This window comes from Rhinoraja longicauda, chromosome 5, assembly GCF_053455715.1.
Source record: "Rhinoraja longicauda isolate Sanriku21f chromosome 5, sRhiLon1.1, whole genome shotgun sequence".
NCBI classification, from domain to species: Eukaryota; Metazoa; Chordata; class Chondrichthyes; order Rajiformes; family Arhynchobatidae; genus Rhinoraja; species Rhinoraja longicauda.
The window spans coordinates 87,341,315-87,413,403 of NC_135957.1; positions in this window are offsets into that span (position 1 = coordinate 87,341,315).

The window sequence follows — 72,089 nt, forward strand, 5'->3', positions numbered from 1 at the left end:
TGCCCTCGCGCATCGATGAGCCTTGGGCGCCCAACACCCTGTCTGTCGCCGGTTTGTGGTTTGTCCCTCCTCGGACCACTGTCGGTCGGTACTCACCACTGCTGACCGGGAGCACCCCACAAGCCTTGCTGTTTCAGAGATGCTCTGACCCAGTCGTCTGGCCATAACAATTTGGCCCTTGTCAAAGTCGCTCAGGTCTTTACTCCTGCCCATTTCTCCTGCATCCAACACAGCAACTTCAAGAACTGACTGTTCACTTGCTGCCTAATATATCCCACCCCTTGCAGGTGCCATTGTAACAAGATAATCAATGTTATTCACTTCACCTGTCAGTGGTCATAATGTTTTGGCTGATCGGTGTATAAAACCCATAATAAACAAGAAAACAAACAGATGTATGAGTAGACAATAGTCATGCAAAGTCAAAACCAATGACCCCAAATCTACACACTGCAGATCAGAGCCTATTTGGAGGATGTAATGTTTAAAAGGATAAAGGGTACAACATTTAGTGCAAGATAAAGTCCGATAAAGTCTGATTACAGACAGTTCAATCGTCTCCAATGAAGTTGACGGGAGGTCAGGACCGCTCTCTGGTTGTGGTAGGACGGTTCAGTTGCCTGATAACTGCTGGGAAGAAACTGTCCCTGAATCTGGAGGTGTGCGTTTTCACACTTCTGTACCTTTTGCCCGATGGGAGAGAAGAGGGAGTGGCCGGGGTGAGACTCGTCCTTGATTATGCAGAGTCTACAGCATGGAAAAAGGCCCTTCGGCCCACTGAGTCCATGCCGACCATTAATCACCCGTTCACACTAGCCCCATGTTATCCCACTTTCTCATCCACTCCCTACACATGCAAGGCAATTTACAGGGGACCGGCTGACCTCCAAACCTGCACCTCTCTCTCTCTCTCTCTCTCTCTCTCTCTCTCTCTCTCTCTCTCTCTCTCTCTCTCTCTCTCTCTCTCTCTCTCTCTCTCTCTCTCTCTCTCTCTCTCTCTCTCTCTCTCTCTCTCTCTCTCTCCCCTCTCTCTCTCCCTCTCTCCCCTCTCTCTCTCTCCCGTCTCTCTCTCTCTCTCTCCCCCTCTCTCTGTGTGGGTGTGTGTGTGTGCTTGTGTTACAGTTCTTGGCCTTGTAATAAAAAATAGACGACACACTAATTGTGTGGCTGAGCTTACTTACCCCAGTCTAGTAGAGAGTCTGGAGAGAAGGAATGGGTGACTTTTCAGGTCGAAATCACACAGACACTTAATAGTTAGTTTAGTTTAGTTTTGAGATTACAGCTCGGAAACAGGTCCTTCGGCCCACCGAGTGCGCGCTGACCACCAAACCCCGCACATTAACACTATTAAGGCAGGAACAGGGTACTGATAGAGAATGATCAGCCATGATCACATTGAGTGGATCGAAGGGCCGAATGGCCTCCTCCTGCACCTATTGTCTATCCCACACACACATAGCAGGGACAATTTTCAATGATACCAAAGCCAATTAGCCGATAAACCTGTTCGTCTTTGGAGTGCGGGAGGAATGGGCCTCAGATGTGGTCAGGGCTGACGTCACAAGGACATGAGTGATAGGAGCAGAATTAGGCCATTCGGGCCATCAAGTCCACTCCAGCTCTCAATCATGGCTGATCTCTCTCCCTCCTAACCCCATTCTCCTGCCTTCTCCCCATAAACCCTGACACCTGTACGAATCAAGAATCTATCTATCTCTGCCTTAAAAATATCCCCTGACTTGTGGCCTCCACAGCCTTCTGTGGCAAAGAATCCCACAGACTCGCTACCCTCTGTCCAAAGAAATTTCTCCTCATTCCCTTCCTAAAAGAACGTCCTTCAATTTTGAGGCTGTGACCTCTAGTCCTCGACTCCCCCAATATTGGAAACATCCTCTCCACATCCACTCTATCCAAACCTATGATGTGGACATAGGGCTGAGGACAGGTGGAGGCCTTGAGGAGCAGATGTGCACAGATGTGGAGATGGGACTGGCAGGTGCGATGCGGGGAAGGGGTGCCGGCACAGATGTGGTGAGGGAGGAATGGCGGGGAGATATGGAGCAGGTAGATGCGGACAAATATCATGGACAGATGTGGAGCTGGGACAGATGTGGACGGGACATAGGTTTAAGGCGAAGGGGAAAAGATTTCATGGTAAATCTTTCACACAAAGGGTGCATGGAACAAGCTGCCAGAGGAGATAGTTGAGACAGGGACTATCCCAACTTTTAAGAAACGGTTAGACAGGTACATGGATAGGACAGGTTTGGAGGGATGTGGACCAAACGCAGGCAGGTGGGACTCGTGTAGCTGGGACATGTTGGCCGGCGTGGGCACGTTGGGCCGAAGGGCCTGTTTCCATGCTGTATCACTCTCCGACTCTATGTGGAGAGGGATTTAATAATAGAGGCAGACGTGGAGAGGGTCTTGCACAAGGAGCGAAAATCTGGAAAAATATTTGGCACAGGTCCAGTCACAGGAAGGCTATGGTATCGGAAGAATCTCACCCACACTCAGATTCCTTGGGCTACCTATCATATCTAATTTTTTCTTTCAACCCTCCAGTATTGATCAAGCCTTTCTGCTATGGAAGAGGAAGGGATTAGTATCTATTTGTGATTTGTTTTTAGACGGTTGTTTTAGGTCTTTTGAACAACTGTCCAATAAATATAATTTGCCTAATTCACATTTTTATAGGTATTTGCAAATTAGACATTTTTTGAAGGCTACTTTACCCTCTTTTCCATTATCACATCAAACTGAAATTACACACGGAGAGTGGTGAATCTGTGGAATTCTCTGCCACAGAAGGTAGTTGAGGCCAGTTCATTGGCTATATTTAAGAGGGAGTTAGTTATGGCCCTTGTGGCTAAAGGGATCAGGGGGTACGGGATACTGAGTTGGATGATCAGCCATGATCATATTGAATGGCGGTGCAGGCTCGAAGGGCCGAATGGCCTACTCCTGCACCTATTTTCTATGTTTCTATGAAACCGGAGCGCCCGGAGAAAGCCCACGCAGTCACTGCTTGCTTGATTATTCCTTTCTTGGGAGATAACAGCAACAGAAATGAACTATCTTGTACAAATTCCCTGCTGGCAGACAATATTTATTCAGTAATCTAAATGGGTGTGAAGGATCTGAAGAAGGTTCTCGACCTGAAACGTCACCTATCCATGTTCTCCACAGATGCTGCCTGTCCCGCTGAGTTACTCCAGCACTCTGTGAAACGTCACCTATCCATGTTCTCCACAGATGCTGCCTGTCCCGCTGAGTTACTCCAGCACTCTGTGAAACGTCACCTATCCATGTTCTCCACAGATGCTGCCTGTCCCGCTGAGTTACTCCAGTACTTGGTGTCTATCTTCAGTATAAACCAGCATCTGCATTTTCTTCCTGCACATGTTTATTTAGTGCTAGTTATATTTATTACTGAGACATTAAATACCTCTGGCACAGCATTCTCTGAAAGCATTCACTTTATCTAATCAGTGTTTATTTATTTCATTTATGCGTCAAAAGAAGTTTTATCTTACAATCCAATATCTGATGATGATGTATCTTTACTTTGGTAATTTCAGAAGCATATTACTCAGCATCTAAGTTAATTTTCAGACAAAAGAAATTCAGAGGCAAGAATCCTCAACAAGAAACAAAGTGCTGGAGTAACTCAGCAGGTCAGGCAGCATCTGTGGAGAACATGGATAGGTGACGTTTCACAGAGTGCTGGAGTAACTCAGCGGGTCAGGCAGCATCCGTGGAGAACATGCATAGGTGATGTTTCACAGGAGTAGGCCACTCTGCCCTTCGAGCCAGCACCACCATTAGTAAGAAAGTCATTGATCTGTTTCGGTACATGTGACAATTAAGCATGGTTGACTCTCAAGGAAGGGTACTGAAGGACTGTGCTGAACAGCTGTCTGAGGTATTCACCAGGATCTTTAACCTGTCATTATCTCTGGCTACGGTCCCCAAGTGCCTGAAGTCGGCTACCATAGTTCCGGTGCCGAAAAAAGCAAAGATCTCCAACCTGAACGACTACCGCCCGGTTGCCCTAACTCAGATAGTCATGAAGTGCTTTGAAAGGCTGGTCCTCTCACACATCAAATCCAGCATCCCTGACTCACTGGACTCGCGTCAATTTCAATACAGGGCAAACAGATCCACAGAGGACGCCATCTCTCTGGCTCTCCCAATGGAAGAGCCAATGGAATGTTGGCATTCATAATAAGAGGTGTTGAGTATAGGAACAAAGAGGTCCTTCTGCAGTTGTACAGGGCCCTAGTGAGACCGCACCTGGAGTACTGTGTGCAGTTTTGGTCTCCAAATTTGAGGAAGGATATTCTTGCTATTGAGGGCGTGCAGCGTAGGTTTACTAGGTTAATTCCCGGAATGGCGGGACTGTGATATGTTGAAAGACTGGAGCGACTAGGCTTGTATACACTGGAATCTAGAAGGATGAGAGGGGATCATATCGAAACGTATAAGATTATTAAGGGGTTGGATACGTTAGAGGCAGGAAACATGTTCCCAATGTTGGGGGAGTCCAGAACAAGGGGCCGCAGTTTAAGAATAAGGGGTAGGCCACTTAGAACAAAAATGAGGAAAAACGTTTTCAGTCAGAGAGTTGTGAATCTGTGGAATTCTCTGCCTCAGAAGGCAGTGGAGGCCAATTCTCTGAATGCATTCAAGAGAGAGCTAGATAGAGCTCTTAAGATAGCGGAGTCAGGGGGTATGGGGAGAAGGCAGGAACGGGGTACTGATTGAGAATGATCAGCCATGATCACATTGAATGGTGGTGCTGGCTCGAAGGGCCGAATGGCCTCCTCCTTCACCTATTGTCTATTGTCTTCACACTGCCCTGACTCACCTGGAGAGACAGGGCACGTACGTGAGGACGCTATTCATTGACTATAGCTCCGCCTTCAACACGGACATTCCCACCAAGCTCATCACCAAACTCCACCAGCTAGGCCTCAGCTCGTCATTATGTGACTGGATCCTGGACTTCCTGCTGGAACGACCGCAGGCAGTGAGAATGGGCCCGCACCTGTCCTCCACTATCACCCTGAGTACCGGCCCAACACAGGGCTGTGTTCTGAGCCCCATGCTCAACTCCCTATTCACACATGACTGTGTTCCTGCATTCGACACCAACACCATTGTCAAGTTTGCAGGTGACACAACGGTGATCGGGCTTATCACCAACGGGGATGAAACAAACTATAGAGCGGAGGTGCAGAACCTGGCGGACTGGTGCTCGGATAACAACCTGTCCGTAAATACCACCAAGACCAAGGAGCTGATCATCAACTTCCGTAGGTCACATAACGGGGAATACGCACCGATCTTTATCAACGGGGACAGTGTGGAGAGAGTGTCCAGCTTCACGGTTCTGGGCACTCACATTTCGGAGGACCTAACATGGTCCAATGGCAACGACTGTTCTACCTAAGAACACTGTAAAGGTCTGGTCTACCCCAACAGCTGCTGACGACATTCTTATAGAGACATATAAAAATTTAAAAAGGACTAGACAAGCTAGATGCAGGAAACATGTTCCCAATGTTGGGGGAGTCCAGAACAAGGAGAATTCCACAGATTCACAACCCTTTGGGTGAAGATGTTTTACCTCATCTCAGTCCTAAATGGCCTCCCCCTTTATTCTTAGACTGTGGCCCCTGGTTCTGGACTCCCCTAACATGGGGAACATTTTTCCTGCATCTAGCTTGTCCAATCCCTTCTGAATTTTATATGTGTCTATAAGATTCCCTTTTCAGTAAATAATTGGGGGATTTGTTGAGAAAAGAGCAGAGTTCCCACTGCAACCCTTCTCCGTGGGTTGTCACCTTGTGGTGGTGGAGAAGCTCGTGTGGTCCTGAGATCCTGAGAGCGATGCCGTCTGGAGCTACGCTCCTGGTAGGGTCACCCATGGCGGTAAGGTCGAGGGGGAGGTCCTTGACAAAGAGCAATCCAACCAAGACCTCAACGGTGGAACAGGCGGAGGGAGGATGATGGCTGACTTTAGTGGAGCGTCACAACAGCTGGGAAGGTGGATGGATGAAGGCTGCAGCAGATAAGGGTCCCCGGTCGTCTTGGACTCCACGCCACTGGATCCTGACCCAGATCTGTCAAGGACCGTGTGGTGGCTGTCTGTGCACCAGTCTCCCCACGTTAAACAAAGTCACGCACAGGCGTCCGACCCTATGGAGAGGACAGTCACACTCGCTTCCAGTGACCGCTGATGGTGATAAATGAACGCTGGGCAACGCCTCGCCTGGGGACACAAGGTCTGATCAGCCAGAGCAACAGGAATAGATCAGCCAGGAGAGAACGATGCAAAGATAATTCATGCCCTGGCCTAGCATGAAATGAAACTGTCAAATATTAAAGGCAAATGCACCCCATCACCAGCAGTGTGGTTATGACTACAGAACGCGCAACATAGAACAGGCAACATGCAACATAGAACACAGAACACTGAACAAAGAACACGCAACATAGAACACAGAACAGGCAACATGCATCACGGGGTATGGGGAGAAGGCAGGCACGGGTTACTGATTGTGGATGATCAGCCATGATCACAGTGAATGGCGGTGGTGGCTCGAAGGGCCGAATGGCCTCCTCCTGCACCTATTGTCTATGTTAATAGGACACAGATGTTTAAACATAGAATATAGAACATAAAACAGTACAGTGTAGGAAGGAACTGCAGATGGTGGATTACACCGAAGATAGACACAAAGTGCTGGAGTAACTCAGCGGGTCAGGCAGCATCTGTGGACAAAGTCCTGCCCCCTCCCCTGACATCAGTCTGAGGAAGGGTCTCAACCCGAAACGTCACCCAATCCTTCTCTCCCGAGATGCTGCCTGACCTGCTGAGTTACTCCAGCATTTTGTGTCTACCTTTAGTATTTTTCCTACATAGGTAATAGGTGGATACAGGTGAGGTGGGTATTTGATATGCAGATGGTTGGCACAGAGGTTTCTGATTTTTTGGAATGGGTAGGGGAGTTAATATGCTTAGCAGCCAGGGGATCCAGCACGCCTTGGCAGGCAGACATATAAAAATTAAAAAAGGACTAGACAAGCTAGATGCAGGAAACATGTTCCCAATGTTGGGGGAGTCCAGAACCAGGAGCCACAGTCTAAATAAAGAGGAGGCCATTTTAAAACTGAGCTGAGAATAAAACCTTTTCACCCAGAGAGTTGTGAGTTTGTGGAATTCTCTGCCACAGAGGGCAGTGGAGGCCAATTCACTGGATGAATTTAAAAGAGAGTTAGATAGAGCTCGAGGGGCTAGTGGAATCAAGGGATATGGGGAGAAGGCAGGCACGGGTTACTGATTGTGGATGATCAGCCATGATCACAATGAATGGCGGTGCTGGCTCGAAGGGCCGAATGGCCGCCTCCTGCACCTATTTTCTATGTTTAGTATGAACGCGTGATCGCTGGTCGGCTTGGACTCAGTGGATTGTTTCCTTGCTTTTTCTTTGAATCAATCAATCACAGATAAGGAGAATATGAGGTCAGGTCAGAGTGCAATGGAGGTCAGGAGAGGCTGTGAAGGAATTGTCTAAGTCATACGGAGGCCTCAGATGGCGTTTGCTTTGCTACCAAGAGAGATGTCCATGTATGTCCCAGAGAGAATGTCCCTGCCTGTCCCAGGAGGTCTGGGCTTGGCAAACGAGAGCGGAGAGAGCAGAGAGAGAGAGAGAGAGAGAGAGAGAGAGAGAGGAGAGAGAGAGAGAGAGAGAGAGAGAGAGAGAGAGAGAGAGAGAGAGAGAGAGAGAGGAGAGAGAGAGAGAGAGAGAGAGAGAGGAGAGAGATGAGAGAGAGAGAGTGAGAGAGAGAGAGAGAAGAGAGAGAGAGAGAGAGAGAGAGAGAGAGAGAGAGAGAGAGAGAGAGATGAGAGGAGAGAGAGAGAGAGAGAGAGAAGAGAGAGAGAGAGAGATGAGAGAGAGAGAGAGAGAGATGAGAGGAGAGAGAGAGAGAGAGAGAGAGAGAGAGAGAGAGAGGACGCTGCAAATCCATTCCCTGTCAGGGTGCTGAATTGGAAATACAGCAAGGAAACAGGCCCTTCGGCCGACCCAGTCCATGCTGACCATCGATCACCCGTGTACACGGGTTCCATGTTATCCCACTTTCTCATCACTTCCCACACACTGGGTACAAGTTACAGAGGGCCAATCAACCTACAAACCCGCACGTCTTTGGGATGTGGGAGGAAAGTGGAGCACCCGGAGGAAACCCACGTGGTCACGGGGGGAGAGCGTGCAAACTCCACACAGACAGCACCCGAGGACAGGATCGAACCCGGATCTCTGGCGCTGTGAAGCAGCAAATGTGACGCCCTTTCATAGAAACATAGGCAATAGGTGCAGGAGGAGCCATTCCTTGTGATCATGGCTGATCATCCACAATCAGTAACCCATTTATGCTTTTTTCCCTCATCCCTTGATTCTGTTAACCCTAAGAGCTAAATCTAACTCTCACTTGAAAACATCCAAAGAATCGCCTCCACTGCCTTCTGTGGCAGAGAATTCCACAGATTCACAACCCTTTGGGTGAAGATGTTTACCTCATCTCAGTCCTAAATGGCCTCCCCTTTATTCTTAGACTGCGGCCCCCTGGTTCTGGACTCCCCTAACATGGGGAGCATTTTTCCTGCATCTAGCTTGTCCAATCCCTTCTGAATTTTATATGTGTCTATAAGATTCCCTTTTCAGTAAATAATTGGGGGATTTGTTGAGCAAAGAGCAGAGTTCCCACTGCAACCCTTCTCCGTGGGTTGTCACCTTGTGGTGGTGGAGAAGCTTGTGTGGTCCTGAGATCCTGAGAGCGATGCCGTCTGGAGCTACGCTCCTGGTAGGGTCACCCATGGCGGTGAGGTCAAGGGGGAGGTCCCTGACAAAGAGCAATCCAACCAAGACCTCAACGGTGGAACAGGCGGAGGGAGGGTGACGGCTGACTTTAGTGGAGCGTCACAACGGCTGGGAAGGCGGATGGATGAAGGCTGCAGCAGAAAAGGGTCCCCGGTCGTCTTGGACTCCACGCCACTGGATCCTGACCCAGATCCTGTCAAGGACCGTGTGGTGGCTGTCTGTGCACCAGTCTCCCCACGTTAAACAAAGTCACGCACAGGCGTCCGACCCTATGAGAGGACAGTCACACTCGCTTCCAGTGACCGATGATGGTGATAAATGAACGCTGGGCAACGCCTCGCCTGGGGACACAAGGTCTGATCAGCCAGAGCAACAGGAATAGATCAGCCAGGAGAGAACGATGCAAAGATAATTCATGCCCTGGCCAAGCATGAAATGAAACTGTCAAATATTAAAGGCAAATGCACCCCATCACCAGCAGTGTGGTTTATGACTACAGAACACGCAACATAGAACAGGCAACATGCAACATAGAACACAGAACACTGAACAAAGAACACGCAACATAGAACACAGAACAGGCAACATGGCATCACGGGGTATGGGGAGGAAGGCAGGCACGGGTTACTGATTGTGGATGATCAGCCATGATCACAGTGAATGGCGGTGGTGGCTCGAAGGGCCGACATGGCCTCCTCCTGCACACTATTGTCTATGTTAATAGGACACAGATGTTTAAACATAGAATATAGAACATAAAACAGGTACAGTGTAGGAAGGAACTGCAGATGGTGGATTACACCGAAGATAGACAACAAAGTGCTGGAGTAACTCAGCGGGTCAGGGACAGCATCTGTGGACAAAGTCCCGCCCCCCTCCCCTGACATCAGTCTGAGGAAAGGGTCTCAACCCGAAACGTGTCACCCAATCCTTCTCTCCCGAGATGCTGCCTGACCTGCTGAGTTACTCCAGCATTTTGTGTCTACCTTTAGTATTTTTTTCTACATAGGGTAATAGGTGGATACAGGTGAGGTGGGTATTTGATATGCAGATGGTTGGCACAGAGGTTTCTGATTTTTTGGAATGGGTAGGGGAGGTTAATATGCTTAGCAGCCAGGGGATCCAGCACGCCTTGGCAGGCAGAAATATAAAAATTAAAAAAGGACTAGACAAGCTAGATGCAGGAAACATGTTCCCAATGTTGGGGAGTCCAGAACCAGGAGCCACAGTCTAAATAAAGAGGAGGCCATTTAAAACTGAGCTGAGAATAAAACCTTTTCACCCAGAGAGTTGTGAGTTTGTGGAATTCTCTGCCACAGAGGGCAGTGGAGGCCAATTCACTGGATGAATTTAAAAGAGAGTTAGAGAGAGCTCGAGGGGCTAGTGGAATCAAGGGATATGGGGAGAAGGCAGGCACGGGTTACTGATTGTGGATGATCAGCATGATCACAATGAATGGCGGGTGCTGGCTCGAAGGGCCGAATGGCCGCCTCCTGCACCTATTTTCTATGTTTAGTATGAACGCGTGATCGCTGGTCGGCTTGGACTCAGTGGATTGTTTCCTTGCTTTTTCTTTGAATCAAATCAATCACAGATAAGGAGAATATGAGGTCAGGTCAGAGTGCAATGGAGGTCAGGAGAGGCTGTGAAGAATTGTCTAAGTCATACGGAGGCTCAGATGGCGTTTGCTTTGCTACCAAGAGAGATGTCCTTGTATGTCCAGAGAGAATGTCCCTGCCTGTCCCAGGAGGTCTGGGCTTGGCAACGGAGCGGAATAGCAGAGAGCAACACACACACACACACACACACACAGAGAGAGAGATAGAGAGAGAGAGAGAGAGAGAGAGAGAGAGAGAGAGAGAGAGAGAGAGAGAGAGAGAGAGAGAGAGAGAGAGAGAGAGACGCAGACGCTGCAAATCCCATTTCCCTGTCAGGGCTGAATTGGAAATACAGCAAGGAAACAGGCCCTTCGGCCCACCAGTCCATGCCGACATCGATCACCCGTGTACACGGGTTCCATGTTATCCCACTTTCTCATCCACTTCCCACACACTGGGTACAAGTTACAGAGGGCCAATCAACCTACAAACCCGCACGTCTTTGGGATGTGGGAGGAAAGTGGAGCACCCGGAGGAAACCCACGTGGTCACGGGGGGAGCGTGCAAACTCCACACAGACAGCACCCGAGGACAGGATCGAACCCGGATCTCTGGCGCTGTGAGGGCAGCAAATGTGACGCCCTTTCATAGAAACATAGGCAATAGGTGCAGGAGGAGGCCATTCGGCCCTTCGATCCAGCACCCGCCATTCATTGTGATCATGGCTGATCATCCACAATCAGTAACCCATTGTGCTTTTTTCCCCTCATCCCTTGATTCTGTTAACCCTAAGAGCTAAATCTAACTCTCACTTGAAAACATCCAAAGAATCGGCCTCCACTGCCTTCTGTGGCAGAGAATTCCACAGATTCACAACCCTTTGGGTGAAGATGTTTTACCTCATCTCAGTCCTAAATGGCCTCCCCCTTTATTCTTAGACTGCGGCCCCTGGTTCTGGACTCCCCTACATGGGGAGCATTTTTCCTGCATCTAGCCTTGTCCAATCCCTTCTGAATTTTATATGTGTCTATAAGATTCCTTTTCAGTAAATAATTGGGGATTTGTTGAGCAAAGAGCAGAGTTCCCACTGCAACCTTCTCCGTGGGGTTGTCACCTTGTGGTGGTGGAGAAGCTTGTGTGGTCCTGAGATCCTGAGAGCGGATGCCGTCTGGAGCTACGCTCCTGGTAGGGTCACCCATGGCGGTGAGGTCAAGGGGGAGGTCCCTGACAAAGAGCAATCCAACCAAGACCTCAACGGTGGAACAGGCGGAGGAGGGTGACGGCTGACTTTAGTGGAGCGTCACAACGGCTGGGAAGCGGATGGATGAAGGCTGCAGCAGAAAAGGGTCCCCGGTCGTCTTGGACTCCACGCCACTGATCCTGACCCAGATCTGTCAAGGACCGTGTGGTGGCTGTCTGTGCACCAGTCTCCCACGTTAAACAAAGTCACGCACAGGCGTCCGACCCTATGGAGAGGACAGTCACACTCGCTTCAGTGACCGATGATGGTGATAAATGAACGCTGGGCAACGCCTCGCCTGGGACACAAGGTCTGATCAGCCAGAGCAACAGGAATAGATCAGCCAGGAGAGAACGATGCAAGATAATTCATGCCCTGGCCAAGCATGAAATGAAACTGTCAAATATTAAAGGCAAATGCACCCCATCACCAGCAGTGTGGTTATGACTACAGAACACGCAACATAGAACAGGCAACATGCAACATAGAACACAGAACACTGAACAAAGAACACGCAACATAGAACACAAGAACAGGCAACATGCATCACGGGGTATGGGAGAAGGCAGGCAACGGGTTCTGATTGTGGATGATCAGCCATGATCACAGTGAATGGCGGTGGTGGCTCGAAGGCCGAATGGCCTCCTCCTGCAACCTATTGTCTATGTTAATAGGACACAGATGTTTAAACATAGAATATAGAACATAAAACAGTACAGTGTAGGAAGAGAACTGCAGATGGTGGATTACACCGAAGATAGACACAAAGTGCTGGAGTAACTCAGCGGGTCAGGCAGCATCTGTGGACAAAGTCCCGCCCCCTCCCCTGACATCAGTCTGAGGAAGGGTCTCAACCCGAAACGTCACCCAATCCTTCTCTCCCGAGATGCTGCTGACCTGCTGAGTTACTCCAGCATTTTGTGTCTACCTTAGTATTTTTCCTACATAGGTAATAGGTTGGATTACAGGTGAGGTGGGTATTTGATATGCAGATGGTTGGTACAGAGGTTTCTGATTTTTTGGAATGGGTAGGGGAGTTAATATGCTTAGCAGCCAGGGGATCCAGCACGCCTTGGCAGGCAGACATATAAAAATTAAAAAGGACTAGACAAGCTAGATGCAGGAAACATGTTCCCAATGTTGGGGAGTCCAGAACCAGGAGCCACAGTCTAAATAAAGAGGATGCCATTTAAAACTGAGCTGAGAATAAAACCTTTTCACCAGAGAGTTGTGAGTTTGTGGAATTCTCTGCCACAGAGGGCAGTGGAGGGCCAGTTCACTGGATGAATTTAAAGAGAGTTAGATAGAGCTCGAGGGGCTAGTGGAATCAAAGGATATGGGGAGAAGGCAGGCACGGGTTACTGATTGTGGATGATCAGCCATGATCACAATGAATGGCGGTGCTGGCTCGAAGGGCCGAATCTGGTCGGCTTGGACTCAGTGGATTGTTTCCTTGCTTTTTCTTTGAATCAATCAATCACAGATAAGGAGAATATGAGGTCAGGTCAGAGTGCAATGGAGGTCAGGAGAGGCTGTGAAGGAATTGTCTAAGTCATACGGAGGCTCAGATGGCGTTTGCTTTGCTACCAAGAGAGATGTCCATGTATGTCCCAGAGAGAATGTCCCTGCCTGTCCCAGGAGGTCTGGGCTTGGCAACGGAGCGGAATAGCAGAGAGCGAGAGAGAGAGAGAGAGAGAGAGAGAGAGAGAGAGAGAGAGAGAGAGAGAGAGAGAGAGAGAGAGAGAGAGAGAGAGAGAGAGAGAGAGAGAGAGAGAGAGAGAGAGAGAGAGAGAGAGAGAGAGAGAGAGAGAGAGAGAGAGAGAGAGAGAGAGAGAGAGAGAGAGAGAGATGAGAGAGAGAGAGAGAGAGAGAGAGAGAGAGAGAGGAGAGAGAGAGAGAGAGAGAGAGAGAGAGAGAGAGAGAGAAGAGAGAGAGAGAGAGAGAGAGAGAGAGAGAGAGAGAGAGAGAGAGAGAGAGAGAGAGACTGCAAATCCCATTCCTGTCAGGGCTGAATTGGAAATACAGCAAGGAAACAGGCCCTTCGGCCCACCCAGTCCATGCCGACCATCGATCACCCATGTACACCGGGTTCCATGTTATCCCACTTTCTCATCCACTTCCCACACACTGGGTACAAGTTACAGACGGCCAATCAACCTACAAACCCGCACGTCTTTGGGATGTGGGAGGAAAGTGGAGCACCCGGAGGAAACCCACGGGGGGAGCGTGCAAACTCCACACAGACAGCACCCGAGGACAGGATCGAACCCGGATCTCTGGCGCTGTGAGGCAGCAAAATGTGACGCCCTTTCATAGAAACATAGGCAATAGGTGCAGGAGGAGGCCATTCGGCCCTTCGATCCAGCACCGCCATTCATTGTGATCATGGCTGATCATCCACAATCAGTAACCCATTTATGCTTTTTCCCCTCATCCCTTGATTCTGTTAACCCTAAGAGCTAAATCTAACTCTCACTTGAAAACATCCAAAGAATCGGCCTCCACTGCCTTCTGTGGCAGAGAATTCCACAGATTCACAACCCTTTGGGTGAAGATGTTTTACCTCATCTCAGTCCTAAATGGCCTCCCTCTTTATTCTTAGACTGCGGCCCCTGGTTCTGGACTCCCCTAACATGGGGAACATTTTTCCTGCATCTAGCTTGTCCAATCCCTTCTGAATTTTATATGTGTCTATAAGATTCCCTTTTCAGTAAATAATTGGGGGATTTGTTGAGCAAAGAGCAGAGTTCCCACTGCAACCCTTCTCCGTGGGTTGTCACCTTGTGGTGGTGGAGAAGCTTGTGTGGTCCTGAGATCCTGAGAGCGATGCCGTCTGGAGCTACGCTCCTGGTAGGGTCACCCATGGCGGTGAGGTCAAGGGGGAGGTCCCTGACAAAGAGCAATCCAACCAAGACCTCAACGGTGGAACAGGCGGAGGGAGGGTGATGGCTGACTTTAGTGGAGCGTCACAACGGCTGGGAAGGCGGATGGATGAAGGCTGCAGCAGAAAAGGGTCCCCGGTCGTCTTGGACTCCACGCCACTGGATCCTGACCCAGATCTGTCAAGGACCGTGTGGTGGCTGTCTGTGCACCAGTCTCCCCACGTTAAACAAAGTCACGCACAGGCGTCCGACCCTATGGAGAGGACAGTCACACTCGCTTCCAGTGACCGCTGATGGTGATAAATGAACGCTGGGCAACGCCTCGCCTGGGGACACAAGGTCTGATCAGCCAGAGCAACAGGAATAGATCAGCCAGGAGAGAACGATGCAAAGATAATTCATGCCCTGGCCTAGCATGAAATGAAACTGTCAAATATTAAAGGCAAATGCACCCCATCACCAGCAGTGTGGTTCTGACTACAGAACACGCAACATAGAACAGGCAACATGCAACATAGAACACAGAACACTGAACAAAGAACACGCAACATAGAACACAGAACAGGCAACATGCATCACGGGGTATGGGGAGAAGGCAGGCACGGGTTACTGATTGTGGATGATCAGCCATGATCACAGTGAATGGCGGTGCTGGCTCGAAGGGCTGAATGGCCTCCTCCTGCACATATTGTCTATGTTAATAGGACACAGATGTTTAAACATAGAATATAGAACATAAAACAGTACAGTGTAGGAAGGAACTGCAGATGGTGGATTACACCGAAGATAGACACAGAGTGCTGGAGTAACTCAGCGGGTCAGGCAGCATCTGTGGAGAACATGGATAGGTGACGTTTCACAGAGTGCTGGAGTAACTCAGCGGGTCAGGCAGCATCTGTGGACAAAGTCCCGCCCCCTCCCCTGACTTCAGTCTGAGGAAGGGTCTCGACCCGAAATGTCACCCAATCCTTCTCTCCCGAGATGCTGCCTGACCTGCTGAGTTACTCCAGCATTTTGTGTCTACCTTTAGTATTTTTCCTACATGGGTAATAGGTGGATACAGGTGAGGTGGGTATTTGATATGCAGATGGTTGGCACAGATGTTTCTGATTTTTTGGAATGGGTAGGGGAGTTAATATGCTTAGCAGCCAGGGTATCCAGCACGCCTTGGCAGGCAGACTGAAAGTAATTCCAATGTTTTATGCATGGTAAGACGGTAAGTGATTTTTTTTTTCATGCTAGTTTAATACAATTTTTGAGGGATTCGTATATTACAGTGATCTTTTCTTCTGGTTTTTCATGACATCAATATGACTCACATTAAAAATTGAAATGCTCCAATTCGTACGTTTTTAAGCAGCTTGGCAAAATGGGAATGATTCATGGAGCGATGTTGAGAACTTTAATAATTACGTTTAAGTGTATAGCATTACAGCTGTCAACTGACTGGACTTATCACCCGAGAACAGGGGTCAGGTGATATCTGTTCAGATGCCATCGAGACAGCTGGTCGGATAATAAATATATTTGGGATGAAAACTAGTACCAGTAACAGTGACCGCAAAACCACAGGGTTTTCCTCAAAGCGTTGACTGAAGAAGGGTCTTGACCTGAAACGTCCATGTTCTCTAGATATGCTGCCTGACCCGCTGAGTTACTCCAGCACTCTGTGAAACGTCACCTATCCATGTTCTCCACAGATGCTGCCTGACCCGCTGAGTTACTCCAGCACTCTGTGAAACGTCACCTATCCATGTTCTCCACAGATGCTGCCTGACCCGCTGAGTTACTCCAGCTTTTTGTGTCTCTCTTCTGTCAAAAGAGCGTATTTGGTGTACTAATATCCTTCAAAAAAAGAAACCTGCCATTTTTAATTATTACTAAAAATGCAGGAACTATTTGTCCTCACTGTTTTCTGACCCGACACAATGGGGCAGTCAGAATGGGAGTTCTGGTGCAGGATTGCCAAACAGTTCATCAACAAGTCAAATCGACATTAAAGAAAGCAAACTCAATGCTAGCATTTATTTCAAGAGGGCTTGTATACAAAAAACAGGGATGTAATTCGAGTTGCCAACGGTCCCGTATTTGCCGGGACATCCCGAATATTGGGCAAAATTGGTTTGTCCCGTACGGGACCGCCCTTGTCCTGTATTAGGCTGGGGGGGGGGGCTGTTGGCCGGAACACTGTAGGCCCGGACACTGTAGGTCTGGACACTGTAGGTCTGGACACTGTAGGTCTGGACACTGTAGGTCCGGACAGTGTAGGCCCGGACGCTGTAGGCCCGGACGCTGTAGGCCCGGACGCTGTAGGCCCGGACGCTGTAGGCCCGGACGCTGTAGGCCCGGACGCTGTAGGCCCGGACGCTGTAGGCCCGGACGCTGTAGGCCCGGACGCTGTAGGCCCGGACGCTGTAGGCCCGGACGCTGTAGGCCCGGACGCTGTAGGCCCGGACGCTGTAGGCCCGGACGCTGTAGGCCCGGACGCTGTAGGCCCGGACGCTGTAGGTCCGGACAGTGTAGGACACTGTGGGCCCGGACAGTGTAGGTCCAGACAGTGTAGGTCCGGAGACCCGGGCGCCGCCTAACAGAGGTTGCGTGGCAACCCGCCTCCCGGCCCGGGCAGCCGCCATTGGTGGATCGGGGGCACGTAGCCACTGGCTGGGTGAGGTCACATGGGGCGCGGGGCGGTGACATCACCTTGTCCCTTATTTGGGAGTGAGATAGTTGGCAACCCCTAGATCTAATGTTGCGGCTCTATAAGGCACTGGTCAAGCTGCGTTTGGAATATTGTGAGCAATTTTGGGCGCCATATATGAGGAAGGATGTGCTGGCTCTGGAGAGGGTCCAGAGGAGGTTTACAAGAATGATCCCAGGAATGAGTGGGTTAACCCATGATGAGCGTTTGTCGGCACTGGGCCTGAACTCGCTGGAGTTTAGAAGCATGAGGGGGGACCTCATTGAAATGTATAGAATAGTGAGCGGCCTGGATAGAGTGGATGTGGAGAGGATGTTTCCACTGGTGGGAGAGTCTAGGACCAGAGGGCACAGCCTCAGAATTAGGAAGGAGATGAGGAGGAATTTCTTTAGTCAGAGGGTGGTGAATCTGTGGAATTCTTTGTCACAGACGGCTGTGGAGGCCAAGTCAGTGGATATTTTTAAGGCAGAAATAGATAGATTCTTCATTAGTGCGCGTGTCAGGAGTTATGGGGAGAAGGCAGGTGAATGGGGTTGGGAGGGAGAGGTAGATCAGTCATGATTGAATGGGCTTGATGGGCTGAATGGCCTAATTCTGCCCCTATGACTTTTGACATTATGACCGCATTTAGGGTTGCCAACTATTTCACTCCCAACCACGGGACAAGGTGACGTCACCGCCCCGCGCCCCACGTGACCTCACCTAGCCAGCGGCCACGTGCTCCCGCTCCAAGAATGGCGGCCGCCCGGGCCTGGAGGCGGGTTGCCACGCAACCTCCGTTAGGCGAACACACTCCGTCAGCCTACACTGTCCCGGCCTACAGCGGCCCCCCAGGCCTAATACGGGACAAGGGCGGTCCCATTGGGACAAACCAATTTAGGCCAACATAAGGGATGTCCCGGCTAATGCGGGTCAGTTGGCAACCCTAACCGCATTAGTAGGAGATAAGGGGTGGACAATAAATGTTGGCCTTGCCAGTAACAACCAGAGCCTCTGCTTATCATTTGAACCATTGAAGTGCATCATGGGTTATCTGTGTTGCAGGACCAATAGAGGCCACGGCCTCTGTGTGGAGTCCAACGGTTCTGGAACATTCCGCCTAGGCCGCCGAGTGGGGGGGGGGGTGATTTGGAATGGATCTGCCGGCTCCGGGCGGGCCGGAGCTCCAGAGCCCCAGACGCAGGACGGGAGATTCCCCACCCACCGATCGGCAGCGCACGTCCCGATGAGGTGGGGATCGGCCGGCCGGCCGGCTCACTCGGCCTGGGGGACACATTCACGGGGGGATTTCAAGTCCACTCTCGTGATTTTTTCCGGATTAAAGGAGGTGTTTCCGGATAATCGGTGGTGGTCGTGCACTACAAGTGAAGTCTCACTCATCAGATGCACAGGGAACCTAGATATCAGGGAACCTGTGCATCATCACAGGGAATGATCATCAGATGTGATGATCATCACATGCATCATCAGATGCACAGGGAACCTGGATATGAAGCAGGTTAATCCCCGGGATGTATATCCACTCCAACCAGGCCTTTGTCTAATTCGGTACGTTTCAATGAGGTCCACACTGAGGAAGCTAGGACTGGCTTAGATGAGGTTAGATCAGGGTCACCAGGTTAATCCCCGGGATGGCGGAACTGTCATATGAGGAAAGATTGGAAAGACTGGGCTTGTATTCACTGGAGTTTAGAAGGATGAGAGGGGATCTTATAGAGACGTATAAAATTATAAAAGGGCTGGACAAGCTAGATGCAGGAAACATCTGCAGAACCAGGGACCACAGTTTAAGAATAAAGGGGAGGTCATTTAAAACTGAGGTGAGAAGGAACTTTTTCACCCAGAGAGTTGTGAATTTGTGGAATTCTCTGCCACAGAGGGCAGTGGAGGCCGATTCAATGGATGAATTTAAAAGAGAGTTGGATAGAGCTCGAGGGGCTAATGGAATCAAGGGGTATGGGGAGAAGGCAGGCACGGGTTACTGATTGTGGATGATCAGCCATAATCACAGTGAATGGCGGTGCTGGCTCGAGGGCCAAATGGCCTCCTCCTGCACGTATTTTCTATGTTTCTATGAAGCAGCAGAAGGGTGATTTAGAACAAAAATAGACATGCTGGCTCAGAAAACTGCATACCACTTTCAATTAGATTTCATTAATAAATTGGATGTTTAATTGCGATCTGATATTGCTTATTATACCATTGAATGAAATTGTTTTCATTCAGCATATTGGGTATCAATAAATTGCATCTATTCTTCAAGATGATAATCAAGTTATGTTTGTGCTGAGTTAAACCTCGGTGAATGTAATTCTCATTATACTTCACTGCTTAAAAGGACACAGAGTGCTGGAGTAACTCAATGGGAACATGGATAGGTGACGTTTCACAGAGTGCTGGAGTAACTCAGCGGGTCAGGCAGCATCACTGGATAACATGGATAGGTGACGTTTCACAAAGTGCTGGAGTAACTCAGCGGGTCAGGAAGCATCTGTGGAGAACATGGATGGGTGACGTTTCTAGTCGAGACGTCTGAGGAAGAGTCTCAACATCGTGGTGACCAAAACTGAACACAATACTCTAAATGTGGCCTCACCAATGTCTTATACAACTGCGACACGACCTCCCAACATCTACACGCAATGTTCTGACTGCTGAAGGCCAATGTGCCAAAAGCCTTTCTGACCATCCAATCTATCTGTGAAGCCACTTTCAAGGAATCTTACACCTGCACTCCTAGATCCCTCTGCTCTACAACACTCCCCAGAGCCTTTCACTGTGCAGGTCCTGCCCTTGTTAGACTTCCCAAATGCAACACCTCACACTTCTCTGTATTAAATTCCATCAACCATTGCCTCCGCCCTCCTGGCCAATCGATCCAGATCCTGCTGCAATCGTTCACAACCATCTTCACTTTCTGCAACACCACCCACTTTAGTGACAGAGGTAGATGGGACAGGTACTAGAACAACATTTAAAAGATACTTGGATATGTACATATATAGGAAAGGCTCTGAGGGATATGGGCCAAACGCGGGCCTTAAAGTTCGGGTATCTTCAGTTCAGTTTAGTTTATTGTCACCTGTGCCAAGGTACAGTGAAAAGCTTTTGTTTTTGTTGCGTGCCAACCAGTCAGCAGAAAGACATGGTTACAATCGATCCATTCACAGTGTTCAGATACATGATAAGGGAATAACGTTTAGTGCAAGGTAAAGCCAGCAAAGTCCGATCAAGGATAGTCCGAGGGTCACCAATGAGGTAGATAGTAGTTCAGCACTGCTCTCTGGTTGTGGTAGGATGGTTCAGTTGCCTGATAACAGCTGGGAAGAAACTGTCCCTGAATCTGCAGGTGTGCATTTTCACACTTCTGTACCTCTTGCCCGATGGGAGAGGGGAGAAGAGGGAGTGGCCGGGGACTGGATCGGTGTGGGCCACGTTCCTTGCCGAATGACTCTGTGCCTCTCTTCCATGTGCGATGGAGGTAGGGTTGCCAATTTCCTCCATCCCAAATACGGGACAAGGTGACGTCACCGCCCCTCACCGAGCCAGCGGCCACGTGCTCCCGCTCCACCAATGGCTTCCGCTGGCTGGGTGAGGTGACGTGGGGCGCGGGGCGGTGACGTCACCCTTTGTCCCTTATTTGGGAGTGAGGAAGTTGGCAACCCTACCAAAACGGGACAAGGGCAGTCCCGTACGGGACAAACCAATTTAGCCCAAGATACGGGATGTCCCGGCTAATACGGGACAGTTGGCAACCCTAGATGGAAGAGCCGTTTAGCGATTAGTCTTCCGAGTGCAGAGCATGCTTCATGGAGGGAATTAATAATTGTGTTCAGGATGCGGAGTTAATGGATCTAATTTTCCACATGGTGCCCAGAAGGTTAATCATCGGCCTTGCCACCGACAGTGAGTTAACAGCACGCACGTTTCCTGGGTCAGCCCATTTGTAATGTTCGTCACAGGGCCAGATGCAGGCGAGGTCAACGTGAGTCTGTGCAGTCATGACGTCAACTGGGATTCAATACGTAAATGGAAACGACAAGGGATGTGGAGAATTAAAGGCAAGGACACGGCTGGGGGAGATAAAACGTGAGGGCCTTTTCTAGAGGCTCAGAATGTAGCACTGGCCATTGGCAGCCTTTCCAATCAAGTCATAGAGTCACAGAGTGACACAGTGTGGAAACAGGCCCTTCGGCCCAACATGCCCACACCACCCAACATGTCCCAGCTACACTAGTCATAGCTGATAACAGCTGGGAAGAAACTGCCCCTGAATCTGGAGGTGTGCGTTTTCACACTTCTGTACCTCTTGCCCGATGGGAGAGGGGAGAAGAGGGAGTGGCCGGGGGCTGGATCGGTGTGGGCCACGTTCCTTGCTGAATGATAGAGTGATACAGTGTGGAAACAGGCCCTTCAGCCCAACCTGCCCACACCAGCCAACATGTCCCATCTACACTAGTCACAGAGTGATAAAGTCCCCCCCCTCCCCCTACCTATCCCCCTGCCCCCTCCCACCTTCCCTTCCCCCCTCCCCCCATTCCATCCCCCTCAACCCCCCCTTATCCTCCCTCCCTCTCCCCTCCCTCCCTAGGAGATAGATTTAAACTTTAAAATGTGAATAACTTTTAAAATGTAACACCGATTTCAATGAAACTCCTTCCATTAGCACCAAAGGGACGACGGTGAGTAAAGGTGGTCCTAAAATTGTCGTGCTGTCGTAACTACATATTCAGGTCTCCAAAATGGCTGCGCTGCCATAGCAGCTGCGGCTTACCTGCGGTCCATTTGTCTTTGTGTTTTTGTTGTTTTTTTGTCTTAATTGTAGTTGTGATGCCGTGTTTTTGTGTTTGTGTACTATGTGTGTATGTGGGGGGGAGGGGGGGGAGGGGGGGAACTGTAAAATTGTAAATATGTGTCCCTTCCGAACGGAGACCCGACCTTTGTTTTCTGAGTGTTGTCTCCGTTCCTGCTGCGGCCTACCATCGGCCCAACTCCTGGAGCTGGCTGCCTCCAGGGCTCTGGTTCGCAGAGTCCGCAGACCGGACTTACCATCAGTGGAGCCGGCCGTCCTCGGAGGCTGCGGGAGCGGCTGTGACTCACCTTAGGCTCGGCCCGCTGCGGACCGTCCGGCGCGGCCTGCAACCACAACAACCTGACTGCGGGAGAGGACGGCAGGAGAAGGGAAATTCATTGTGGCCTTCCATCACAGTGAGGAGAGGATTGGAGGAGACTCACTGTGATGGATGTTTCTTTGATGGATGTTTCTTTTTTTGTGTGTTTTTGGGGTTGTGTAATTTTAGTGCCTATTTAATGTTTTTATTGTTGGACTGTGGGTGACTGAATTTCGTCCAATTTGGATGACAAATAAAGCTATCTTGAATCTTGAATCTTGAACAGATCATTGAAATTCATACTTGCTGCAGCTCAGACGTGCAGGTTTGTAGGTTAATTGGCTTGGTAAATGTAAAAATTGTCCCTAATGTGTGTAGGATGGTGTTAGTGTGCGGGGATCGCTGGTCGGCGCCGACCCGGTGGGGCTGTTTCTGCGCTGTATCTCTAAACTAAACTACACTAAACTAAACTTAGCAGATTCAGTAACACAAAACACACAGATGCAATACCATACGAGACGATACGATAGAGCTTTATTTATCCCAGGAGGGAAATTGTTCTGTCAACAGTCGTAAAACACAAAATACATGAAACATGGAATTAAAGTAAGGAGTGACAATAGACCATAGACCATAGACAATAGGTGCAGGAGGAGGCCATTCAGCCCTTCGAGCCAGCACCGCCATGCAATGTGATCATGGCTGATCATTCTCAATCAGTACCCCGTTCCTGCCTTCTCCCCATACCCCCTGACTCCGCTATCCTTAAGAGCACTATCTAGCTCTCTCTTGAATGCATTCAGAGAATTGGCCTCCACTGCCTTCTGAGGCAGAGAATTCCACAGATTCACAACTCTCTGGGTGAAAAGGTTTTTCCTCATATCCGTTCTAAATGGCCTACCCCTTATTCTTAAACTGTGACCCCTGGTTCTGGATTCCCCCAACATTGGGAACATGTTTCTTGCCTCTAAGGTGTCCAATTCCTTAATAATCTTATATGTTTCGATAAGATCCCCTCTCATCCTTCTAAATTCCAGTGTATACAAGCCTAGTCGCTCCAGTCTTTCAACATATGACAGTCCCGCCATTCCGGGAATTAACCTAGTAAACCTACGCTGCACGCCCTCAATAGCAAGAATATCCTTCCTCAAATTTGGAGACCAAAACTGCACACAGTACTCCAGGTGCGGTCTCACCAGGGCCCTGTACAACTGCAGAAGGAGTGGAAAGGCTTGGCGGATGTACAGAGATTGGAGAGGGGGGTGGGGGGAGGGAGGGGGGAGTCAGTCTCAGTCTACCCCACGACAGAAGGGGGAGGAGTTGTTCAGTTTGATAGCCACAGGGAAGAAGGATCTCCTGTGGCGTTCGTTCTGTGCTGCATCTTGGAATATAAATACATCTAAATATACAATGATGAACAAAATAAATTAATGATCAATAATACTTGGCAGTCACTCTTTAAAACGCAGTACAACCAAATGCAGACTCAAGGAACTACAGCGGTAGAGTTGCTGCCTCACAGCGCCGGAGACCCGGGTTCCATCCCGACTACGGGTGCTGTCTGTACGGAGTTTGTACGTTCTCCCCGTGACCTGCGTGGGTTTTCTCCGGGTGCTTCGGTTTCCTCCCACACTGCACTGACGTACAGGTTTTGTAGGTTAAATGGCTTCTGTAAAATTGTAAATTGTCCCGAGTGTGTGTGGGATAAGTTAGTGTGCGGGGATCGCTGGTCGGTGTGGACACGGCGGGCTGAAGGGCCTGTTTGCACGCTGTATCTCTAAAGAGTCTAGTTTCAGTTTAGTTTAGTTTGGAGATACAGCGCGGAAACAGGCCTTTTCGGCCCACCGGGTCCGCGCCGACCAGCGATCCCCGCACACTAACACTATCCTACACCCACTAACCTACAAACCCGCACGTCTTTGGAGTGTGGGAGGAAACCGAAGATCTCGGAGAAAACCCACGCAGGTCACGGGGAGAACGTACAAACTCCATACAGACGGCACCTGTAGTCGGGATGGAACCCGGGTCTCCGGCGCTGCATTCGCTGTAAGGCGGCAACTCTACCGCTGCGCCACCGTGACGCCCACTAAAGTCTAAAGATGCTGGAGTCTTGCATTGAAAACACAAAGTGCTGGAGTCATCCAGTGACGTCTATTGAGGGCATGGGTAAGGCAACCCTTTGGGTCAGGACCCTTCTTCAGACTCTCTGCGGAGAAGGGACTGGCTTAGAAGGGCCATCTTGGTCAGCATGGAGGAGATGGGTGGAATGGCCTGCTTCCTCTCTGATTGGATGAAACAACAAGCCTGGGGTGGCTGCACTCACTGGAGCCTCTGATCTGCTTTTTGAACATGATACTCTGACGACACACTAGCAGGGGATTAGATCGCAGTTGCTGAAAGAAGTGAAGGGAATAGCAGTGTTTCATTTCCTGCCTGTCGTATTGCCACGGTGATTAGATGCTGAAACGCTCTCTCCCTTTGCCTCCTCCCCACATAAAGCAGCCCACGAGCTGGGCTAACAACGCCAGGGTATTATCACCAGCCAACAGCAGCAAAATAGCCGCCTGTGTGTGAAACCAATTTGCAATGTTTGTGCGCTAAACTCTCAAGGTGTTTCTGACCCATCAGTTGCCTAATAACAGATACAATGCCCTGGGTGACAAGTGCTGGGATTAACAATGAATTCATAATATCGTGCAGTGCTGCAAACTGTCAGAGAGATGCCACACTGGGAGGGAGAGTGGAGAGGGCGTGACAGCAACCTTCAGGTAATGGGGCAGCATCACAGAGTCACAGAGACACAGAGTCACAGAGACACAGAGACACAGAGACACAGAGACACAGAGACACAGGGACACAGAGACACGGAGACACGGAGACACGGAGACACGGGGACACGGGGACACAGAGACACAGAGACACAGAGACACAGAGACACAGGGACACAGAGACACAGAGACACAGGGACACAGGGACACAGAGACACAGAGACACAGAGACACAGAGACACAGAGACACAGAGACACAGAGACACAGAGACACAGGGACACAGAGACACAGAGACACAGAGTCACAGAGACACAGGGACACAGAGACACAGAGTCACAGAGACACAGAGACACAGAGACACAGAGACACAGAGACACAGAGTCACAGAGACACAGGGACACAGAGACACAGAGTCACAGAGACACAGAGTCACAGAGACACAGGGACACAGAGACACAGAGTCACAGAGACACAGGGACACAGAGACACAGAGACACAGAGACACAGAGACACAGAAACACGGAGACACGGAGACACGGAGACACGGTGACACGGAGACACGGGGACACAGAGACACAGAGACACAGAGACACGGAGACACGGAGACACGGAGACACGGAGACACGGAGACACGGGGACACAGAGACACAGAGACACAGAGACACAGAGACACAGGGACACAGAGACACAGAGTCACAGAGACACAGGGACACAGAGACACAGAGACACAGAGACACAGAGACACAGAGACACGGAGACACAGGGACACAGAGACACAGAGACACACAGGCACAGAGACACAGAGACACAGAGACACAGTCACAGAGTCACAGTCACAGAGACACAGAGACACAGAGACACAGGGACACAGAGACACAGAGACACAGGGACGCAGAGACGCAGGGACGCAGAGACACAGAGACACAGAGACACAGGGACACAGGGACACAGGGACACACACAGGGACACAGAGGCACAGGGACGCAGAGACACAGAGACACAGAGACACAGGGACACAGGGACACAGAGACACGGACACAGAGACACAGGGACACAGAGACACAGGGACACAGAGACACAGGGACGCAGAGACACAGAGACACAGAGACACAGGGACACAGAGACACAGAGACACAGGGACACAGGGACACAGAGACACAGAGACGCAGAGACACAGGGACGCAGGGACACAGGGACACAGAGACACAGAGAGCAGGGACGCAGAGACACAGAGACGCAGAGACGCAGGGACGCAGGGACACAGAGACACAGGGACGCAGAGACACACTGGGACGCAGAGACACAGAGACGCAGGGACGCAGAGACACAGAGATACAGAGACACAGAGACACAGGGACACAGGGACACAGGGACACAGAGACACAGGGACGCAGAGACACAGAGACACAGGGACACAGGGACACAGGGACACAGAGACACAGAGACACAGGGACGCAGAGACACAGAGACACAGGGACACAGGGACACAGGGACACAGAGACACAGAGACACAGAGACATAGGGACACAGGGACACAGGGACACAGAGACACAGGGACGCAGAGACACAGAGACACAGGGACACAGGGACACAGGGACACAGAGGCACAGGGACGCAGAGACACAGAGACACAGAGACACAGAGACACAGGGACACAGGGACACAGGGACACAGAGACACAGGGACGCAGAGACACAGAGACACAGAGACACAGGGACACAGAGACACAGAGACACAGAGACACAGGGACACAGAGTCATGGAGCTTTAGTTTAGTTTAGTTTAGTTTATTAACTAGATGAGGAAGAACTTTTTCAGTCAGAGGGTGGTGAAGGTGTGGAATTCTCTGCCTCAGAAGGCAGTGGAGGCCAGTTCGTTGGATGCTTTCAAGAGAGAGCTGGATAGAGCTCTTAAGGATAGCGGAGTGAGGGGGTATGGGGAGAAGGCAGGAACGGGGTACTGATTGATAGTGATCAGCCATGATCGCATTGAATGGCGGTGCTGGCTCGAAGGGCTGAATGGCCTACTCCTGCACCTATTGTCTATTGTCTATTGTCTATTGTCTATTGACATAGACAATAGGTGCAGGAGGAGCTATTGAGCCAGCACCACCATTCATTGTGATCATGGCTGATCATCCACAATCAGTAACCCGTGCCTGCCTTCTCCCCATACCCCTTGATTCCACTAGCCCCTAGAGCTCTATCTAACTCCCTTTTAAATTCATCCAGTGAATTGGCCTCCACTGCCCTCTGTGGCAGCGAATTCCACAAATTCACAACTCTCTGGGTGAAAAAGTTTTTCCTCACCTCAGTTTTAAATGGCCTCCCCTTTATTCCTAGACTTATTGTCACGTGTACCAAGTTAGTCAGTTTAGTTTATTGTCACATGTACCGAGGTACAGTGAAAAGCTCTTGTTGCGTGCTAACCAGTCAGCGGAAAGACAATACATGATTACAATCGAGCCGTTTACAGTGTACAGATACATGAGGTCATCAGATCATTCGTAATAGGAGCAGAATTAGGCCATTCGGCCATCAAGTCTACTCCGCCATTCAATCATGGCTGATCTATCTCTCCCTCCTAACCCCATTCTCCTGCCTTCTCCCCATAATCCCTGACACCTGCACTAATCATGATCAGGGAATAAGGTTTAGTGCAAGGTAAAGCCAACAAAGTCCAATATAGTCTGAGGGTCACCACAGAGGTAGATAGAAGTTCAACACAAAAAGCTGGAGTAACTCAGAGGGTCAGGCAGCATCTCTGGAGAGAAGGAATGGGTGACATTTCTGGGCCTAGACCTGAAGAAGGGTCTCGACCCGAAACTTCACCCATTTCTTCTCTCCAGAGATGCTGCCTGACCCTCTGAGTTACTCCAGCATTTTGTGTCTTTCTTCGGTTTAAACCAACATCTGCAGTTGTTTCCTACACAGATAGAAGTTCAACGTTGCTCTCTGGTTGTGGTAGGATGATACAATTGCCTGATAACAGGGACAGTGAATAGATCCAGGCTATTCCACTATTTACAGTGAACAGATACATGATAAGGGAATAGGAAATGTTGCTGCAGGAGTAGAGATTTAAGAGTGTGGAGTGATTGTAATGTGTGATTGTAGATCTGCTTCTGAGGCCAGCATGCAAATACTCGCCTGAGTTGAGCACCACAGAGTCACAGAGACACAGAATCACAGAGTCACAGAGTCACAGAGACACAGAGACACAGAGTCACAGAGACACAGAGTCACAGAGACACAGAGACACAGAGACACAGAGACACAGAGACACAGTCACAGAGACACAGAGACACAGAGACACAGAGACACAGAGACACAGACACAGTCACACAGAGACACAGAGACACAGAGACACAGAGACACAGAGACACAGAGACACAGAGACACAGAGACACAGAGACACAGAGACACAGAGACACAGAGACACAGAGACACAGAGACACAGAGACACAGAGACACAGAGACACAGAGTCACAGAGACACAGAGACACGGAGACACGGAGACACAGAGACACAGAGACACAGAGACACAGAGACACAGAGACACAGAGACACGGAGACACGGAGACACAGAGACACAGAGACACAGAGACACAGGGACACAGAATCACGGAGTCACGGAGACACAGAGACACAGAGACACAGGGACACAGGGACACAGAGACACAGAGACACAGGGACACAGGGACACAGGGACACAGGGACACAGGGACACAGAGACACAGGGACACAGGGACACAGAGACACAGAGACACAGTCACAGAGACACAGGGACACAGAGACACAGAGACACAGAGACACAGAGACACAGAGACACAGAGACACAGAGACACAGAGACACAGAGACACAGAGACACAGAGACACAGGGACACAGAGACACAGGGACACAGGGACACAGGGACACAGAGACACAGAGACACAGTCACAGAGACACAGGGACACAGAGACACAGTCACAGAGACACAGAGACACAGAGACACAGAGACACAGAGACACAGGGACACAGGGACACAGAGACACAGGGACACAGGGACACAGGGACACAGGGACACAGGGACACAGAGACACAGAGACACAGTCACAGAGACACAGAGACACAGGGACACAGGGACACAGAGACACAGGGACACAGGGACACAGAGACACAGAGACACAGTCACAGAGACACAGGGACACAGAGACACAGTCACAGAGACACAGAGACACAGAGACACAGAGACACAGAGACACAGAGACACAGAGACACAGGGACACAGGGACACAGGGACACAGAGACACAGGGACACAGGGACACAGAGACACAGGGACACAGAGACACAGAGACACAGGGACACAGAGACACAGAGACACAGAGACACAGAGACACAGTCACAGGGACACAGAGACACACAGACACAGAGACACAGAGACCCGGACCGTGTAGGCCCGGACCGTGTAGGCCCGGACAGTGTAGGCCCGGACAGTGTGGGCCCGGACAGTGTAGGCCCGGACAGTGTAGGCCCGGACAGTGTAGGCCCGGATCGTGTAGGGCCGGACAGTGTAGGCCTGGACAGTGTAGGCCCGGACAGTGTAGGCCCGGACAGTGTAGGCCCGGACAGTGCAGGCCCGGACAGTTTAGGTCCGGACAGTGTAGGCCCGGACAGTGTAGGTCTGGACAGTGCAGGTGCGGACAGTGTAGGTCCGGACAGTGTAGGCCCGGACAGTGTAGGTCTGGACAGTGTAGGGCCGGACAGTGTAGGCCCGGACAGTGTAGGCCCGGACAGTGTAGGCCCGGATCGTGTAGGGCCGGACAGTGTAGGCCTGGACAGTGTAGGCCCGGACAGTGTAGGCCCGGACAGTGTAGGCCCGGACAGTGCAGGCCCGGACAGTTTAGGTCCGGACAGTGTAGGCCCGGACAGTGTAGGTCTGGACAGTGCAGGTGCGGACAGTGTAGGTCCGGACAGTGTAGGCCCGGACAGTGTAGGTCTGGACAGTGTAGGGCCGGACAGTGTAGGGCCGGACAGTGTAGGTCCGGACAGTGTAGGTGCGCACAGTGTAGGTCCGGACAGTGTAGGTCCGGACAGTGTAGGCCCGGACAGTGTAGGTCCGGACAGTGTAGGCCCGGACAGTGTAGGTCCGGACAGTGTAGGCCCGACAGTGTAGGCCCGGACAGTGTAGGCCCGGACAGTGTTGGCCCGGACAGTGTAGGTCCGGACAGTGTAGGCCCGGACAGTGTAGGCCCGAGAGTGTAGCCCGGACAGTGTAGGCCCGGACAGTGTAGGTCCGGACAGTGTAGGCCCGGACAGTGTAGGCCCGGACACTGTAGGCCCCGACACTGTAGGTCCAAACACTGTAGGTCCCGACACTGTGGGTCCCGACACCATAGGTCCCAACACTGGAGGCCCGGACGTTGTAGGCCCGGATGCTGTAGGCCCGGACATTGTTGGCCCGGACGTGTAGGTCCGGACAGTGTAGACCCGGACAGTGTAGGCCCGGACAGTGTAGGCCCGGACAGTGTAGGCCCGGACAGTGTAGGCCCGGACAGTCCCGGTCCAAAGGCCCGGGCGCCGCCTCAAGGAGGTTGCGTAGCAACCCGTCTCCTGGCCCGGACGGACGCATTGGTGGAGAGGGAGCACGTGGCCGCTGGCTGGGTGAGGTCACGTGGGGCGCGGGGCAGTGACGTCACTTTGTTCCGTATTTGGGAGTGAGGTAGTTGGCAATCCTATCCTCCACTGTGGGCACGTTGATGAAGCCATGTTTGTGGATCCCTGTGGTTTCCTTTCCTGAAGTCAACAATTACCTCCCTGGTCTTATTAAAATTAAATACAACAGGAATGTTCTGGCAAAATTCAATCAGATCTTCATTCTAATTGGTGAGGTCAGCCTATTCAATGCCTGAAAGAAATGGTGCCCTTTCTAGTTTAGTTTAGTTTAGAGATAAGGCCCTTCGGCCCACTGAGTCCGCACTGACCAGCGATCCCCGCACACTAACACCATCCTACACACACTAGGGACAATTTACATTTATTCTGAAGACAATCAAGCTACAAGCCTGTAGGTCTTTGGAGTGTGGGAGGAAATCGAAGATCTCGGAGAAAACCCACGCTGGTCACGGGAAGAAGGTACAAACTCCGTACAGACAGCACCCGTAGTCGGGATGGAACCCGGGTCTCCGGCGCTGTGAGGCAGCAACTCTACCGCTGCGCCACCGTGCGTGCCCCTGGTAGTTTGAATGTGGCAGAGAGCACGTTGTTCTGACTCCATCCCGAGGTGTCCATTTGCCGTGGGAGCGTTGGCCTACCACTACAGTGAGTGTCCGGTGGAAGGAGGCATCTGGGTCTTGGTGTGGTCTCACCTGCACCACACATCCAAGCTGCAGCCAAGTGCAGTCTCCACACAAAGGCTTGGGTAACAAATCTTCTTGTGGCAGCTCCCATTTAATTAATGAAAGCTGACTCACAGCATTTATATGACAGGAGTTAAATTATGCATCGGTGGCCATGAGGGGTGAGCTGGAAGCACAGGCGATGTAAGAAAGTGAACGCCCCTCGGAGAATGCTTAATCCAGCAGAGTGCAGTCCCACGCCCAGCCCACCGCCCCTCAGTCGCTGAGCGGAACCTTCTGGCAACCACAGGTTAGGGGCGGCACGGTGGCGCAGCGGTAGAGTTGCTGCCTTACAGCGAATGCAGCGCCGGAGACCCGGGTTCCATCCCCACCACGGGCGCTGTCTGTACGGAGTTTGTACGTTCTCCCCGTGACCTGCGTGGGTTTTCTCCGAGATCTTTGGTTTCATCCCACACTCCAAAGACGTGCAGGTTTGTAGGTTAATTGGCTTGGTAAATGTAAGAATTGTCCCTAGTGGGTGTGGGATAGTGTTAGTGTGCGGGGATCGCTGGTCGGCGCGGACCCGGTGGGCCGAAATGGCCTGTTTCCACGCGGTATCTCTAAACTAAACTAAACCAGAGGAGGGGGGCTGCATGGTGGAGCAGCGGTAGAGTTGCTGCCTTACAGCGCTGGGCGGCCTGGACTCGGTGGGCCGAAGCGCATGTTACCATGCGGTATCTTTAAAGCTTGTAGACCAAGGAGCAGGATGTAGAGGATGGTGAGATTGCCAAGGAGTACGCTAATAGAGTCAGGCAAGAGGCCAAGAAGGTGTTGCTGTGTTTATTGAAGGGCATTAGGTGGATAAATCAACAGGGCTGGTGAAATCCATCCTGGGTTATTGAGAGGAAATTGCAGCAGCCTTGACATGAGATTTACAGAAACATAGAAAATAGGTGCAGGGGGAGGCCATTCGGCCCTTCGAGCCAGCACCACCATTCATTGTGATCATGGCTGATCATCCACAATCAGTAACCGGTGCCTGCCTTCTCCCCATATCCCTTGATTCCACTAGCCCCTAGAGCTCTATCTAACTCTCTTTTAAATTCATCCAGCGAACTGGCCTCCACTGCCCTCTGTGGCAGAGAATCCCACAAATTCACAACTCTCTGGGTGAAAAAGTTCCTTCTCACCTCAGTTTTAAATGGCCTCCCCTTTATTCTTAGACTGGGTGGCCCCTGGTTCTGGACTCCCCCAACATTGGGAACATTTTTCCTGCATCTAGCTTGTCCAGTGCTTTTGTAATTTGATAATGTTATACAACCCGTGCAGCCAGGTGCAAGGCCCATGTTGCTCCTTGGTTGGAGATGAACATGGGATTTACAGGTCAGTGAAGCTTACAACCGTGCTGCGGGGAAGATTGTTGTGATGTCGCTCACAGCTGCATCACTGCCCATTGAACATCGGGGGCAGCTGTGAGCGTGGACGCACAGGGAACTGCAGGCGCTGCGATCTGGAGCAAAGCACAGAGTGCTGGAGGAACTCAGACTTGGGTTTGTAGACTTTAGACTTTAGAGAGCGGAAACAGAACCTTCGGCCCATCGAGTCCGTGCCGACCAGCAATCACTCCCTGCGCTAAGTTCATAAGTGATAGGAGCAGAATTAGGCCATTCAGCCCATCTGCAATTCTATCATGGCTGATCTATCTCTCTCTCTCCTAACCCCATTCTCCTGCCTTCTACCCATAACCCCTGACACCCCAGACTAATCAAGAATCTACCTATCTTTGCCTTAAAAATACCCACTGACTTGGCCTCCACAGCCTTCTGTGTCATATCATCATCATATATATACAGCCGGAAACAGGCCTTTTCGGCCCTCCAAGTCCGTGCCGCCCAGTGATCCCCACACATTAACACTATCCTACACCCACTAGGGACAATTTTTACATTTACCCAGCCAATTAACCTACATACCTGTACGTCTTTGGAGTGTGGGAGGAAACCGAAGATCTCGGAGAAAACCCACGCAGGTCACGGGGAGAACGTACAAACTCCTTACAGTGCAGCTCCCGTAGTCAGGATCGAACCTGAGTCTCCGGCGCTGCATTCGCTGTAAAGCAGCAACTCTACCGCTGCGCTACCGTGCCGTCAAATAATTCCACAGATTCACCACCCTCTGACTGAAGAAATTCCTCCTCATCTCCTTCCTAAAGGAACGTCCTTTAATTCTGAGGCTGTGCCCTCTGGTCCTAGACTCTCCCACTAGTGGAAACATCCTCTCCACATCCACTCTATCCAGGCCTTTCACTATTCTGTACGTTTCAATGAGGTCCCCCCTCATTCTTCTAAACTCCAGCGAGTACAGGCCCAGTGCTGACAAATGCTCATCATATGTTAACCCACTTATTCCTGGGATCGTTCTCATAAACCTCCTCTGGACCCTCTCCAGAGCCAGCACACCCTTCCTCAGATATGGGGCCCAGAATTGCTCACAATACTCCAAATGCGGCTTGACCAGTGGGAGTGTCTAGAATAGGGTTGCCAACTGTCCCGTATTATCCGGGACATCCCGTTTTTTGGGCTAAATTGTTTTGTCCCGTAGGCCCGGACACTGTAGGCCCGGGGGCCGCTGTAGGCCCGGACACTGTAGGCCCGGGGTCCGCTGTAGGCCCGGACAGTGTAGGCCCGGAATCCGCTGTAGGCCCGGACACTGTAGGCCCAGGGGCCGCTGTAGGCCCGGACACTGTAGGCCCGGGGGCCGCTGTAGGCCCGGACACTGTAGGCCCGGGGGTCGCTGTAGGCCCGGACACTGTAGGCCCAGGGGCCGCAGTAGGCCCGGACACTGTAGGCCCGGGGGCCGCTGTAGGCCCGGACACTGTAGGCCCGGGGGCCACTGTAGGCCCGGACACTGTAGGCCCGGACACTATAGGCCCGGGGGCCGCTGTAGGCCCGGACACTGTAGGTTAACAGTGTGTGTTCGGGGGCGGGGGCGAGTGTGTTCGCCTAACGGAGGTTGCATAGCAACCCGCCTCCCGGCCCGGGCGGCCGCCATTGGCGGAGCGGGAGCACGTGGCCGCTGGCTGGGTGAGGTCACGTAGGGTGCGGGGCGGTGATGTCACCTTGTCCCGTATTTGGGAGTGAGGAAGTTGGCAACCCCTAGTCTCGAACCAGAGTCCACAGCCTCACAATAAAAGGACGTAGCTCTAGAAACGCGATGAGGAGGAATTTCTTTAGTCAGAGGGCGGTGAATCTGTGGATTTCTTTGCCACAGACGGCTGTGGAGGCCAAGTCAGTGGATATTTTCAAGGTTGACAAATTTTTGATTAGTACGGGTGTCGGGGGTTATGGGGAGAAGGCAGGAGAATGGGGTTAGGAGGGAGAGATAGATCAGCCATGATTGAATGGCAGAGTAGAGTTGATGGGTCGAATGGCCTATTTCTGGTCCGGGAACGTATGATTCACTTGTGAGGCAGGCGCCGGGCTGTGGAGAGTGGAGGGAAAGTCAAGACGCCTGAAGAGGGAAATAGGAAGACAAGACGTGGGATGGATTATTCATGGGCGGACGGCAGCTCTGTGGGGTGGATGTACAAGGAGTGCCTGTCAATCTGAGACGCCTGATACCTTTGATATGGAGATACAGCACGATCCATCAACTGTCGTCATGGCGATTCCTCACCTGGCAGCTTCATCTCACTTAGAGAACACCTTCCACCCAACCTATCACTCAGGAGCCAAGTGTGTTTACCTGTCACCTGGACCGAGAACAGGGCAATGACGTCCTTACTTGCTCCAGCGTTGCGGACCCACTGATACAGTTTAGTTTAATTTAGAGGTACAGCGCGGAAACAGGCCCTTCGGCCCACTGGGTCCGCACCGACCAGCGATCCCCGCATACTAACACTATCCTACACACGGAGCGGCATGGTGGCGCAGCGGTAGAGTTGCTGCCTCACAGCGCCAGACACCCGGGTTCCATCCCGACTACGGGCGCTGTCTGTACGGAGTTTGTACCTTCTTCCCGTGACCTGCGTGGGTTTTCTCCGAGATCTTCAGTTTCCTCCCACACTCCAAAGACGTACAGGTTTGTAGGTTAATTGGCTTGGTATAAAATGTAAATTGTCCCTAGTGAGTGTAGGATAGTGTTAGTGTGCGGAAATCGCTGGTCGGCGCGGACCCGGTGGGCCGAAGGGCCTGTTTCCACACTGTATCTCTAAACTAAACTAAAGACACTCAGGACATTTTTACATTTATTCCATGCCAATTAACCGACAAACCTGCCCGGGAAGATCATACAAACTCCGTTCAGACTGCACCCTTAGTCAGGATCGATTTGTTCAAGTCTCTGGTGCTGTAAGGCAGTAGCTCTACTGCTACACCACCGTGCCGATTAATATTGATTATACTCAATAATATAATCAATTAATACAACCCGTAATACCAGGTGACCATGTTTGGTTTAATTTTATTTTTGGAGCAAAATCAGGCCTTTCAGTCCACACTGATGAGTGATCTCCGCACACTAACATTATCCTACACACCAGGGACAATTAACAGTGGCGCAGCGGTAGAACTGTCTCGCAGCGCCAGAGATCCGGGTTCGATCCTCGAGAACAATCTGCGTGGAGTTTGCACGTTTTCACCGTGACCGCATGGGTTTTCTCTGGGTGCTCCGGTTTCCTCTCACATCCTAAAGATGTGCAGGTTTGCAGTTGTCTGCATAATCAGCCCTCTACACATTGCCCCAGGAGTGCAGGGAGTGGATGAGAAAGTGGGATAACATAGAACTAGTGTGAACAGTTGATCGATGGTCGGCGTGGACTCAGTGGATCAAAGACCCGAAACGTCACCCATTCCTTCTCTCCCGAGATGCTGCCTGACCCACTGAGTTTCTCCAGCACTCTGTGAAACGTCACCTATCCATGTTCTCCACAGATGCTGCCTGACCCGCTGAGTTACTCCAGCACTCTGTGAAACGTCACCTATCCATGTTCTCCACAGATGCTGCCTGACCCGCTGATTTACTCCAGCACTCTGTGAAACGTCACCTATCCATGTTGTCAACAGATGCTGCCTGGAGAACATGGATAGGTGACGTTTCACAGAGTGCTGGAGTAACTGGAGGTGAGCGTTTTCACACTTTTGTACCTCTTGCCTGATGGGAGAGGGGAGAAGAGGGAGTGATCGGGGTGCAACTGGTCCTTTCATCTATCTTTAATTGGTCTTTATCAGACTTCAATGTTATATCATGCACTAAACGTTATTCCCTTTATTCTGTATCTATGCATTGTGGACAACTTGATTTTTAATCATCTAGAGTCTTTCCGCTGACGAGAGAACACACATGGAATCATCGAGTGATATAGTGTGACTTCTCCGTGGGTTGTCACCTTGTGGTGGTGGAGAAGCTCGTGTGGTCCTGAGATCCTGAGAGCGATGCCGTCTGGAGCTACGCTCCTGGTAGGGTCACCCATGGCGGTAAGGTTGAGGGGGAGGTCCCTGACAAAGAGCAATCCAACTAAGACCTCAACGGTGGAACAGGCGGAGGGAGGGTGACGGCTGACTTTAGTGGAGCATCACAACGGCTGGGAAGGCGGATGGATGAAGGCTGCAGCAGAAAAGGGTCCCCGGTCGTCTTGGACTCCACGCCACTGGATCCTGACCCAGATCTGTCAAGGACCGTGTGGTGGCTGTCTGTGCACCAGTCTCCCCACGTTAAACAAAGTCACGCACAGGCGTCCGACCCTATGGAGAGGACAGTCACACTCACTTCCAGTGACCGAGGATAATACAGTGTGGATACTGATGATACAAAAGTGGGTGGTGTTGCAGATAGTGAAGATGGTTGTGAATAATTGCAGCAGGATCTGGATGGATTGGCAGGGTGGGCAGAGGAATGGGTGATGGAATTTAATGTAGAAAAATGCGAGGTGTTGCATTTGTTTTGCATGCTCTCCAATCAGATCAGATAACACCATAAATAAATACAATCAGCTCAAACAGGTAGAGCAAAGGGGAAGATACAGAGTGCAGAATATAGTTCTCAGCATTGTAGCGCATCAGTTCCACAGACAAAGTCCAATGTCCGCAATGGGGTAGAGGTGAATCAGACAGTGCCCTAGCTTATGGAAGGGCCGTTCAGAAGCCTGATAACAGAGGGGAAGAAGCTGTCCCTGAGTCTGGTGGTGCGCGCTTTCAAGCTTCTGTACCTTCTGCCGGACGGGAGCGGGGAGAAGAAGTAATGGCCGGGGTGGGACAAGTCTTTGATTATGTCGGCTGCTTTCCCGAGGCAGCGTGAAGTGTAGATGGAGTCAGTGGTGGGGAGTGTGGTGTGTGTGATGTAGATGGAGTCAGGGGTGGGGAGTGTGGTGTGTGTGGTGGACTGGGCAGTGTGTGATCCTTGATCAGTGATGTGAACCCATTGGCATCCTGCAGGCGTTGATGTTATTCTGGACTACCGGAACAGCAAGTGCCACTTGGTCCTCGCACACAAGACCCATGAGCTTTTCCTGTGTGGTCAGGCCTGTTCAGAGATCACCGAGTCTGTTAAATTCCACCAGTGTTTGCGCTGACTGTAGCTGTTGCCCAGAGGAGGATGATTGAAGGGAAGTTGCCACGGAGGGTTATCAAGTTGATGGAAGGATTGGACGGAGTAGATGGAAGGCATTTCAGCTGATTGGAGACGCTGGAATGAAGAGGAATAACTCACCTTGTATTAGACGCAGCGTGGCCAGAACGCGATCAAAAATCACTCCATCACTCTGGGGTGCTGCCAATCACAATCTGACTTTATGCCAAATGCTGAGGACTGTCGGAAATGGTTTCTTGCAAAAAGTTGTGAACAACTGCCCGCTCCATCACAGGTACTGCCCTCTCCACCATCGAAGGCATCTACAGGAGGCACTGCCTCAAAGAGGCAGCCAGCATCATCAGAGACCCACATCACCCTGGCCACACTCTCACTGACCCACACCACCTTGGCCACACTCTCACTGACCCACACCACCCTGGCCACACTCTCACTGACCCACACCACCCTGGCCACACTCTCACTGACCCACACCACCCTGGCCACACTCTCACTGACCCACACCACCCTGGCCACACTCTCACTGACCCACACCACCCTGGCCACACTCTCACTGACCCACACCACCCTGGCCACACTCTCACTGACCCACACCACCCTGGCCACACTCTCACTGACCCACACCACCCTGGCCACACTCTCACTGACCCACACCACCCTGGCCACACTCTCACTGACCCACACCACCCTGGCCACACTCTCATCTCGCTGCTACCATCGGGAAGAAGGTCCAGGAGCCTGAAAACCGTGACCTCCAGATTCAAGAACAGCTTCTTCCCAGCAACCACCAGGCTATTAAACATTACAACCTCAAATAAGCTCTGAACTACAATAGACATTATTATTATTATTATTATTATTATTATTATTATTATTATTATTATTATTATTATTATTATTATTATTATTATTATTATTATTATTATTATTATTATTATTATTATTATTATTATTATTATTATTATTATTATTATTATTATTATTATTATTATTATTATTAATATTATTATTATTATTACTATTATTATTACTACTATTATTTTTATTATTATTATTATTATTATTATTATTATTATTATTATTATTATTATTATTATTATTATTATTATTATTATTATTATTATTATTATTATTATTTACAGTGTACCATGTTCACATATCCTGTTGTGCTGCAGCGAGTAAGAATGTCCTTGTTCTACCTGGGACACACGACAATAAAACACTCTTAACTGTCCTCACTGGAGTTTAGAAGGATGAGAGGGGATCTTATAGAGAGACGTATAAACTTATGAAAGGACTGGACAAGCTAGATGCAGGAAACATGTTCCCAATGTTGGGGGAGTCCAGAACCAGGGGCCACAGTCTAAGAATAAAGAATAAAACTGAGGTGAGAAAAAACTTTCTCACCCAGAGAGTTGTGAATTTGTGGAATTCTCTGCCACAGAAGGCAGTGGAGGCCAATTCACTGGATGAATTTAAGAGAGAGTTAAGCCCCTGTCCCACATAGGCGATTGTTTAGACGACTACAGGCGACTAGGCCGCCTCCACACGGTCGCCGGGGTGTCGCCTGTACGGTCGTGAGTCGTCTCCAAAGAGTCGTAGCGTTTTTCTGGTCGCCGCTGGATTTTGAAATGTTAAAAAACCTTCGGCGACTGTTGGTTTGACGCCAATGATCGGCACTTGACGTCTCCTGACGGGGGCGCTGTCGTAGGTTGTCGCCGGGTTGTCACCAGGTGACGTAGGTCGTCGCCGGTGCTGACTTTGGTGAATTCCATTGGCGACTACCTACGTCAACCGGCGACAGGTACCGGCGTCAAAACCAGAGGCCAAAATGACGTGAATTGTCTTCAGTTGTTGCCGACACGGTCGTAGCTTGTTTGTAGCTTGTCGCGGGTGGACGTAGGTTGACTTTGGTTGTCATAGGTTGTCACCTGTGTGGTCGTAGGTTGTCGCAGGTGCGGTCGTAGGTGGACGTCCGAAGTCGCGACGATTGGGTCGCCAGTTGTCGGTAGCTTGCCGTGGCTTGACGTCGACTAGGTGGTTGGTTGTTGTAGCTTGTCATAGACATTGTCGAGGGGGGAGGTCCAGTCGTCGGTTTTTCAGCAACCTGCTACGACTATTGCAGTCGCCTAAAAAAACGCCCAAGTGGGACAGGCCCCTTAGATAGAGCTCTGGGGGCAAGTGGAATCAAGGGATTGGGGAGAAGGCAGGCACGGGTTACTGATTGTGGATGATCAGCCATGATCACAGTGAATGGCGGTGCTGGCTCGGAGGGCCGAATGGCCTCCTCCTGCACCTATTTTCAAAGTTTCTATGACTCTTAAAATGTTCAGACAGACATTTTTGTCAGGAAATTACAGTGATGACCAGGAACCAAAGTAGGCCGGTGAAGTTAATATCAAGATCTTTGGGAGTCAAGAGTTTATAATTGTCACATGGACCGGCAACTGAACGGTACAATTCTTACTTGCTGCTAATCAACAGACCCGTAAACACAATAACACATGGATAAATATACCAAAGGTTACGGGGAGAAGGCAGGAGAATGGGGTTGAGAGGGAAAGATAGAACTGCCAAAACATTATGACCACTGACAGGTGAAGTGAATAACATTGATTATCTTGTTACAATGGCACCTGTCAAGGGGTGAGATATATTAGGCAGCAAGTGAACAGTCAGTTCTTGAAGTTGATGTGTCGGATGCAGGAGAAATGGGCAGGAGTAAAGACCTGAGCGATTTTGACAAGGGCCAAATTGTTATGGCCAGACGACTGGGTCAGAGCATCTGTGAAACGGCAAGGCTTGTGGGGTGCTCCCGGTCAGCAGTGGTGAGTACCGACCGACAGTGGTCCGAGGAGGGACAAACCACAAACCGGCGACAGGCAGGGTGTTGGGCGCCCAAGGCTCATCGATGCGCGAGGGCAACGAAGGCTATCCCGTCTGGTCCGAACCGACAGAAGGTCGACTGTGGCACAAGTCACAGAAAATGTTAATGGTGGTCACGGGAGGAATGTGTCACAATACACAGTGCATCGCACCCTGCTGCGTATGGGGCTGCACACGGAGGACCAACAGCATATTAGGCAGGTGGTCATAATGTTTTGACTCATCAGGTCATAATGTTTTGGCTGATCGGTGTATGTATACTGTACGTAAATCTTGACCAAACCCAAAGCAAGTAACTGGGTAACTGATGTCATGCTGAAAGATTTTTGTTTTGCTGGGAACTGTTTGAAATGATTCATTGACCTACGTTTCACAAGCCAGCAAGAGCAATTACTTTGGAGAATTTCACATTCAATCCAGGAACAATTAAAAAAAAGAGTGGCTTTTGAAAGGGAGCTTAAAATCCACAAAGTACATCATAGAGTTAGTTGTCTGTATCATGTTGTCACCCTAGCCCACAGCTAACAATGGCCTGTTTAACTCAGCAGGTCAGGCAGCATGTCATTGTGTGTAACTCGTTGTCACCTAGCCCACAGCTAACAATGGCCTGTTTCCTTTATCATCGTTGCTTTTTTTGCGCATCTTTCATTCATTTGTTCTGTATCTCTCCACATCACCGTCGATATCTTACTTTTCCCTTTCCCCCGACTCTCAGGCTGAAGAAGGGTCTCAATTAGGGTTGCCAACTATCTCACTCCCAAAGGGTGACTTCACCCAGCCAGCAGCCATGTGCTCCTGCTCCACCAATGGCGGCCACCCGGACTGGTTGGCGGGTTGCTACGCCACATCCGTTAGACGGCACCCAGGCCTCAGGGCCTACACTGTCCAGGCCTACAGCGGCCCCCAGGCCTGCAGTGTCCAGACCTACAGTGTCCAGGCCTACAGCGCCCCCTGGGCCTACAGTGTCCAGGCCTACAGTGTCCGGGCCTACAGTGTCCAGGCCTACAGCGCCCCCCGGGCCTCCAGTGTCCAGGCCTACAGCGCCCCCCGGGCCTACAGCGCCCCCTGGGCCTAATACGGGACAAGGGCGGTACCGTACGGGACAAACCAATTTAGCTCAAAATATGGGATGTCCCGGCTAATAGGGGACAGTTGGCAACCCTAGTGGTACGTGGCAGGAAACCGGAGCACCCGGAGGAAACGCACGTGGTCACGGGGAGAATGTGCAAACTCCATGTAGACAGCACCCCAGGGCAGGATCGAACCCGGATCTCCAGCGCTGGAAGGCCAAATATTTTTGTGAAAGTTACAAATGGCAGGTTTCTTTTCTTGACGGATATTAGTAAACCAAGTCCACTTTCAGGACAATCCTGTGGTTATGCAGTCACCATGACTGGACCTAGCTTTCATCCCAAATATATTTGACCAGCTGTCAGGATGGAATCTGAACTGGTATTTCCCCGTAGCACCTGAGGTCAGGATCGAAACAGGGGTCTCTGGCGCTGTGAGTCAGCGGCTCCACCAGCTGCTCCCTCAAAGACCATTAGAGGCGCACCTCTAATGAGGCGCAACAGAAATGTTGGCCTCATCTGTGATAATCATATCTTTAGATTTATTTAGGTTTAGAGATACAGCGCGGAAACAGGCCCTTCGGCCCAGCGGGTCCGCGCCGACCAGCGATCCCCGCACACTAACACTATCCTACACACCCTAGGGACAATTTTTACATTTACCCAGTCAATTAACCTACAAACCTGCATGTCTTTGGAGTGTGGGAGGAAACCGAAGATCTCGGAGAAAACCCACGCAGGTCACGGGGAGAACGTACAAACTCCATACAGACGGCGCCCGTAGTCGGGATCAACCTGAGTCTCCGGCGCTGCATTCGCTGTAAGGCAGCAACTCTACCGCTGTGCCACCATGCCGCCATCTTAGAGCAATGGAGACATACAGCACGGAAAGAGGCCCTTAGGAACATAGAAACGTAGATAATAGGTGTAGGCTCACCTCACCAGCCACAGGACTAATAACAGATCGGACCAACAATGTTGACGTGGCCCTGCTGTCATAGCAACGACGCTCCGAGTGTTTTACAGAATGGAGTGTGCTTTTGGCGTGAAGGAGGCTGACTACGCCACGGGTTGCCAAGGTGACTGGAACACCGACTGTTGCCGACTCCCTGACCGTACAGTCAGTGGACAGAGGGGAGGGTGGGGGCCGGTGAGCGGGCTGGAGGAGGGGGAGTGGGCCACTGGAGGCCCTGCAGCAGCCTGGGGCTCCAGTAGGCCGGGCAGTGCTGGAGGCCCCACTACAGCCTGGGGTTGGGTTGACAACTGTCCCGTATTAGCCAGGACATCCCGTAAATTGGTTTGTCCCGTACGGAACTATCCTTGACCCGGAGCGGTGAAGACACCGACAACATCGCCAGGCCAGGCCCACTCTGCAGCTCCCACACAGTGCCGTCGCCACGACAACCGGCCTATACGGCCAAGGCAAGACGCTACAGTTTTCACAACTCTGGACTTGAAGGATGCACATCCCTCCATTCCCTGCATATCCACTTGCCTATCTAAAAGCCTCTTAAACACCACTATCGTATCTGCCTCCACCACCAGCCCTGGCAGCTCGTTCCAGGCACCCACCACCCTCTGTGTAAAAACAACTTTCCCCGCTCATCTCATAGTCATAGAGTGATACAGTGTGGAAACAGGCCCTTCGGCCCAACTCGCCCACACCGGCCAACAATGTCCCAGCTACCCTAGTCCCACCTGCCTGCACTTGGTCCATAACCCTCCAAACCTGTCCTATCCATTTACTCGTCCAAATGTTTCTTAAACATTGTGATAGTCCCAGCCTCAACTACCTCCTCCGGCAGCTCGTTCCATACACCCACCACCCTGTGTGAAAAAGTTACCCTTCGGATTCCTATTAAATCTTTTCCCCCTTCACCTTGAACCTATGTCCTCTGGTTCTCGATTCCCCTACTCTGGGCAAGAGACTTTGTGCATCTACCCGATCTATTCCTCTCATGATTTTGTACACCTCTATAAGATCTCCCCTCATCCTCCTGCGCTCCATGGAATAGAGACCCAGCCTACTCAACCTCTCCCTGTAGCTCACACCCTCTAGTCCTGGCCACATCCTCGTAAATCTTCTCTGAACCATTTCAAGCTTGACGATATCTTTCCTATAACACGGTGCCCAGAACTGAACACAATATTCTAAATGTGGTCTCCTTTAAACTTTGTTCCACTCACCTTGAAGCTGTGGCCTCTGGTCATTTGTCATCAAAGTTACTCCCCAAATTACTCCCACAATATGTTTGCCAGATTTCATCAGAATTCTTCAAGAAAAATCGAAAGCTGTTTATTGCTTTGAAAATTAATTGGAAAAACCAGATCAAAAAATGAACAATTTCATAGTGACTGCTTTTGAAGATTATTTTAGTCCAATCTGAATGATAAATTTAAATGTACTGTCACCTAAACATTTCACCTGCACAAAATCAGGTTGAGAGAGGGAGAGAGGAAGGAGGGGGGAGAGAGGGGAAGAGAGAGGTGGGGAGGGGGGGGGGGGGAGAGAGGGAGGGAGAGAGAGAGAGGGAGAGAGAGGGAGGGAGGGAGAGAGAGAGGGAGAGAGGGAGGGGGAGAGGGAGGGAGGGGGAGAGGGAGGGAGGGGGAGAGGGAGGGAGAGAGGGAGGGAGAGGGGAGAGGGGGGGTGAGGGGGGGAGAGAGGGAGGGAGAGAGAGAGAGGGAGGGAGGGAGAGAGAGAGGAAGGGGGAGAGGGAGGGAGGGGGAGAGGGAGGGAGAGAGGGAGGGAGAGGGGAGAGGGGGGGAGAGAGAGAGAGAGAGAGAGAGAGAGAGAGAGAGAGAGAGAGAGAGAGAGAGAGAGAGAGAGAGAGAGAGAGAGAGAGAGAGAGGAAGGAAAAAAAAACTGTGCCTCAGATTGAGAGAGAGGAAAAAAAACTGTGCCTCAGATTCCTCTTGCATCCCTTCCCTTGCATCTAAAGCCTGTTCTAGACACAGAGAGAGAGAGAGTGCAGAAGGTCCAGGGACCAGAGGTTTACGAGAATGATCCCAGGAATGAGTGGGTTGACATATGATGAGCATTTGTTGGCACTGGGCCTGTACTCACTGGAGTTTAGAAGGATGAGGGGGGACCTCATTGAAACGTACAAAATAGTGAAAGACATGGATAACGTGGGTGTGGAGAGGATGTTTCCACTAGTGGGAGAGTCTAGGACTAGAGGGCACAGCCACAGAATTAAAGGACGTTCCCTTAGGAAGGAGGTGAGGAGGAATTTCTTCAGCCAGAGGGCGATGAATCTGTGGAACTCATTGCTGCTGACGGCTGTGGAGGCCAAGTCAGTGGATATTTTTAAGACAGAGATAGATAGATTCTTGATTAGTGCGGGTGTCATGGGGGTTATGGGGAGAAGGCAGGAGAATGGGGTTAGGAGGGAGAGATAGATCAGCCACGATTGAAAGGCGGAGTGGACTTGATGGGCCGAGTGGCCTGTTTCTGCTGCTGGAACTTTATGAACTAAGAGAAGAGATTCACCATGAGGGCTGCAGGGATGGGAGGAATGTGATGACAAGGAGAGAAAGAATAGTTTGGGTTTGTTGTCCCTTGAGGGGTGGGTTTACACGGGCCTAGTGTGCCGGGAGTGGGTGAGAAAGTGGGATAACGCACAACTAGTGTGAGCGGGTGACCGACGGTGGGCGTGGACTGGGACACAGGCCCACCCAGTCCACGCCCACCGTCGGTCACCGCTAACACTACAATAGTTCTGCCTCACCCACTCCCGACACACTAGAAGGACAATTTACAGAGAGCCAATTAGCCTACAAACCTGTACATCTTTGGGAAGTGGGAGGAATTGAGTAAGGAGGCCCTTCTGCAGTTGTACAGGCCCCTAGTGAGACCGCACCTGGAGTACTGTGTGCAGTTTGGGTCTCCAAATCTGAGGAAGGACGCCCTTGCTGTTGAGGCAGTGCAGCGTAGGTTGACCAGGTTAATCCCCGGGATGGCGGGGACTGTCGTATGTTGAAAGAATGGAGCGACTGGGCTTGTATACATCCGAGTTTAGAAGGATGAGAGGGGATCTTGTAGAGACGTATAAAATTATGAAAGGACTGGACAAGCTAGATGCAGGAGAAATGTTCCCAATGTTGGGGGAGTCCAGAACCAGGGGCCACAGTCTAAGAATAAAGGGGAGGCCATTTAAAACTGAGGTGAGAAGAAACTTTTTCACCCAGAGAGTTGTGAATTTGTGGAATTCTCTGCCACAGATGGCAGTGCAAGCCAATTCACTGGATGTATTTAAGAGAGAGTTAGATAGAGCTCTAGGGCCTAGTGGAATCAAGGGATGTGGGGAGAAGGCAGGCAAAGGTTACTGATTGTGGATGATCAGCCGTGATCACAATGAATGGTAGTGCTGGCTCCAAAGGCCGAATGGCCTCCTCCTGCACCTATTTTCTATATTTCTATGTTTATAAATGCAGCAAATGCGTCTATCTGGGATGGGTCATGTTGGCCGGCATGGAGGAGTTGGGCCGAAGGGCCTGTATCCACACTGTATAAGTATGACTGTACTCACTGCATCCGTCCTGCCAACAGCGGACGTCCCACCGTGCATTAGCTCACTCTTGGCTGTGTTGAAATCCATCTGCCGTTGCTTTGCACAAGTTTCCAGTTAATGTCTGCTCCTCGATATCCTCAAACAACCTTCCTCACTCTGTGCTGCAACCCCAGCCCTTTCAGTGCCAGGAGCAAGCTTGCAGCAAAGACCGCCTGCAACTCTCAGCCACAGCCCGGCAGCCATCTCTCAGCACACAGCCCTGCACACACCCAGCCAGAGTAGGAGTTGCCAACTATCTCACTCCCAAATACAGGACAAGGTGACGTCACCGCCCCGCGCCCCACCTCACCTCACCCAGCCAGCGGCCACGTGCTCCCGCTCCACCAATGGCGCCCACCCGTTAGGCGAACACACTCGGCCCCGCTCCCGAACACACTCCGTGAGCCTACAGCGTCCGGGCCTACAGCGTCCGGGCCTACAGCGTCCGGGCCTACAGCGTCCGGGCCTACAGTGTCCGAGCCTACAGTGTCCGGGCCTACAGTGTCCGGGCCTACAGTGTCGGGGCCTACAGTGTCGGGGCCTACAGTGTCGGGGCCTACAGTGTCGGGGCCCACAGTGTCGGGGCCCACAGTGTCGGGGCCCACAGTGTCGGGGCCCACAGTGTCGGGGCCTACAGTGTCGGGGCCTACAGTGTCGGGGCCTACAGTGTCGGGGCCTACAGTGTCGGGGCCTACAGTGTCGGGGCCTACAGTGTCGGGGCCTTCAGTGTCCGGGCCTTCAGTGTCGGGGCCTACAGTATCCGGGCCTACAACATCCGGACCTACTGCGGCCCTCGGGCCTAATACGGGACAAGGGCGGTCCCGTACGGGACAAACCAATTTAGCCCAAATTACGGGATGTCCCGGCTAATACGGGACAGTTGGCGACCCTAAGCCAGAGAAACGGGGATGTTGCCAGGACTAGAGGGTGTGAGCTACAGGGAGAGGTTGAGTAGGCTGGGTCTCTATTCCATGGAGCGCAGGAGGATGAGGGGTGATCTTATAGAGGTGTACAAAATCATGAGAGGAATAGATCGGGTAGATGCACAGAGTCTCTTGCCCAGAGTTGGGGAATCGAGGACCAGAGGACATAGGTTCAAGGTGAAGGGGGAATGATTGAATAGGAAACTGAGGGGCAATGTTTTTACACAGAGGGTTGTGGGCGTATGGAACAAGCTGCCAGAGGAGCTAGTTAATGGGCTTCATCTTCTTCTTGCGTTTGAGGCAGCAGGAGTTATGTAACGCCCTCCAGGCTCTGTAGCCAGTGCAATGTGCTGTTGTCGAGGGCCGTGAGGTCTACCCCTCCACCAGGGAGACGGAGGACAGTGCAGTTGGACATGCCGTGCAGCACTGTTTGCTGGTCTGCTCCACACACGCAGGCTGCTGATGGACGCAACGATGCATGTTGGCGTTGAACCGGCCGACCCCTGTGTGGAGTCGGTCCAGGGCGAGCCACTCTTTGCGGGGCGTGTCCGAGCCGGGTGGGGCTGTGGTGTTGGGTGCAACAGTGAATCGAGGAGGTGGCGATGTCTGTTCCCAGCTGGTTCTCCATGCTCCTAGTATGTTGAAACCGGAGCCACAGAGGGTCGCTGCATGACGGGAGAAAGGGTGATGAGACGACAGGCGTTGAGGTCCCAGTTGCTGTGGATCCTGGGCGAGGTGGTGCAAAGGATGTTTGGTGTCCGATGGGGCCTTGCATACCAGCCTATGAGTGAAGAACTCTCTGCGAAGCTTGGCGGGTACGATACCTGTGAGCACCAGCTAACCCGCTGAGTTACTCCAGCACTCTGTGAAACGTCACCTATCCATGTTCTCCACAGATGCTGCCTGACCCGCTGAGTTACTCCAGCACTCTGTGAAACGTCACCTATCCATGTTCTCCACAGATGCTGCCTGACCCGCTGAGTTACTCCAGCATTTTGTGTCTTGTTTTGGAAATAGATCACTGTGAGTTTCTGCTGAGAAACGTCCCTAATGTGGAAACTTCTCAAAATAAAGCAATATATATATCGGGCAGCAATCGGAGCTGACTTCCCAAGCAAGACTGCCAGGCATTTTTGCAAGGCTATCTTTCATCGGAAGGTATCGCAGAGAATATGTTTCTTTTCCTCTTTTCCTCTCTCAAACAATATGTCTTATTTTCTCAAGGACTTTGTTAAAGCTGACACCTTGCTTCTGCCAAGAAATTAATAAGGATGCTTATGAAACATCAGAATGTGTCAAATTGCTGATGTACTGGTGAAGCTGTCTGCACCACAGTGCCTCCACTGCTCTGCCTGTGTGCTCTGTAACTTAGCAACACCTAGACATGTTTCCTTTGCCTACAGGAGGGGAGATCAAACTGACTTTCTCCAAAGATAGACACAGAGTGCTGGAGTAACTCAGCGGGTCAGGCAGCATCTGTGGAGAACATGGATAGGTGACGTTTCGGCTCTGGTGCCTTCTGTTGGCAAGGCCTCTGATGGTCTGTTGTGAGTGCAGACTGGGATGTAAAGGGGAAGAGTGGCATTTCAGACTCCAGGAGTCACAAGGCACATAGATGTGGGCCCTTTGGCCCATCATTACTGTGCCGGCCCTTTGCTTGGCATCTATCAATGTTGCCGGAGTTTGGTAACTCTTTGCCGGCTGGTCCCAGAGGAGGGTCTACCATCATCCCATACATTCCCTCTACGCATAGAGTCAAAGAGTCATAGAGTGGTAGAGTGATACAGTGTGGAAACAGGCCCTTCGGCCCAACCTGCCCACACCGGCCAACAATGTCTCAGCTACACTAGTCCCACTAGTTTGGCAGCTCGATCCATACACCCATCACCCTCTGTGTGGAAAAAGTTACCCCTCAGATTCCTTTTAAATCTTTTCCCCTTCACCTTGAACCTATGATCTCTGGTCCTCGATTCCCCTACTCTGGGTAAAAGACTCTGTGCATCTACCCGATCTATTCCTCTCATGATCTTGTACACCTCTGTAAGATCTCCCCTCATCCTCCTGCGCTCCATGGAATAGAGACCCAGCCTGCTCAACCTCTCCCTGTAGCTCACACCCTCTAGTCCTGGCAACATCATTGTATAAATCGGTCTAGGAAGTTAATTCTGAACTAGGGTCCTGACCTGTAAGGTTGTCTGTCGATTTCCTCCACAGATGCTGAGTGCCTCCAACACTTTGTGTTTTGCCCACGATTCCAGCACCTGCATTTTCTAATGGTCAAAAGGGCTTTTGGCACTTTGGGCTTCATCAGTCAGAGTACTGAGTATAGTTGTACTATACAGAGTACTGAGAAGTTGGGGGGGTCATGTTGCAGTTGGTGAGACCACATTTAGAATATTGTGTTCAGTTCTGGGCTCCGTGTTATAGGAAAGATATTGTCAAGCTGGAAAGGGTTCAGAAAAGATTTACGAGGATGTTGCCAGGACTAGAGGGTGTGAGCTATAGGGAGAGGTTGAGTAGGCTGGGTCTCTATTCCATGGAGCGCAGGAGGATGTGGGGAGATCTTATAGAGGTGTACAAAATCATGAGAGGAATAGATTGGGTAGATGCACAGAGTCTCTTGCCCAGAGTAGGGGAATCGAGGACCAGAGGACATAGGTTTAAGGCGAAGGGGAAAAGATTTAATAGGAATCCGAGGGGTAACTTTTCCAACAGAGGGTGGTGGGTGTATGGAACAAGCTGCCAGAGGAGGTAGTTGAGGCTGGGACTACCCCATCGTTTAAGAAACAGTTGGACCGGTACATGGATAGGACAGGTTTGGAGGGATATGGACCAAGCGCAGGCTGGTGGGACTAGTGTAGCTGGGACATTGTTGGCCGGTGTGGGTGAGTTGGGATGAAGGGCCTGTTTCCACACTGTGTCACTCTATGACTCTATGACTAGTGTAGCTGGGACATGCTGGGCGGTGTGGGCAAGTTGGGCTGAAGGGCCTGTTTCCACACTGTGTCACTCTATGACTCTATGTCTCCTTGGATGATAATTGCTCTCTTTGCACATGACTCCAAAGCAACATCTCTCTTTGACTCACGCTCCTGGCTCAGTAGGGAATTGCACATTTTCCAATTGTCTGACTACAAATATTTCTCCTGGATCTTTCTGAGAGTTATTAAAGGTGATTCTGTGCTTGTGATCCCTGTAAATGCTGAGGTTGCTGGTGTGGGACGTTTGCTTTTGCAGGCACTGCCAGGAAGTGCAGACTCACACAGCTATGTGAAGGAAACAAGTTTAATCCTCAAAATGTGATGTCTTTAACAGCGGAGGTATCTTGCCCTCCTGCCAAAACCTTTACGAATCACCCAAGGGGGACGACTGGCCCATTCCTTCCGAGTGAGAGTCCGTCTTGGCCAGAGACGCCGACAGATCTGGCGGTGCTAACCTCCCGCTGTCAGACCGCGCAGGACAGGCGCAGGAGCGAATCCAGCTCAATGTCAAGTGGAGTCCGCAGGGACCGTACAGCAGCGGCCTCAGGCAGCCGTACTCCCGTGCTGGGAGCAGTGCGCCAGAGCAAGCTGGCCATACAAAATATATCACACCACACTCCCCACCATTGTAGATGTAGCCCAGCCCATTCCACACACCACACTCCCCACCATTGTAGATGTAGCCCAGCCCATCACACACACCACACTCCCCACCATTGTAGATGTAGCCCAGCCCATCACACACACCACACTCCCCACCTTCAACACTCCTGCAGTGAGATGCTGCAGATGTTCCACCCATCGGTGGTGGGCAGTGCCATCTTCTTCACTGCCGTGTGCCGGGGCAGCTGGGCGAAGGCCGCGAACACCAACAGCATCAACAAACTCATCAGGAAGGCCGGCTGAGTTGGAGTTGGATCCACGAGAGGTGGTCTTGGAGGGGAGGATGTTCCTCAAACTGCAGAGCATCCTGGACAATACAGCTCACCCCCTCCATGACACACTGGTCAACCTGAGGAGCACCTTCAGCAACAGACTGGTCCCACCAAGATGAAGCACAGAACGCCACAGGAGATCCTTCTTCCCTGTGGCTATCAAACTGTACAACTCCTCCCCCTTCTGTCGTGGGGTAGACTGAGACTGACTCCCCTGTCCCCCCCAATCTGTGCACATCCCCAAGCCTTTCCACACCTCACTTTAATCTCATGTTTCATGTATTTTGTGTTTTTATGACAGTTAACATAGAAACATAGACAATAGGTGCAGGAGGAGGCCATTCGGCCCTTCGAGCCAGCACCGCCATTCATTGTGATCATGGAAGATCGTCCCCAATCAATACCCCGTGCCTGCCTTCTCCCCATATCCCTTGATTCCACTAGCCCCTAGAGCTCTATCTAACTCTCTCTTAAATCCATCCAGTGAATCGGCCTCCACTGCCCTCTGTGGCAGAAAATTCCACAAATTCACAACTCTGGGTGAAAAAGTTCCTTCTCACCTCAGTTTTAAATGGCCTCCCCTTTATTCTAAGACTGTGGCCCCTGGTTCTGGACTCGCCCAACATTGGGAACATTTTTCCTGCATCTAGCTTGTCCAGTCCTTTTATAATTTTATATGTTTCTGTAAGATCCCCTCTCATCCTTCTAAACTCCAGTGAATACAAGCCTAGCCTTTTCAATCTTTCCTCATATGACAGTCCCGCCATCCCAGGGATCAATCTCGTGAACCTACGCTGCACTGCCTCAATTACAAGGATGTCCTTCCTCAAATTAGGAGACCAAAACTGTACACAATACTCCAGATGTGGTCTTACCAGGGCCCTATACAACTGCAGAAGAACCTCTTTGCTCCTATACTGAAATCCTCTCGTTATGAAGGCCAACATGCCATTAGCTTTCTTCACTGCCTGTTGTACCTGCACGCCAACTTTCAGTGACTGGTGTACAAGGACACCCAGGTCTCGCTGCACCTCCCCCTTACCTAACCATTGAGATAATAATCTGACTAACTCCATTGAGATAATAATCTGTTGACAGATCAATTTCCCTCTATCGTATCGTTTCGTAACCAAAGTCCTACAAAGCAGCAAAGGTTCATGGAAATTAAAACGAATCCAAGTTAGACTCAAGCTATGGTTTGATTGTTTGATGCAAAGGAAACATCAATCGCTATTTTCTTTCCAGTGGTGATTCAGGTGGGCAGGGCGGTGAAGAAGGGTTTGGCACGCTTGCCTTCATTGGGAAGGGTGTCGAGTACAGGGTTGCCAACTGTCCCGTATCAGCCGGGACATCCCGTATTTTGGACTAAATTGGTTTGGCCTGTACCGGACCGCTCTTGCCCCATATTCGGCCCAGGAGGAACTGTAGACACGGACACTGTAGGTGCCGACACTGTAGGCCCGGACAGTGTAGGTGCAGACACTGTAGGTCCGGACACTGTAGGCCCGGACACTGTGGGCCCGGACACTGTGGGCCCGGACACTGTGGGCCCGGACACTGTGGGCCCGGACACTGTGGGCACGGACACTGTAGGCCCGGACACTGTAGGTCCAGAGGTTCGGGCGCCGCCTAACGGAGGTTGCGTAGCAACCCGCCTCCCAGCCCGGACGGCCGCCATTGGTGGAGCGGGAGCACGTGGCCGCTGGCTGGGTGAGGTCACATGGGGCGCCTTGTCCCTTATTTGGGAGTGAGATGGTTGGCAACCCTAGTTGAGTACAAAAGTCTTGACATCATGATGCAGCTGTACAAGTCGATTGTGAGACCACACTTGGAGCACTGGGTGCAGTTCTGGTCACCCAGATACAGGAAGGATGTCATTAAGTTGGAAAGGGTGCAAGAGAGATTCACCAGGATGTTACCTGGGCTTGTGGGCTTAAGTTCCAGGGAGAGGTTGGATAGGCTGGGACTTTGTCCTTTGGAGCGTAGGAGGCTGAGGGGCGACCTTATTGAGGTGTACAAGATCATGAGGGGCACGGAAGGCACCAGAAGGAAATTAGTCAATTCAAAGCTTCTGACCTAATGATAGCCGTACATATATCCACATGACCACAATGACCAATAAGGGATGGTACATCATGGGACTTTAGTTGTCACATGTACCGACGTACAATGAAATTCATTTTTGTACACAGTTCACTACAAGTATCTATACATAAGCACTTATATACTGTATGTCTCAGATAAGCATCTTAGATCACCATCGCGGTCACTGGAAGCGAGTGTGACTGTCCTCTCCATAGGGTCGGACGTCTGTGCGTGACTTTGTTTAACGTGGGGAGACTGGTGCACAGACAGCCACCACACGGTCCTTGACAGATCTGGGTCAGGATCCAGTGGCGTGGAGTCCAAGACGACCGGGGACCCTTTTCTGCTGCAGCCTTCATCCATCCGCCTTCCCAGCCGTTGTGATGCTCCACTAAAGTCAGCCATCGCCCTCCCTCCGCCTGTTCCACCGTTGAGGTCTTGGTTGGATTGCTCTTTGTCAGGGACCTCCCCCTCGACCTCACCGCCATGGGTGACCCTACCAGGAGCGTAGCTCCAGACGGCATCGCTCTCAGGGTCTCAGGACCACACGAGCTTCTCCACCACCACAGAGTGACAACCCACGGAGAAGTCGTCATGACCGCTCTCTGGTTGTGGTAGGATGGTTCAGTTGCCTGATAACAGCTGGGAAGAAACTGCCCCTGAATCTGGAGGTGTGCGTTTTCACACTTCTGTACCTCTTGCCTGATGGGAGAGGGGAGAAGAGGGAGTGGCCGGGGTGAGACTGGTCCTTGATGATGCTGCTGGCCTTGCCGAGGCAGCGTGAGGTGTAGATGGTTAGTGTGCTGATGGAAACGGCGTGGACTCGATGGGCCAAAGGGCCTGTTTCTGTGCTGTATCTTTAATAAATAAACAAAACAAGACAAGTGGTGTCACAGGTGGGTCGGGTTGAGTCACAGGTAGATAAGGTGGTCAAAAAGCCTGTCAGCACATTGGCCTTCATCAGTCAGACTACTGAGCTTAGACGTTGGGAGGTCATGTTGCAGTTGTACAAGACGTTGGTGAGGCCACATATAGAATATTGTGTTCAGTTCTGGGCACCGTGCTATAGGAAAGATGATGTTAAGCTGGAAAGGGTTCAGAAAAGATTTACGAAGATGTTACCAGGACTTGAAGGGCTGAGCTATAGGGAGAGGTTGAGTAGGCTGGGACTCTATTCCATGGAGTGCAGGAGGATGAGGGGAGATCTTGTAGAGGTGTACAAAATCAAGAGAGGAAGAGATCGGGTAGTTGCACAGAGTCTCTTGCCCAGAGTAGGGGAATCGAGAACCAGAGGACATCAGTTTAAGGGGAAAGATTTAATAGGAACCTGAGGGGTCATTTTTTTACACAAAGTGGGCAGGTGGGACTGGTGTAGATGGGACATTGGTTGGTGCGGGCAAGTTCTGCCGAAAGGCCTATTTCCACGCTGTACCACTCTATGACGTACCTCAGTGTAGATACACCGATGAACCAAAACATTATGACCACTGACAGGCGAAGTGAATAACATTGATTATCTTGTTACAATGGCACCTGTCAAGGGGTGGGATATATTAGGCAGCAAGTGAACAGTCAGTTCTTGAAGTTGATGTGTTGGATGCAGGAGAAATGGGCAGGAGTAAAGACCTGAGCGACTTTGACAAGGGCCAAATTGTTATGGTCAGACGACTGGGTCAGAGCATCTCTGAAACGGCAAGGCTTGTGGGGCGCTGCTGAAGGATCAGCTGCTAATGCTTTGGTGCCAGATACCACAGGACACCTTCAGGGGTCGTGTAGAGTCCGTGCCTCAGCAAGTCGGCGCTGTTTTGGCGGCACACGGAGGACCAACAGCATATTACGCAGGTGGTCTTAACGTTTTGGCTCATCAGCGTACCAATGCATGTGGATGGCTTAGAGAATTTGCCAGTGTTATACTGGACAGGATTACGCATTGTGCAGAGAAGCAAAGATTCTTTAAGGCTAGAAACAGAAAATTGGCAAAGGACACGGCAGATGCTGCAGAGAAACACGTTGGATGATGTTATTTTAACCATGATAAATCGTAAATTGTTGAAGAATAGAGAACAGAGGAATCTAGGAGTTTAGAATATTGTGTTCAGTTCTGGGCACTGTGTTATAGGAAAGGTATTGTCAAGCTTAAAAGGATTGAGAAAAGATTTACGAGGATGTTGCCAGGACTAGAGGGTGTGAGCTACAGGGAGAGGTTGAGTAGGCTGGGTCTCTATTCCATAGAGTGCAGTAGGATGTGGAGATCTTATAGAGGTGAACAAAATCATGAGAGGAATAGATCGGGTGAATGCACAGAGTCTCTTGCCCAGAGTTGGGGAATCGAGGACCAGAGGACATAGGTTCAAGGTGAAGGGGGAATGATTGAATAGGAAACTGAGGGGCAATGTTTTTACACAGAGGGTTGTGGGCGTATGGAACAAGCTGCCAGAGGAGCTAGTTAATGGGCTTCTTCTTCTTCTTGCGTTTGAGGCAGCAGGAGTTATGTAACGCCCTCCAGGCGCTGTAGCCAGTGCAATGTGCTGTTGTCGAGGGCCGTGAGGTCTACCCCTCCACTAGGGAGACGGAGGACAGTGCAGTTGGACATGCCGTGCTGCGCTGTTTGCTGGTCTGCTCCACACACGCAGGCTGCTGATGGACGCAACGATGCATGTTGGCGTTGGACCGGCCGACCCCTGTGTGGAGTCGGTCCAGGGCGACCCACTCTTTGCGGGGCGTGTCCGAGCCGGGTGGGGCTGTGGTGTTGGGTGCGACAGTGAATCGAGGAGGGGGCGATGTCTGTTCCCAGCTGGTTCTCCATGCTCCTAGTATGTTGAAACCGGAGCCACAGAGGGTCGCTGCATGACGGGAGAAAGGGTGATGAGACGACAGGCGTTGAGGTCCCAGTTGCTGTGGATCCTGGGCAAGGTGGTGCAAAGGATGTTTGGTGTCCGATGGTTGAGTAGGCTGGGTCTCTATTCCATAGAGTGCAGTAGGATGTGGAGATCTTATAGAGGTGAACAAAATCATGAGAGGAATAGATCGGGTAGATGCACGGAGTCTCTTGCCCAGAGTAGGTGAATCAGGGACCCGAGGACATAGGTTCAAGGTGAAGGGGAAAAGATTTAATAGGAATCTGAGGGGTAACTTTTTCACACAGAGGGTGGTGGGTGTATGGAACAAGCTGCCAGAGGAGGTAGTTGAGGCTGGGACTATCCCAACGTTTAAGAAACAGCTAAATAGGTACATGGACAGGACAGGTTTAGAGGAATATGGACCAAATGCGGGCAGGTGGGACTAGGGTAGCTGGAACATTGTTGGCCGGTGTGGGCACGTTGGGCCGAAGGGCCTGTTTCCACACTGTATCACTCTATGACTCTAATTAGGCAATTCAGCCCATCAAATCTACTCTGCCATTCAATCATGGCTGATCTATCTCTGCCTCCTAACCCCATTCTCCAAGAAATTCCTTCTCATCTCCGTCCTAATGGAATGCCCTTTATACTGAGACCTCTAGTCCTAGACTCTCCCACTAGTGGAATCATCCACTCCACACCCACTCATAGAAACATAGAAACATAGAAAATAGGTGCAGGAGGAGGGTATTTGGCCTTTCGAGTCAGCACCGCCATTCATTGTGATCATGGCTGATCATCCACAATCAGTAACCCGTGCCTGCCTTCTCCCCATATCCCTTGATTCCACTAGCCCCTAGAGCTCTATCTAACTCTCTTTTAAATCCATCCAGTGAATTGGCCTCCACTGCCCTCTGTGGCAGAGAATTCCACAAATTCACAACTCTCTGGGTGAAAAAGTTACTTCTCACCTCAGTTTTAAATGGCCTCCCCTTTATTCGTAGACTGTGGCCCCTGGTTCTGGACTCACCCAACATTGGGAACATTTTTCCTTCATCGAGCTTGTCCAGTCCTTTATAATTTTATACATTTCGAGAAGATCCGCTCTCATCCTTCTAAACTCCAGTGAATACAAGCCCAGTCTTTCCAATCTTTGCTCAAAGAAACATAGAAACATAGAAACATAGAAAATAGGTGCAGGAGTAGGCCATTCGGCCCTTCGAGCCTGCACCGCCATTCAATATGATCATGGCTGATCATCCAGCTCAGTATCCCGTACTTGCCTTCTCTCCATACCCCCTGATCCCTTTAGCCACAAGGGCCACATCTAACTCCCTCTTAAATATAGCCAATGAACTGGCCTCAACTACCTTCTGTGGCAGAGAATTCCACAGACTCACCACTCTTTGTGTGAAAAAAAACGTTCTCATCTCGGTCCTAAAAGACTTCCCCCTTATCCTTAAACTGTGACCCCTTGTTCTGGACTTCCCCAACATCAGGAACAATCTTCCTGCATCTAGCCTGTCCAACCCCTTAAGAATTTTGTTAGTTTCTATAAGATCCCCCCTCAATCTTCTAAATTTTTGCTGCATCTTGCTTGTCCACTCCTTTTATAATTTTAAACGTCTCTGTAAGATCCCCTCTCATCCTTCTCAACTCCACTCTATCCAGGCCTTTCACTATTTGGGAAGTTACAGTGAGGTCCCCCAATACAGGGACAATAACCACTGCCCCACATCCCTACAATCACAGAGCGCCTTGAGTTTAGTTTCTGACACTCGTTCTGTCCAGCAGCTTTGCAATGGAGTGTTATGCTGTTGATCACACACTTTCGCCTGGAACAATTCCCAGAGTTATATACAGTCCTTCACTTGCTAAGTGCTTTTTCCCATTCATTTTGCTGATGTGCACAGTTTGTTTGATTTAATGGACTTTGATTTAATGAGGCATCATGATGCAGCTGTAGAGGCCGCTGGTGAGACCACACTTGGAATACTATGCGCAGAGGGTTGCCAACTATCTCACTCCCAAATACGGGACAAGGTGACGTCACCGCCCCGCGCTCCACGTCACCTCACCCAGCCAGCGGCCACGTGCTCCCGCCCCACCAATGGCGGCCGCCCGGGCCGGGTTGCTACGCAACCTCCGTTAGGCGGCGCCCAGGCCTACACTGTCCGGGACTACAATGTTTTCCGGGCCTACAGCGTCCGGGCCTACAGCGTCTGGGCCTACACTGTCCGGGACTACAACGGTGTCCAGGCCTACAGTGCCCGGGCCTACACTGTCCGGGACTACAACGGTGTCCAGGCCTACAGTGTCGGGCCTACAGCATCGGGGCCTACAGCGTCCGGGCCTACACTGTCCGGGACTACAACGGTGTCCGGGCCTACAGTGTCCGGGCCCATAGTGTCCGGGCCCACAGCGTCCGGGCCAACAGCGTCCGGGCCTACAGCGTCCGGGCCTAATACGGGACAAGGGCAGTCCAGTACGGGACAAATCAATTTAGCCCAAAACCCGGGATGTCCCGTCTAACACGGGACAGTTGGCAACACTGTGTGTAGTTCTGGTCACCCAGCTAGGTTGAAGGGTGTCATTGAGTTGAAAAAGGTGCAGATGCACCAGATGTTGGTGAGGCTGCATTCAGATTACTGTGTTCGGTTTTGGTCACCCTGTTATAGGAAGGAAGTCATTAAGCTGGAAAGTGTGCAGAGAAGATTCACGAGGATATTGCCAGGACTCGAGGGCCTGAACTACAGGGGAAGGTTGGGCTGGCTAGGACTCTATTCATTGGAGCGCAGGAGGGTGAGGGATGATCTTATCGAGGTGTACTAAATCACAAGGGGATTGGATGATAGAGGTAATGCTTTTGACCCAGGTTAGGGGAACCAAGAACCAAATGTCACAGGTTTAAGGTGAGAGGCGGAAGTATTAATAGGGATGTGGGAGGAAGTTTTTAAACAGAGGGGGGTGGGTGGATGGAGCGAGCTGCTGGAGGAGGTAGTTGAGGCAGGAACTATCACTACATTTTAAAGATATTTGGACAGGTTCATGGATAGGGCAGGTTTAGAGGGTTATGGGTAGGGTTGCCAACTGTCCTGTATTTTGGGCTAAATTGTTTTGTCCCCTGACAGGACCGCCCTTGTCCCATATTAGGCACTGTAGGCCCAGACCCTGTAGCCTGGGGGCCGCTGCAATCCCTGACAGTGTAGGCCCGGGCGCCACCTAAAGGAGGTTGCGTAGCAACCCGCATCCCGACCCAGGCGGCCGCCATTGGTGGAGCGGGGGCACGTGGCCGCTGACTGGGTGAGGTCACGTGGGGCGCGGGGCGGTTACGTTTCCTTGTCCCGTATTTGAGAGTGAGGAAGTTGCCAACCCTGCACAGAACTGCGTCTCACCTTTCCGGGACAGATCCGTGTCAGAGTGCAGCTTCTTGCAGCTCCCCCTCCCACTCCCACACTGACCTTTCTGTCCTGGGCCTCCTCCATTGTCAGAGTGAGGCCCAGCGCAAATTGGAGGAAAAGCACCTCATGTTTCACTTGGATAGTTTACACCCCAGCGGTATGAACACTGACTTCTCTAACTTCATGTAACCCTTGCTTTCCCTCTCTCTCCATCCCCTCCCCCCCCCCCCCCCCTCCCCCAGTCATCTTGCTAGTTTCACAGGTATCACAAAATGCTGGAGTAACTCAGCGGGTCAGGCAGCATCTCAGGAACGAAGGAATGGGTGACGTTTCAGGTCGAGACCCTTCTTCAGACTGATCTCGTTTCACTGTTCGTATCCCTTCATTATCACCTCTTCCACTGCCAACAATGGACCATTGTGGGCTCCACCTTTCCTGAGTCACTGGTGCTGGCTCTGATTTGTTCTGTACCTTTCCATATCTCTCATTCCCCTTTTCCCCTGACTCTCAGTTTGAAGAAGGGTCTCGACCTGAAACGTCACCTATCCATGTTCTCCACAGATGCTGCCTGACCCGCTGAGTTACTCTAGCACTCTGTGAAACGTCACCTATCCATGTTCTCCACAGATGCTGCCTGACCCGCTGAGTTACTCCAGCACTGTGTGAAACGTCACCTATCCACGTTCTCCACAGATGCTGCCTGACCCGCTGAGTTACTCCAGTTATCAAGTCTATTCCGCCATTCAATCATGGCTAATCTATCTCTCCCTCCTAACCCCATTCTCCTGCCTTCTCCCCATAACCCCTGACACCCGCACTGATCAAGAATCTATCTATCTCTGCCTTAAAAATATCCACTGACTTGGCCTCCACAGCTTTCTGTGGCAAAGAATTCCACAGATTCACCACCCTCTGACTAAAGAAATTCTTCCTCATCTCCGTTCTTAAGGTACATCTTGTTATTCTGAGGCTATTGCCTCTGATCCTAGACTTTCCCACTAGTGGAACCATCTTCTCCACATCCACTCTATCCAGGCCTTTGACTAATTCGGTACGTTTCAATGAGGTCCACACAAAGGAAGCTGGGACTGACTTAGATGAGATTAGATCAGGGTCACCAGGTTAATCCCCGGGATGGCGGGAATGTCATATGAGCAAAGATTGGAAAGACTGGGCTTGTATTGACTGGAGTTTAGAAGGATGAGAGGGGATCTTCTCGAAATGTATCAAATTATAAAAGGACTGGAAAAGCTAGATGCAGGAAAAATGTTCCCAATGTTGGGGGTGTCCAGAACCAGGGGCCACAGTCTAAGAATAAAGGGGAGGCCATTTAAAACTGAGGTGAGAAGAAACTTTTTCACCCAGAGAGTTGTGAATTTGTGGAATTCTCTGCCACAGAGGGCAGTGGAAGCCAAATCACTGGATGGATTTAAGAGAGAGTTAGATAGAGGTCTAGGGGCTAGTGGAATCAAGGGATATGGGGAGAAGGCAGGCACAGGGTACTGATTGTGGATGATCAGCCATGATCACAATGAATGGTGGTGCTGGCTCGAAGGGCCGAATGGCCTCCTCCTGCACCAATTGTCTATGTTTCTGTGTTTCTATGGGGCGTGGTGGTCGGCATGGACAGCTTGGGCTGGGAAGGACCTGTTTCGGTGCCTCGGTCTAACCAGTGCCTTATAAAGCCTCAGCGTTGTGTCCCTGCTGTAATCCCTGATTGAAGTTCCCGAGGTTTATGGATGGCTGTGACTTGACCTCTCTGTCAACAAGATGCAGCCTCACGGCTCACTGCAGTGAAACGTATACTGGGCAATCCTTCATCGTGAATCATGACCTTTGGAACAGAGACAGTAGCACAGGGGTTATCACACAGGAATGGTAATCGTGATGGTCGGAGTTATGTCCACAGATACAAGTTCAAATACAGCGGCTGCTGCCAGCAAAATTCAACTCCGTTAATTAAATTAATTTGGGATATTATAGTGAATGGCAAGTGTGAAATTATTGCACTGTTGTAAACGTCACCTATCCATGTTCTCCACAGATGCTGCCTGACCCGCTGAGTTACTCCAGCACTCTGTGAAACGTCACCTATCCATGTTCTCCACAGATGCTGCCTGACCCGCTGAGTTACTCCAGCCCTCTGTGTCTTTGTTGGTGATTCTCTGCATTCTTGTGTCCACTGCACTGTTCCATGTTCTACGTTCTACAGCATGGACACAATAGGCCGGATGGTCACCTACAGCATGGACACAATAGGCCAGATGGTCACCTACAGCATGGACACAATAGGCTGGATGGTCACCTACAGCATGGACACAATAGGCCGGATGGTCACCTACAGCATGGACACAATAGGCCGGATGGTCACCTACAGCATGGACACAATAGGCCGGATGGTCACCTACAGCATGGACACAATAGGCCGGATGGTCACCTACAGCATGGACACAATAGGCCGGATGGTCACCTACAGCATGGACACAATAGGCCGGATGGTCACCTACAGCATGGACACAATAGGCCGGATGGTCACCTACAGCATGGACACAATAGGCCGGATGGTCACCTACAGCATGGACACAATAGGCCGGATGATCACCTTCTGTGCTGCGGGCTTTTACGATGGTGTAACCACGCCAATAGCCAGAGGTTTTTTTTTAAAGGGCTGTATTAATCAGGATAAGTGTTTTGCATTAATGAAAAGAAGAGATAGTTGGCTCCCTGAGAGGAAAGAAAGCTTCGGTGATTGATGTTGGGACCTGGGTACATTTAGAAAAATACGCGTTGCAGTGTTCTGTACTATAAACCGCTAGCTGTGGCCAACACCGCATTGATCAACGTCCCAACACATGGACAGGCTGCTTGAGTATCGCTTACTGAAGGTAGACACAGAGTGTTGGAGTAACTCAGTGGGTCAGGCAGCATCTGTGGAGAACATGGATAGGTGACGTTTCACAGAGTGCTGGAGTAACTCAGCGGGTCGGGCAGCATCACTGGAGAGAAGGAATGGGTGATGTTTCGGGTCGAGACCCTTCTTCAGACTGATGTCAGGGGAGGGGGCAGGATAAAGATAGAATGTAGTTGGAGACAGGAAGACTGATGGGAGACCTGGGAAGGGGGAGGGGACGGAGAGAGAGGGGAAGCAGAGACTATCTGAAGTTAGAGAAGTCAAAGTTCATACCGCTGGGGTGTAAGCTGCCCAAGCGAAATATGAGGTGCTGTTTCTCCAATTTGCGCTGGCAAAGGAGGAGGCCCAGGACAGAAAGGTCAGACTGGGAGTGGGAGGGGGAGTTGAAGTGCTCAGCCACCGGGAGATCAGGTTGGTTAAGGTGGACTGAGCGAAGGTGTTCAGTGAAACGATCGCCGAGCCTGCGTTTGGTCTCGCCGATGTAGAGAAGTTGACACCTGGAACAGCGGATATAGTAGATGAGGTTGGAGGAGGTGCAGGTGAACCTCTGCCTCACCTGGAAAGGCTGTTTGGGTAGATAGAAGAAGTTTGGATGTTATGTTATGGTTGTACAAGACACTGGCGAGGCTGCACATGGTCTAGTTTTGGTCACGGTGCTATAGGTCGTTAAGCTGGAAAGAGTGCAGAGATGATGACAAGGACATTGCCAGGACTCGAGGGTCTGAGCTGTTGGCCGGGACTTTATGCCTTGGAGCACTTGGGGCAGAGGGCTGATCTTCTGGAGGTGTTGAGAATCGATAAGGTGAATGGACAGAGTCTTTTACGCAGAGTATGGGAATCAAGAACCAGACGACACAGCTTTAAGGTGAGGATGGAAAGATTTAAAAGGGATTTTTTGGGATGAGCTGCCAGAAGAGGTATAAGAAAATAACTGCAGATGCTGGTACAAATCGAAGGTATTTATCCACAAAATGCTGGAGTAACTCAGCAGGTCAGGCAGCATCTCGGGAGAGAAGGAATGGGTGACGTTTCGGGACGAGACCCTTCTTCAGTCTGAAGAAGGGTCTCGACCCGAAACGTCACCCATTCCTTCTCTCCCGAGATGCTGCCTGACCTGCTGAGTTACTCCAGCATTTTGTGAATAAATGCCAGAAGAGGTAGTTGAGGCAGGTATAATAACATAATTTAAACACAGAAACACACAAGCATAGAAAATAGGTGCAGGAGGAGGCCATTCGGCCCTTCGATCCAGCAGTGCCATTCATTGTGATCATGGCTGATCATTCTCAATCAGTAACCCGTGCCTGCCTTCTCCCCATATCCCTTGATTCCACTAGCCCCTAGAGCTCTATCTAAATCTCTTTTAAATCCATCCAGTGAATTGGCCTCCACTGCCTTCTGTGGCAGAGAATTCCACAAATTCACAACTCTCTGGGTGAAAAGGTTTTTTCTCATCTCAGTTTTAAATGGCCTCCCCTTTATTCTTAGACTGTGGCCCCTGGTTCTGGACTCGCCCAACATTGGGAACATTTTTCCTGCATCTTTGGTACTCTGATAGGAAAGGTTTAAACGGATGTGGGCCAAACACAGGCAGGTGGGGCTAGCTTATGTGGGGCATCTGGGTAGCATGGGCAGGTTGGGCTGAAAGGCCTGTTTCCGTGCTGTATGACTAGACTTGGGCGGCACGGTGGCACAGCGGTAGAGGTGCTGCTTTACAGCGAATGCAGCGCCGGAGACCAGGGTTCCATCCCGACTACGTGTGCTGTCTGTACGGAGTTTGTACGTTCTCCCCGTGACCTGCGTGGGTTTTCTCCGAGATCTTCGGTTTCCTCCCACACTCCAAAGGCGTGCAGGTTTGTAGGTTAATTGGCTGGGTAAATGTAAGAATTGTCCCTAGTGTGTGTAGGATAGTGTTAGTGTGCGGGGATCGCTGGTCGGCGCGGACACGGTGGGCTGAAGGGCCTGTTTCCGCGCTGTATCTCTAAACTAAACTAAACTAAACTAGACTCTAGGCCTCCAAAGACAATAAACAATAGGTGCAGGAGGAGGCCATTCGGCCCTTCTAGCCAGCACCGCCATTCACTGTGATCATGGCTGATCATTCTCAATCAGTACCCCATTCCTGCCTTCTCCCCATATCCCTTGATTCCACTATCTTTAAGAGCTCTATCTAGCTCTCTCTTGAAAGAATTGGCCTCCACTGCCTTCTGAGGCAGAGAATTCCACAGATTCACAACTCTCTGTTCTAAATGGCCTACCCCTTATTCTTAAACTGTGGCCCCTGGTTCGGGACTCCCCCAACATTGGGAACATGTTTCCTTCCTCTAGGGTGCTGTGTGACTATGACACTATGCCTCCATGTGTGGATAGCATGTGCAGGTTGGGCTGAAGGGCCTGTTTCCGTGCTGTATCTCTGTGTGATTCTATATTGAGGGCCTGGCGTGATAAGGGAGCTACAATCCTCCACTACTTGGTGTGGGTGATTTAACAGCATCTGCCTTATGGATGATAATGCTATTTAATTGAGTAACAGGATACCCATTACAAGTGAAAGTAAATCACAGGCAGTCAGCGCCACAAATAGCCCACGCCTGCCCTCCAGATCCTTGCTGGTGTCGTTTGTACATGTCCATCCTCGCTACCGTATCACGGCACGGTGGCGCAGCGGTAGAGTTGCTGCCTCACAGCGCCGGAGACCCGGGTTCCATCCTGACTACGGGCGATGTCTGTACAGTGTTTGCACGTTCTCTCCGTAACCTGCGTGGGTTTTTCTCCAAGATCTTCGGTTTCCTCCCACACTCCAAAGATGAACAGGTTAAAGGCAGACACAAAGTGCTGGAGTAACTTAGTGGGTCGGGCAGCATCTGTGGAGAACATGGATAGGTGACGTTTCACAGAGTGCTGGAGTAACTCAGCGGGTCAGGCAGCATCTGTGGAGAACATGGATAGGTGACGTTTCACAGAGTGCTGGAGTAACTCAGCGGGTCAGGCAGCATCTGTGGAGAACATGGATAGGTGACGTTTCACAGAGTGCTGGAGTAACTCAGCTGGTCAGGCAGCATCTCTGGTGAAAAGGAATAGGTGATGTTTCGGGTCGAGCTGAAGAAGGGTCTCTACCTGAAATGTTACCTATATCTTCTCTCCAGAAATGCTGCCTGACCCGTTGAGTTACTCCAGCATTTTGTGTCTATATTTGGTATAAACCAGCATCTGCAGTTCCTTCCTACACAATTAAACACTATAGACTTGACTCTTGATGTGTGAGAGTTGCCTTAAACTGTTATTGACAGTACACCAGACTTCAAAGGACCATTGCCAATGGAGTCTGAAAGATTGTACAGATTCCATTTTGCTGTTGTCAGTCTGATGGTATTACTGAATCAATATTGGACATTAAAACGTTTGGTTTAGTTTAGTTTAGTTTAGTTCAGAGAAACAGCGTAGAAACAGGCCCTTCGGCCCACCGGGTCCGCGCCGACCAGCGATCCCCGCACACTAACACTATCCTACACACACTAGGGACAATTTTTACATTTACCAAGCCAATTAACCTACAAACCCGCACGTCTTTGGAGTGTGGGAGGAAACCGAAGACCTCGGAGAAAACCCACGCAGGTCACGGGGAGAACGTACAAACTCCGTACAGACAGCGCCCGTAGTCGGGATGGAACCCGGGTCTCCGGTGCTGCATTCACTGTAAGGCAGCAACTCTACCGCTGCGCCACCATGCCGATCTGTGTTCAGTTCTGGTCGCCCTACTATAGGAAGGATTTCATTAAGCTGGAATGAGTGCAGGGAAGATTGACGAGGATGTTGCCAGGACTAGAGGGTGTGAGCTACAGGGAGAGGTTGGACAGGCTGGGTCTCTATTCCATGGAGCGCAGGAGGATGAGGGCGATCTTATAGAGGTGTACAAAATCATGAGAGGAATAGATCGGGTAGATGCACAGAACCTTTTTCCCCAGAGTGGGGGAATCAAGAACCAGAGGACAGAGGTTTAAGGTGAGAGGGGAAAGATTTAATAAGAACCTGAGGGGCAACTTTTTTACTCAAAGGATAGTGGATGTATGGAACAGGCTGCCGGAGGAGGTGGTTGAGGCGGTACAATAACAACGTTAAAAAAAAACACTTGCAGACTCAAGGAACTGCAGATGCTGGTTTACAAAATAAGACACAATATACAAGACTAACGCAACGAAAAGACACAAAGTGCTGGAGTAATTCATCAGGTCAGGCAGCATCTCTGGAGAACAGGATAGGAAACGTCACCTATCCATGTTCTCCACAGATGCTGCCTGACCCGCTGAGTTACTCCAGCACTGTGTGAAACATCACCTATCCATGTTCTCCACAGATGCTGCCTGACCCGCTGAGTTACTCCAGCACTCTATTTCTTGACAGAAACCTGGATAGGAGAGGTTTAGAGGGATACGGGCCAAATGCCGGCCATTGGGATTCGCAGAGAAAGGCCTAGTTCTGCGGTGTATGACTTTGCGACTCTAAGACATCAGTCTGAAGAAGGGTCCCGACCCGAAATGTTGCCTTTCTCTTCCCTCCCCAGATGCTACCTGACCCATTGAGTTACTCCAGCTCTTTGTGTTTATCACTGCCGATGGTGGTGTTTCAGTCTGTATTGGGTCCGTGCCACTGGCTCATTGGCTACTCAATGTACAAGATTGCTGCTTTACAGCGAATGCAGCGCCGGAGACTCAGGTTCGATCCTGACTACGGGTGCTGCACTGTAAGGAGTTTGTACGTTCTCCCCGTGACCTGCGTGGGTTTTCTCCGAGATCTTCGGTTTCCTCCCACACTCCAAAGACGTACAGGTATGTAGGTTAATTGGCTGGGTAAATGTAAAAATTGTCCCTAGTGGGTGTAGGATAGTGTTAATGTACGGGGATCGCTGGGCGGCACGGACTTGGTGGGCCGAAAAGGCCTGTTTCCGGCTGTATATATATGATATGATATGATATGATACACCGACCAGCCAACACATTATGACCCGATGAGCCAAAACATTACGCCCACCTGCCTAATATGCTGTTGGTCCTCCGTGTGCAGCCCCATACGCAGCAGGGTGCGATGCACTGTGTATTGTGACACATTCCTCCCGTGACCACCATTAACATTTTCTGTGACTTGTGCCACAGTCGACCTTCTGTCGGTTCGGACCAGACGGGATAGCCTTCGTTGCCCTCGCGCATCGATGAGCCTTGGGCGCCCAACACCCTGTCTGTCGCCGGTTTGTGGTTTGTCCCTCCTCAGACCACTGTCGGTAGGTACTCACCACTGCTGACCGGGAGCACCCCACAAGCCTTGCTGTTTCAGAGATGCTCTGACCCAGTCGTCTGGCCAGAACAATTTGGCCCTTGTCAAAGTGGCTCAGGTCTTTACTCCTGCCCATTTCTCCTGCATCCAACACATCAACTTCAAGAACTGACTGTTCACTTGCTGCCTAATATATCCCACCCCTTGACAGGTGCCATTGTAACAAGACAATCAATGTTATTCACTTCGCCTGTCAGTGGTCATAATGTTTTGGCTGATCAGAGTATAGTCTTCAGTCTACCCCTGCTAGACAGGTCCACACATCATTGGAGAATGTTCATCAGTGATTGGGAGCAGAATTAGGCCGTTCGGCCCATCGAGTCTACCCCGCCATTCAATCGTGGCTAATTTATCTCTCCCTCCTAACCCCATTCTCCTGCCTTTTCCCCATTACCGCTGACACAGTATGTTGGACATTCTCTGGAAGTCATGTAGCACCTCTGGACAGACAACAGAGTGACCATTTCAGGCCAGTGGTGTTTCACCAGCAACTAGGGTTGCCAACTTTTTCACTTCCAAATAAAGGATAAAAGTGACGTCACCGCCCCGCGCCCCACGCGACCTCACCCAGCCAGCGGACATGTGCTCCCGCTCCACCAAGGGCGGCTGCCCGGGCCGGGAGGCGGGTTGCTATGCAACCCCGTTAGGCGGCGCCCGGGCCTACAGTTTCCAGGCCTACAGTGTCTGGACTTACACTGTCTGGGCCTACAGTGTCTGAGCCTACACTGTCCGGGCCTACAGCGGCCCACGGGCCTACAGTGTCTGGGCCTACATCGTCTGGGCCTACATCGTCTGGGCCTACAGTGTCCGGGCCTACAGTGTCCGGGCCTACAGTGTCCGGGCCTACAGTGTCCGGGCCTACAGTGTCCGGGTCTACAGTGCCTGGGCATACAGCGCCGGGCCTACAGTGTCCGGGCCTACACTGTCCGGGCCTACACTGTCCAGGCCTACAGTGTCTGGGCCTACACTGTCCGGGCCTACAGCGTCCTGGCCTACAGTGTCCGGGCTTTCAGTGTCCGGGCCTACAGCGGCCCCCGGGGCTGCAGTGTCCGGGCCTCCAGTGTCCGGGCCTACAGTGTCCGGGCCTATAGTGTCCGGGCCTACAGTGACCGGGCTTACAGTGTCCGGGCTTACAGTGTCCGGGCTTACAGTGTCCGGGCCTACACTGTCCGGACCTACACTGTCCGGGCCTACACTGTCCGGGCCTACAGTGTCTGGGCCTACACTGTCCGGGCCTACAGTGTCCGGGCCTACAGTGTCCGGGCCTACAGTGTCCGGGCCTACAGCGGCCCCCGGGGCTGCAGTGTCCGGGCCTACAGTGTCCAGACCTACAGTGTCTGAGGTACAGTGTCTGAGCTACAGTGTCTGGGCCTACAGTGGCCCGCGGGCCTACAGTGTCTGGGCCTACAGCTTCCGGGCCTACATTGTCCGGGCCTATAGTGTCCGGGCCTACACTGTCCGGGCCTCCAGTGTCCGGGCCTACAGTGTCCGGGCCTACAGTGTCCGGGCCTACAGTGTCCGGGCCTACTACGGGACAAGGGCGGTCCTGTACGGGACACACCAATTTTCCCCAAAATACGGGATGCTGTGTTACGGGACAGTTGGCAACCCCAGGTGTAGAGTATTACGGGACAGTTGGCAACCCCAGGTGTAGAGTGTTACGGGACAGTTGGCAACCCCAGGTGTAGAGTGTTACGGGACAGTTGGCAACCCCAGGTGTAGAGTATTACGGGACAGTTGGCAACCCCAGGTGTAGAGTATTACGGGACAGTTGGCAACCCCAGGTGTAAAGTACCTTTGCACTCTTGTCTGCAGTTCTGTAGACCTGTCATAACAAACACTTCCATAAAAATTCTAACAGATGGTTTTTAACTTCTAGCTAAATTATTAATCTCCCGTGAGCAGTGAATAACTAAAGATTAGAGCCAAGAACAGCTCGGAAATTTACAAATGGTTCCAACACGGTTCAGTTCAAATATTGGGAAGAGACCAAGTTCAATTTAAGGTTAGACAGCATTTCTGGAGAAATGTTCTTTTGTACCTTTTCATGCATCTAATTTCCCTCTCCACTGACTGAAGTCTTAAGAAGGGTCTCGACCCAAAGCATCACCCATTCCTTCTCTCCAGCGATGCTGCCTGACCCGCTGAGTTACTCCAGCATTTTGTGTCTATCTTTGATGTCAACCAGCATCTGTAGTTCCTTCCGATACACTTAATTTAACGTTAGTTCAATGTGAAGATTCAGTGGTTAATTCATAGAGAGTTATAGAGTGATACAGTGTGGAAACAGGCCCCTCGGCCTAACATAACAAGAGGAGTTGAGTATAGGAGCAAAGAGGTCCTTCTGCAGTTGTATAGGGCCCTGGTGAGACCACACCTGGAGTACTGTGTGCAGTTTTGGTCTCCTAATTTGAGGAAGGATATTCTTGCTGTTGAGGGCGTGCAGCGTAGGTTCATCAGGTTAAATCCCGGGATGGCGGGACTATCATATGATGAAAGAATGGAACGACTGGGCTTGTATACACTGGAATTTAGAAGGATGAGAGAGGGGATCTTATAGAAACATACAAAATTCTGAAGGATTTGGACATGCTAGATGCAGGAAGCATGTTCCCGATGTTGGGGGAGTCCAGAACCAGGGGCCACAGTTTAAGAATAAAGGGAAGGCCATTTAGAACTGAGATCAGGAAATACTTTTTCACCCAGAGAGTTGTGAATCTGTGGAATTCTCTGCCTCAGAAGGCAGTGAAGGCCAATTCACTGGATGAGTCATTGGATGAATTCAAAAGAGAGTTAGATGGAGATGCTAGGGGCTAGCAGAATCAAGGGATATGGGGAGAAGGCAGGCATGGGTTACTGATTGTGGATGATCAGCCGTGATCACAATAAATGACGGTGCTGGCTCAAAGGGCCAAATGGCCTCCTCCTGCACCTATTTTCTATCTATCTATGTAACTTGCCCATACCGTCCTACATGCCCCATCTACACTCGTCCCACCTGGCCTTGAAACCTGTCCTATCCATGTAACTGTCTAAATGATTTTTGAACATTGTTACAGTCCCAGCCTCAACTACCACCTCCGGCAGCTCGTTCTGTACACCCACCACCCTTTGTGTGGACAAAGTGACCCCACAGGTTCCTATTAAATCTTTCCCTGCTGCGTATGGGGCTGCACACGGGGGACCAACAGCATATTAGGCAGGTGGGCATAATGTTTTGGCTCATCAGGTCATAATGTTTTGGCTGATCGGTGTAAATTGAACATACAATACATTAACGACACTAATGCCAGGTAAAAGGTCACCCAAGATAGGCTGATGATGAAAACACAAGGAACTGCAGATGCTGGGATCTTGTAGAACAGAGAGTGCAGGAGGAACTCAGCGGGTCAGGCAGCATCTGTGGAGAGAATGGACGGACAACGTTTCGGGTCGGGACCCATCTTCAGACTGACGGAGTGAGGGGGGGGGGGAGAAAGTTGGGAAAGAAAAGTAGGGGCGTGAATCCCCTTGGATCCGCCTGGCGAGTGATAGGTGAGTACAGGTGAGGGGGGCGGGTTGGCAGATGGGTGGAATAGGTGACAAACGTCACCTATCCATGTTCTCCACAGATGCTGCCTGACCCGCTGAGTTACTCCAGCACTCTGAGAAACATCACCTATTCATGTTCTCCACAGATGCTGCCCGACCCGCCCCGACACTTTGTGTTCGAATCTTAGTTTAGTTTTGAGATACAGCGCAGAAATAGGTCCTTCGGCCCATCGAGTCCGCGCCGACCAGCTATCCCCGCACACTAACACTATCCTATCCCCAAGAGGGACAATTTACAATTTTACCAAAGCCGATTAACCTACAAACCTGTGCGTCTTTGGAGTGTGGGAGGAAACCGAAGATCTCGGAGAAAACCCACACAGGAGAACGTACAAACTCCGTACAGACGGCACCCGTAGTCGGGATGGAACCCGGGTCTCTGGTGCTATGAGGCGGCAACTCTACTGCCGCGCCACCGTGCCTTCCCGAGTTGATGAATCCTATTGCCTGAAGCTTTATAATGGAGTGACTGGACTTGTTATACACTGGAATTTAGATG